At 43.4% G+C, this 72,089-nt stretch overlaps 2 long non-coding RNA genes across 2 annotated transcripts; both read right to left on the bottom strand.

Moving 5' to 3' along the window:
* Nucleotides 1–16,664: 16,664 nt before the first annotated feature.
* On the bottom strand, nt 16,665–22,333 carry LOC148315078 (uncharacterized). Its single transcript, XR_015841297.1, has 6 exons — nt 22,192–22,333; nt 21,412–21,531; nt 20,641–20,804; nt 20,110–20,298; nt 17,740–17,835; nt 16,665–16,679 (listed from the first exon to the last, which is right to left on the bottom strand). It is a non-coding gene; the product is annotated as an uncharacterized LOC148315078 (long non-coding RNA).
* Nucleotides 22,334–45,290: 22,957 nt separating this feature from the next.
* LOC148315077 (uncharacterized) lies at nt 45,291–48,204 on the bottom strand. Its single transcript, XR_015841295.1, has 3 exons — nt 48,144–48,204; nt 47,907–48,056; nt 45,291–45,468 (listed from the first exon to the last, which is right to left on the bottom strand). It is a non-coding gene; the product is annotated as an uncharacterized LOC148315077 (long non-coding RNA).
* Between the last annotated feature and the right edge of the window lie 23,885 nt (nt 48,205–72,089).

Raw genomic sequence — 72,089 nt, 5'->3', positions numbered from 1 at the left:
CATGGATTTGTATATATACGCATATACTGTGTATATTTGCATGCTTTTTATGAATGTCTGCTGCTTATGTTATACATTAACGGCTACATTACGCCGCCGCCTCTGTGTGATCTATATCTTTGCTGCTGTAACACCTCCAAGTCAAATCACGAACTCGAAAGATGATTGGCTCTTTTAGCCCTCTTTGTCCCGCTGTTCGGAAATCCTTCCGTGTTAGGTACTCACGTTAGGAAAGCGGAAGGAAGTGTTAGGATTTGGTTCGGAACTGTTCGGATTTGGTTCGGATCTATTAGGACTTGGTTAGGAAAGTTTTGCAGTCCCACCGCCGCAAAGATTTCTCCAAGGATGGGGCATAATGGACTGACTCGCGGGGGAAAGAAAGAGGAAAAAAAGGGGTGGGGGGAAGAGGGAGGAGGAGGGGAGAGGACGAGGAATCGGAGGGAGTTCGAATCCCGGCGCGGGCTGGTGGGAAACATTAACAGTATATATAAACTTGTATAGAGAAAGCAAAAACTTACAAAATGTAAACAATTATAAAATAAATAATAAAAAGGGAAATATTAACAGTAAATACAAATTTGTATCGAGTAATATTAACAGTATATGCAAACTTGTCTAGATAAGAAAGGAAAAATTACAAAATATAAACAATTATAAAATAAATCATAAAAAGGGAAATAGTAACAGTAAATACAAACGTGTATATAGAGAGAGCAAAAAATACAAAATATAAACAATTATAAAGTCTCATACATTGTATCAAAATCTAATGTCAAATTCATTGTTTCTCTGAATAGAAATACGGTTTAAATGAAGTATTGGTTTAACCAACAAGTTCCACACTCTTGCCAGGATTTGCACCTGGAATCTCCCACCCCAAAGGATGAGCGTGTTTCTGTTACACCACAAGAGTTGTGTTCTTGTTGTGTTTTGTTTAATAAAAAAGGGAAATATTAACGGTAAATACAAACTTGTATAGAGAAAGCAAAAATTACAAAATATAAACAATTATAAAATAAATCATTGTTTTTAGCATTGCAGTACCGAGGAAACGGAGGCGGTTCGAATCCTGGCACGGGCTGATGGGAAACATTAACAGTATTTGTAAACTTGTATAGAGAAAGCAAAAACTTACAAAATATAAACAATTATAGAATAAAAAGGGAAATATTAACCGTATAGATTGCACTCATACTGATATGCTTCCTTCCTCTTCCGCTTCTTATGTGGCTCACCTCTTCTCCCTTGCTCTTTTCTTCGAGGGTTACTCACCAGAGCCTCCAGTCACGGAAGCGATTGTGGGGCATAGCGCTATGAGACGAGCCGTCATTGTTTCATCCGCCCCGCCTCCAAGTCAAACCACGAAGTCGAAAGATGATTGGCTCTTTTATCCCTCTTTGCCCCGCTGTTAGAAAATACTTCCGTGTTTGAAACTCACGTTAGGAAAGCGTTAGGAAGTGTTAGGATTTGGTTAGGAACTGTTAGGACTTGGTTAGGAAGTGTTCGGAACTGTTAGGACTTGGTTAGGAATGTTTTGCAGTCCCACCGCCGCAAAGATTTCTTCAGGATGGGGCATAATGGACTGACTCGCGGGGGAAGGAAAGAGGGAAAAAAGGGGTGGGGGGAAGAGGGAGGAGGAGGGGAGAGGACGAGGAATCGGAGGGAGTTCGAATCCCGGCGCGGGCTGGTGGGAAACATTAACAGTATATATAAACTTGTATAGAGAAAGCAAAAACTTACAAAATGTAAACAATTATAAAATAAATAATGAAAAGGGAAATATTAACAGTAAAGACAAATTTGTATAGAGTAATATTAACAGTATCTGCAAACTTGTATAGATAAGAAAGGAAAAATTACAAAATATAAACAATTATAAAATAAATCATAAAAAGGGAAATAGTAACAGTAAATACAAACGTGTATATAGAGAGAGAGCAAAAAATACAAAATATAAACAGTTATAAAGTCTAATACATTGTATCAAAATCTAATGTCAAATTCATTGTTTCTCTGAATAGAAATACGGTTTAAATGAAGTATTGGTTTAACCAACAAGTTCCACACTCTTGCCAGGATTTGCACCTGGAATCTCCCACCCCAAAGGATGAGCGTGTTTCTGTTACACCACAAGAGTTGTGTTCTTGTTGTGTTTTGTTTAATAAAAAAGGGAAATATTAACGGTAAATACAAACTTGTAAAGAGAAAGCAAAAATTACAAAATATAAACAATTATAAAATAAATCATTGTTTTTAGCATTGCAGTACTTTTACTATTGCAGTACTTTTATCATTGCAGTATTTTCTGTCATTGCAATATTTATTTTTATCATTGCAGTACTTTTACCATGACAATACTTTTATCACCCCTCTGTACCATGGATTTGTATATATACGCATATACTGTGTATATTTGCATGCTTTTTATGAATGTCTGCTGCTTATGTTATACATTAACGGCTACATTACGCCGCCGCCTCTGTGTGATCTATATCTTTGCTGCTGTAACACCTCCAAGTCAAATCACGAACTCGAAAGATGATTGGCTCTTTTAGCCCTCTTTGTCCCGCTGTTCGGAAATCCTTCCGTGTTAGGTACTCACGTTAGGAAAGCGGAAGGAAGTGTTAGGATTTGGTTCGGAACTGTTCGGATTTGGTTCGGATCTATTAGGACTTGGTTAGGAAAGTTTTGCAGTCCCACCGCCGCAAAGATTTCTCCAGGATGGGGCATAATGGACTGACTCGCGGGGGAAAGAAAGGGGAAAAAAAGGGGTGGGGGGAAGAGGGAGGAGGAGGGGAGAGGACGAGGAATCGGAGGGAGTTCGAATCCCGGCGCGGGCTGGTGGGAAACATTAACAGTATATATAAACTTGTATAGAGAAAGCAAAAACTTACAAAATGTAAACAATTATAAAATAAATAATGAAAAGGGAAATATTAACAGTAAAGACAAATTTGTATAGAGTAATATTAACAGTATCTGCAAACTTGTATAGATAAGAAAGGAAAAATTACAAAATATAAACAATTATAAAATAAATCATAAAAAGGGAAATAGTAACAGTAAATACAAACGTGTATATAGAGAGAGAGCAAAAAATACAAAATATAAACAGTTATAAAGTCTAATACATTGTATCAAAATCTAATGTCAAATTCATTGTTTCTCTGAATAGAAATACGGTTTAAATGAAGTATTGGTTTAACCAACAAGTTCCACACTCTTGCCAGGATTTGCACCTGGAATCTCCCACCCCAAAGGATGAGCGTGTTTCTGTTACACCACAAGAGTTGTGTTCTTGTTGTGTTTTGTTTAATAAAAAAGGGAAATATTAACGGTAAATACAAACTTGTATAGAGAAAGCAAAAATTACAAAATATAAACAATTATAAAATAAATCATTGTTTTTAGCATTGCAGTACCGAGGAAACGGAGGCGGTTCGAATCCTGGCACGGGCTGATGGGAAACATTAACAGTATTTGTAAACTTGTATAGAGAAAGCAAAAACTTACAAAATATAAACAATTATAGAATAAAAAGGGAAATATTAACCGTATAGATTGCACTCATACTGATATGCTTCCTTCCTCTTCCGCTTCTTATGTGGCTCACCTCTTCTCCCTTGCTCTTTTCTTCGAGGGTTACTCACCAGAGCCTCCAGTCACGGAAGCGATTGTGGGGCATAGCGCTATGAGACGAGCCGTCATTGTTTCATCCGCCCCGCCTCCAAGTCAAACCACGAAGTCGAAAGATGATTGGCTCTTTTATCCCTCTTTGCCCCGCTGTTAGAAAATACTTCCGTGTTTGAAACTCACGTTAGGAAAGCGTTAGGAAGTGTTAGGATTTGGTTAGGAACTGTTAGGACTTGGTTAGGAAGTGTTCGGAACTGTTAGGAATGTTTTGCAGTCCCACCGCCGCAAAGATTTCTTCAGGATGGGGCATAATGGACTGACTCGCGGGGGAAAGAAAGAGGGAAAAAAGGGGTGGGGGGAAGAGGGAGGAGGAGGGGAGAGGACGAGGAATCGGAGGGAGTTCGAATCCCGGCGCGGCGTGTGTCTATATTAGATGTGTTTATGTTAGATGTCTATGTAAATGTTTGTTAGATGTCGATGTGTGTAAGATGTCTATGTAAAGGTTGGTTAGATGTCGATGTCTATGTAAATGTTTATGATGGATGTCGATGTGTCTGTTAGATGTCCGTGTTTGTTAGATGTGATTGTAATGGTTTATGTTATAGACGTCAATGTAAGTGTCAATGTTAGATGCCCATGCATGTTTGTTAGATGTCGATATATGTGTCATTGTTACATTTCAACGTAAATGTTGTTCGTGCAAGTTTCCAGTCCTCCAGCCACGTGACATCATGCGCGTCAAAGTGATAACTCGTACATTTCACGGAGGGAAAAAAAACAGACACCATTGGTAGTTTTGACCGGGAAAAAAAAATCATTTATTTTTTTCGAACACCTCATGTCTCTTTCAGCGTAAGAATAAACATGACACGACCAAAATAAAATATACCAACACAGGCAAATATTTAAGGAGCACTCAAGAGATACACTTCAGCTCATTTAATCCCACCTATTTTTACTAACGCAAACCCTTCAATTCTAGCGCCCACAGAATAGTGTGCTATAATGCTATAAAAATATGGAGCCTTTACCTGACAGCGTTTGAATATAACTGAATTCCCATTGCTCACGAAAAACTGAGAAACTAAGAACAAACATTTCAAGCACAAGCTTGACTTGACTTCAACAGTTCTATTTTTTCTTTTGTGACAGCTCAGACATCAAAATAATGCTTTCCTTCTATAAAATAAAAACAGCATGACAAAAGGTGCTGAAATAAACTATATACGGAAGTGCGTGAGTGACAGTGTGTGCATGTGTTTTTGCAACGCATGTGTACACCCCGCCATACAAATTACACAATTCGTTGGGTATGTGGTATACACTAAAACAATTGCCTTGGAGCAAGTGAACACAACACGTCTCACACTGTATACATGCTGTAGAAGGGCTGGGCGATATGACCTCAAATCAATATCGCGAGAAATCGAGCAATTTTACCTCGATAACGATAAATGCACGATAAATTCCCACGTGGACTAAAATCAAAATAAATGCAGGAATTGCATATTGACTGTTTTTTTTATTGACCAACTGGTACACTTTACTTTCAATGAAAAATAAAAGTACAAAAATCATTTGTATGAACATTCCAAATAGCTTGCAGGGTTCGCGGTTAACTTTAAAAACTGCTTGCCCATAGGGCAAGTGCCACTAAAATTTGCCTTGCCCGAGTGGCCAAATTACTTGCCCGACTTGGGCAAGTGACAATTTTTTTTCTCTAAGAATAAAATGTTTATGGTTGTAAAATGTGCGCCACAAATGTAAATAAACATATAATCTGATAAGCATAAATTAATCTTGTTTTCATCGTCAACCATGAAACCCTACTCACAAGAGCAAATGTATCATCCTGTGCAGTTATTGAAAATGTTAATTGTAGTTTTAATAATTAACAAATCTGCATGTTAAATTGGGAAAATGATATTACAGCAATCCAGATGATCAATTTTAAGTCCAGGAGAGCGTATTAATTGAGGAATCACATGAGTAAATTATGAGTGTGGCAAATTTGTGTATTCCTTTAAGACCAGTGCCTGTGGTGCTGCCTCCATAAGTTTCATAGCATAAACAGAACACAGTCACTGACACTATGTCAGGTCACACCATGGAGCTAATGAATTAACAGCCAATAATCAAATATTACTCCCTTCCTTACTCACAACTGAATTGTCTACTTAAAAATATTCGAGCTATTTTAGTCATGTCAGAGGAATCCGAAATTTTCGGCCAAAATATCGTAGGTTTTTGTTGTGTTTTTCAAACTTCAAATGAGGATGCTACGACAGCGAGTTCCAATACTGCGGGATTTATTGACGTCCACTTTAACTCGACATTCACTGAACTAACTGATCCCCGTAGCGCCCGCCCATTGCCCCCGATAAGGCCAATGGACCATACCAAAACATAAGGGGTTGTCTGGGTTAAACCATCACCATACAGTGCACACAAACAGATCACACCACCGTTTTCGTCAAAATTAAAGATATTTGGCTGCTTTAAAAAATGCTTGCCCGGTCGGGCAAGTTGCCCATAATTTTACCTTGCCCGTGGCCAAATTTCACTTGCCCCGGGCAATCGGGAAGCGGTTAACCGCGAACCCTGAGCTTGCTTTGCATGACTTGAACAATGTCACAAAGAAAAAGGGTACCTCTTGCGAAATCTTTTTCTGCAAATAGATTGCGCCAAGATGCTCTCATGATGTAAATAATGGCAAATAAAAAAACGCTAAATAAAATGAAAGAAAATGTCAATGCAAGCCAAATAAACAAGTGGGTATTATCGGGGAAAATGTGCCGTCTCGAGTACTCTGCTGCGCAGTCGCCACTTGTCATCTATGGAATGCACAGTTAGGCTCAATCAGGGATCCATGTTGCGACCCGACCACAAGTCGGATGTAGATGCAAAATGCTTGACATGTCTAAGCTCCCGGCCCGATGTAGTCCATATCGGGAAATACGGCTTTCATGAAGCGTTTAAATCCTGTGCGCGCCACGTAACTAGAGGAGCTTTATCTTTAGCTATGTGCTAGGCTATCGCGTCCACCTCTGAGACGTTCTCTCGTATGGTGTCGCCTCCGTTCATGGGCTGTTGTCACTTGTCGAACCTTGCTTCTCACTTTGAACTTTCAGCACAGCATGGTTGTGTTGTGGGTGGTGAGAAAGCTTCTGGATTTGAATCGCCAGCAACGAGAGCGACAGACGGGTGGAGTCACATGACTAGAGGCGCTGTAGCGGTCTTAAAGGGGCATGAACATTGCCGCAGACAAAAGGCTTTTCTTTTTTTATTCATCGAATTTACCGACATGGGCAAAATGATTTCGGTCATTGTAATAAATTTCGGTAACGGTAAATTTTCGGTTTATCGCCCAGCCCTATGCTGTAGCATGGCTTTTTTTGCCGTGGGTGTCAAATATTTTACTTTGTTTTCAGAGTGCTTACAGACCTCTTGGTTTTGCCTCAAAATAATTGTCTGCAAAGCAGTCTGTGCCATCCGCATCATTGATGTGCAGGAGTAGCTTGTTGGTAATAAATAGCTGCAAGAAGTCCGCTGTTTGCCGCAGCATCCAGTGGTCCAGCGCTCGCAGTGAAAGTCTTGTCTGGCAGCCCGAACCATCCCCAAACATTTCGAGATGCACGCCCACTAAATTCCAGAAATATAAACATGGACAAACTTGACATTCTTCCAGATTCTGTCTCTTTGCATTGTTTTGAAGTTACTCCTGCAACTTTTCCACTTCTTCGATCCTCCCCATTGTCTGAAAAAGAAGTGTATATTTTGATTTGAAATAATGACCTCAACATACCAATACATTTGTTTATCATCTGAACTGGATTATTTTGAAACAACATTTGGGTTGGACATCTGGGATTTGTTGTTGTGTATATTCAGAGTAATCCTTTTCTTGTATATAGCAAAAGCAATAGTCGCTGGCCTTGAAAATGGGTACAAGACTTGACCAAATTAAGATGCCATAAGGTCTAATTTGCCCCTTCTCTACCACAACTGATTTAGAGGCCATTAGTAACAGATTTGAGAAGACCACTTTTAAAGATATGAAGCCAGAGCTCGGCACCGGACCCATTTTAATTATTTATTATAATTTTAATGTATTATTGAGCAAATGACACAATATGTCAGTAGTGATTACCACAGAAGTCATGTCAAAATAGTGCAAATTCTGAGGTCGACTTCAAATCAGACAGGCGGAGACGAGCGCCAGAGAAGAGATGAGAATCAGAAGAGATGTTGAAGAAGCTAATAACAAAAAAAACAAAAAAACACATCAAATCTCCATGTAGTAGCAACGGGGATGGCTCATGGGGTCAGGAGAAGTGAGCGGGAGATGGGGAGTATGAGGTGCCGTTGGGGACAAAAGTCAGGAATCGCTTCACACTTCTGAAATGCACTCTTACACACCAGTGAAATTGTTGTTGCTCATGCATACTTATGAAACGCTATCATACATACGAGTGAAACGCTCTCATACACACTAGTGAAATAGTTGTTGCTCATACACTCGTCAAATGCGCTCATACACATAGGTGAAACATTCTCATACACACCAGTGAAAGGCGCTCAGGCACAATTGTGAAATTATTGTTATTCATAAATACAACTGAAACATGCTCATGCCCATACACGAGTGAAATGCTTTCATACAAACACCCACACTGTTGAAAATGCTGTCATGAACACAAGATCGCTTACAAATACTAAAATGTAAAAATTAATCATTTATTTAGCAGGGATGCATGGTGGGCGACTTGTTAGCACGATGGTCTCACAATGCAGAGGTCGCGGGATTGATTCCGGCTTTCCTGTTTGGAGTTTGCATGTTTCCCACACGCCTGCGTGGGTTCTCCGGTTTCCTCCCACATTCCAAACACATGCATGGCAGGTTGTTTGGACACCCTAAATTGGTGTGAGTGTGAGCGCGGATGGTTGTTTGTCTTTGTGTGACCTGCGATTGGCTGGCAACCAGTTTAGGGTGTACCCCACCTACTGCCCCAAGATAGCTGGGATAGGCTCCAGCAGCCCCCGCAACCCTTGTGAGGAGAAGCCGTACAGATAATGGATGGTGGGATGGCATTCATAATGGACGGCCGCCACGGTGGGCGACTTGTGAGCACGATGGTCTCACAATGCAGAGGTTGTGGGATCGATTCCGGCTCCGGCCTTCCTGTGTAGAGTTTGCATGTTCTCCCAAGCCTGCGTAGTTTTCTCTGAGTTCGCCAGTTTCCTCGCACATTGCAAAAACATGCATCCATTTACTCTGATGCCAATGTTTTCTGTACCTTATGGCAGATTTTTCTCTTTGCCGAAGACTATTAGCACTTGTAGAGCGAGGACCTGTGCCACAGTCGTCAACTGCACCCTAAAATCTGATCATTTTGTATTTTAGACATTACACACTACACAGTTAAAGATGGTCCAAACAAGAAAAATGGATTAATGTATTTCAACTTACATAATACTCTTTAAAGAGCTGACCAGCTCATTCCCAGAGGTACGTATTGGGGCGTATTGGTCGTCTTTACAGAAGACTCCAGGAGGTAACTCAGGTTTGACCTTCAGCCACAACAGAGTGTTGGGTGTGAGTGCTTCCAAGTCGTTGAGGTCGGAAGATGTCCTTGTGATAGGCCTGCTGTTTATAACTGCTTCAGCCTCACCAAGCAAGGTATATTGACTTTCTTCACCCGAAATTTGTTCTTTTACAGTGACATTCAGGATTTTTCTCACAGACCAAATAAGTCGCTCACAGCTTCCTCCGTGGTGGGAACCTGCTGGGGGATTGCTATGCCACTGAATACCTTTTTGCAGCAAGTGTTTCTCGATTTACTTAGTGTTCCATTCTTTGATTGATTTCTTCATTTCACTGTCAGCTGATCTAAAGTTGGTTCCGTTATCAGAATACATCTCTCTCACTTGTCCTCTTCTGACAAGAAATCTTCGGATTGCGTTGAGACAAGCATCTGTGTCACGTGAAGATGCAATTTCCAGATGTACGGCTCGTACAGCGAGACATGTAAAAATCACGCCGTATCTCTTTACTTGTCCTCTAACCCTACTTACTTAGAATGGACCAAAATAATCAACGCCAATTCTCTTGAAAGGCGGATCGTCAGGTAGCACTCTTCTGATGACTCTAGCAGCTCGAGGTATCCAAAACTGTTGATGCAGATTAGCCATCATGTGGTTCCTTCCAGCGTGAGCTGTAATCTCATGAATGTATCTCAGGACTAGCTTTGTGTTATGTGAATCCTTGGCAAGATGGCTTGCTGTTTTGCTGTTTCAGGCATGGCTGCGTGGCTCAACTGTCCACCAACCCTCATGACACCATCTTGAAGTACTATATTGAACTTGTAAAGTGGGCTACTTTTCTTCACCCTTTTTTGTTTTTCAAATATGGCTAAATCTTTTTTGAAACTTCGCCTTTGACAGTATTTCACAAGTTCTCTTTCTGCTTTATCCAAGTCGTCGCAGGTCAAATACTTTCCTTTGACAGTTCTCTTGAATAAATTCATCTTGCCTTCTTCACCTAATGTGATTAACTCCTTTCTATTTTCCTTTACTCTGTCAGTAAGTCTTTCAGCTTTAGAAACCAGGCTACGGCCTGCTTCAATGCTGTCCAAGACGAATAATGGTTCATCCACTGGCCCAGAGAATCTTTGGGCTACAGTGACTGAATTACATGCACTTGAGTCACTCATTTGACCTCCAGGTCATTAATTGGTAATTTGAAGTGGTTTTTGTGTTTAACTAAATTCCTGGACACTGCCTGATTTTTTTCAGAGCTGTACAACCACTAGAAAGGGTGGTTCCCACAATGTGAGTTTTGCTCAGGTGGCCCAACAATGTCACAAAAACAAGTAGGGGTGTGTGTGTGTGTTTGTATAAGCTACATGTTGGGGACCAACATCGGACAGCACACCCACTGTAGGGGACCAAAATTTTTGTGGGGACCAAAAATCTGGGCCCCACAAAAAAGAGCATTGAATTCAGTGATAAGAAGCTCAGGGGGAGGTCCTGTCAAAGTTTCAGGGCTTCCCAGGAAGGTCACAAAAACAAGACGAGTGTGCTAGAAATGTGTGTGCGGAAAAATTACTCAGGATCGCTGTCTAGTGGTCGGTCCCGGTACTGCACTTACGCACACTTCACACACTCGGCTGGTCTGCGCATGTGCAGGACAGTCTGCTTTATGTCAGGCAGCCACCCTCCCCTCCCCCACAGCCCAACCCGAAAAATTGAGATGTTAGTTAAGTATTTATTCCTATTATTGAGTGAGATTACATATTTTTACTTGGCAGCTGGCACAACAGCTAAGCTTGGAGCACAGTTATTGCAAAATAAAATAAATAAACAGTAACAACAATAACGATTGTTAATATTGTTATACTTTATAGCGTAACCTATTTATACTAATTTTCTGTATGCAATTTCAAGTGCAACTAATATAGTTGTGCATATAGATAGCCACCAAACTCCATACATTAGATAAAAATAAGAGCCACAATGTTAACCAATTAACAGTTCAAGAAAAAAGCAGACATCCAAGAACTTGCTTTGTTACTTTTGCGTGGCCAGAACTACAAACCCCAAAGCAGAGCAAACCCAAAACATCAGAGAAAGTACAATACTTTTGTCAAGGAGTGGTGCTGCTGCTTTGCGATCGCTGCCACCATAGTGAACGCGCTCCCACATTCGTGCACACGCACACATGCCACACACCTGTTTTCCACGTCCTGTCAGTCCACTCCGTCGGTCCGCATTTATTTCGTTGGTCAGCCATCACGGTTGGGTGCGCACTAGATCGCTGTTAAACCATCTTCTACGCCACAGTCCTCGTGTTCAACAAACATTTCTCCCGAATTCGCCTACCATGCACAACTCTCCACTTTCAAACCGAGCGCCGCTGTTACTTCCGGGTTTTTAGCGCCAAGCACTTGACGCTAGCGTGTGACGTCATGGCGAAATACTAGGTTTTAAAATAAAAATTTTCTTTTTTTTGTACAGTCTAAGTGCATGGGGTTATGATAGATCGAATGAGTATACCTTTATGTACTCACTAACATTTATGTTGATCATAAAATGTTGTTTTGATGAAGAAAACTGTTATTTTTTAGAATCAATTGGCTTAGGGCACTTGGGCAAACTACGGCCCGGGGGCCACTTGTGGCCCGTTAAACGTTTCAATCCAGCCCCCCAAACTTGAAAAAAATTAAATGAATAAGCCTTGTTAATGGTTTATTTTCTAAATACTGTGGTTTTTCAAAGACATATATATTGTTGTAATGCTTTTGTTCACTTTCGTTTAAAATTAAATGTATTTTAGGACTCATTGTGCCCCCCCCCTCCCAATCAAAAAGTTTGCCCATCCCTGGCATAGTGGATGGGCCGAGGAGTTTAAAAGGCACACATCATGCATTTTTCAGTCAGTTTTAGCCAGGGCTTGGTATGGGGAAGACCAGCTGGTTTACATGTAATCATTAAATTTTCCCAAGTTTTATTTAAGTTAATTGGACAAAACAAAAAAAACGCAATATTCTTCTGCCAGAGAGTATGTAATATTCTTCTGCCATTTTATTGTAGAGGGCCATTTTGAGCCCCTAACAATATTATTCAACCAAGAGATCATGAGTCGTCGCCCACTTACTTTCTGAAATCAGCTGGGATGTCACGGCTGTGACCCTCGTGAGGATAAAGTGGTTCAGATGGAAAAGTAGGACTAAGGGCTTTTTCTCAGGTTTCCATGCGCAAATCCATGTATATTAGGTTAATTGGAGACTCTAAATTCTCTACTCATCAAATGACATTCGTGACCCTGATGGATAGATAAAATAGATTATTAATCTGCCATGGGAAGTCCAAGGTGTCTGGTAGAAAGAAATGCATTCATACACTCATTACACAGTCAACCAAGCAAAGACACAAAGCCTAGGGCAGGGGCGGGCAAACTTTTTGATTGGAGGACCACAATGGGTTCTAAAATATGACAGAGGGGCCGGACCAGGAGCAGATGGATGGAGTGTTTTGGAAACCTCACCTCATCTGAGAAAAAAAATACATTTAATTTTAAATGAAAGTGAATAAAAGCATTCCAACAATAATATTTGTCTTTGAAAACCACAGTGTTTAGAAAATAAAACATTAACAAGGTTTATTCATTAAATTTTTTTCAAGTTCGGCGGCCCGGATTAAAACTTAACGGGCCGCATGTGGCCCCCGGGCCGTAGTTTGCCCTCGCCTGGCCTAGGGCATAAACACATACATGTAATATCCAATCCGCTTATTCTCACAAGGATAGCGTGCTGGAGCCTACCCAGCTGTCAACGGACAGTAGGCGGGGCACACCCTGAAGTGGTTGCCAGCCAATCGCAGGGCACGCAAAGACGAACAACCATCTGCGCTCAAACTCACTCACAAATGCAACCTCCACACAGGAAAGCTGGGTCCCGGGATCGAACCCTGCACCTTGGGACTGCGAGCCGGATGTCCTAACCAGTCTTAACTCATTAAATACCAGCCATTTTCACTGGAGCAACCCGCTCAATCCCAGCGTTTTCCTGGGTTTTGACTAATATTGCAAGGTCCACAGAATATTGTATTCTAATGCTATATAGACATGGAGCACACCCGAAGAAAGATGAGACTCTCTTCTTTCAACAGAAAAAAAATGTTTGTTCCTATCTTTTTCCATTTTTGAGCAATCGGCATTTGAAAATAGCTAAATTTCATGAAAACTCCAATCCCTGGGGAAAAAACTGAGAAAATGAGCTTTTTGTAAACTGATGCATTTTGACCATAATTTGAACTTTGACACTATTATTTATGGCTTTTATGACACCTCTAACATCTAAATAATGCATGCCTTCTATAAAATAACAAAAAAAAGCACAAAAAATGTTTTTGATAAAATAAATTTATTTGCACATAACACTAAACGACTGAACTGTTGAACTATGTACAAAAATGAAATACATCAGTGTCATACATACTTTTTTTTTGTGTGATATAAAATAAAACAGTTGCCTTGATGCAAGGGCACACAACATAGTTCACACCACATTCTTGTTTCACTCCGTTTGCCTTTGCGCAAACAGACCCGACACTTTCGTTGTGGTCTGGCTTTGCTGGTCCGTGGAAAATAGGCGAGCTTGTGTTTGTCCACTGGGGTTTGTGTGAAAATAATTGTCTGGGAAGTGATTGCTGGCATCCGCGATGTGCTGCAGAAGCTCATCCGTGAGAAACAGCTGCAGGAAATCAGCTGGCTCCTCAGACTCCAAATGGGCAGCGGCATTCAGTGGTCCAGGGGTTGCTGTAAAGTCGATTTTCCTCGGTTGCCATCCAGTGTGACGCCATCCGGAACCACTGCTTCCTGATGCACAACCTGTAAATTACAGAAATATAAACAATTGGAAATATATATTTATTGCTGCATTTTATTGCTGGCGTGTGAAGTTTCATATTATAATTTACCTTTCTTTACACCAACAAGACGAGGAGGAACTTTCTTGCCGCGGGATGCACAATCTGTGAATTTTAGAAAGTATGCATGATTACCACACCATTCAGTATTGTTGTTTCCTCGTCGGGGAGGAGATGCGCTCGCGCGTCACTGCACATTTACGCGACATTTTCTGCCCGCAAGATGCATGATATGTACAATAAAAGCATGAGGGCTAAAACCACATGTTCAATGGTAACTTGCGAGCGTTTACTTCCTCGTCGGCGAGGACTTACGCTCGCGTGTAATTGTGCAATAGGCGCCCGGACGAGAAAGTCAGCGAGCAAGCTTGCGTCTAACTGCACATTTACGCGACATTTTCTGCCCGCAAGATGCATGATATGTACAATAAAAGCATGAGGGCTAAAACCACATGTTTAATGGTAACTTGCGAGCGTTTACTTCCTCGTCGGCGAGGACTTACGCTCGCGTGTAATTGTGCAATAGAGGCGGCCGGACGAGGAAGTCAGCGAGCAAGCTCGCGTCTAACTGCACATTTACGCGACATTTTCTGCCCGCAAGATGCATGATATGTACAATAAAAGCATGAGGGGTAAAACCACATGTTCAATGGTAACTTGCGAGCGCTTACCTCCTCGTTCGGGGGGATCTGGTGAGGACTCTCAGCTGCTTTGGCTATTGTCCGAAGGCAGGCGATGCAGGCCGCAAGGCACGCGCACCCTCTTTAGACGCCGTTTTGTTGTGACGACGACGAAGCGTCATCCTCTCAACCAAAGCGTCTCCATCGCCTTGATGCTTTTAGGAAGCTTTTTTTTACAAAAAAGCATTCCTCGATCGTCATTTGCTTGGAGGATTTCATTGCTAACGCTACTAATGCGACTGCTGCTAGTGCTGCCGATGCTGCAGCTACCCACGCTGCTCTCCACACTTATAAGTCTACCCCAGGATCCCGCCCCCCCATTTGTACCTCTGGCGCAGATTCAAGGCGGATCTTTTGCACCTCTGCCCCCTGCTGGGTGATTTTTACATGATTCACAATGCGGACAAGGCTGATTCTCAGTCAGAGGTTGCATCAGACCCTTATGTACACTATGACGTAAAAAAGACAGGAAACGTACTTATACGTCTTTGGTAGAGGGCGCCATTGCATTAAAAGACGTCTTTGTACGTCTAAGGGAGTAAATGAGTTGAACAAAGTACAGGGTCCTTCACCTGACTACAGATGATCTTCTGGGGACTTTATTTGGTTTTAATCACTTTTGGGGTCTGTATCTATGCACACTCCCTGGTTTTGCTACCTTCCCGGGTACCACATACACACTGCTTAGTTTCTCTGCCTTCGTGGGTACCACATACATATTGCTTGGTTTCTCTGCCTTCCTGGGTACGACATACACACTGCCTGGTTTTGCTACCTTCCTGGGTACCAGTCACACAAACGTCAGACGACTCAGCACATACCGACTGTCTCAGCACTACACACTTTCACTCCAAGGCAGTGCTGTGAACCAACTTACTGACAAGAGGTAGTATTTAGAATTTTAAAAAGTGCTTGAAAGGTTTTGTTCATGTAAAACCAACAGATTATGACATTATTATTATTATTTAAATCAGTATTAAACAGCATCAGCATAGGTTAAAGATATTATACAGACTATATACGATAAAAAAATACTAAACCACCCTTGCTTTTCCGTCATTTCTTGTATAAGTTAACACACAGATGTATAACATTTGTTTATACAAATATAACGATTAAAAAGTAGCTGATTAGAGTTTTAATTTTGTATTCATTAATCTGTAATAAAAATGGACATATTTTGGTTAATAAAATTAACAAGAAATAAAAGTAAAGGGTGTTCTAATACTTTTTTCAAGATTGTCCTAACATACATTTAATGTTTACAGTATATGTCTTCGGAAGAAGCGCAGCATTAGATTTTTTTTTTTGTTCTCTCTCTTTGACTTCTGAATTTGAATTTCTGTCACAGATGTGCTTGAATTCTATTTTGGATGATTTGTGTTAAACTGCACAAATATTTGAAGAGCCATAGAATTCAAGAATCACACCAGTGCTGCTACTCCTCCGAACGGGTGAACGCCCTTGATTAACAACCTGCGTTGAGGTGGCTTTTGAGATTCGTGGTGTGGGAGAAAAATCTCTGAAGGCATTCTTAGACTTCAAGAGAGGGTCCACAATTTTCAAAGATTCACTTCCGTCTGAATCAGAGGCCTCACTTGTATCCGGAATATATTCATCTCCACTGTCATCTGAGTTGGAGTAATAATGCTTATCCATTCCAAAGTCAGCCTGTTTTTTTAATCTAAAAAACAACAACGAAATATAAAGGATAGAAGGCAGGAGACCAATAAAATATATGCAATTTGCTTGTAAGATTCCCTGAAATCTATATGGGTTGTTTACCTGTATACTTTTGGTCCTCCTGAGCCTTGGGATAGTAATATGGTCTGGGTCTGAGGCACAAAGTTCAGGGGCAGGATTTGACAATGATTCGTCAGAATCTGTGTCGTTATTCCAAGGAAGATTCAGCCCATATTTTTTGTCCAAGGGAGGAGACTGGGTTGCATCAGAGTCCAAGAGAAAATTGAGAACCCATTAAATACTTAATCCCCAGAGGAATCTGCACAGAAAAAGGTCTTAATTCTATTTGAAAAAAAAAAAAAACTAAAATATTGATGAATGATATTATGACAAAATAATGTAATAACAAAATTAGAATGATTTTAGGAAATTATTTGCAAAACCAAAACATTGTGGTACGATAATAATGCATATAATTATTCTACGCAGCTATATTTAACAAAAACACTTAATTGACCGTAACAAAAAGCTCCCGGGAGGAAAACTACATTAAATGTTTTTTTAACAGGGCAGTGAAAATATTGGAAAATAAAAAAAATAATGAATAAAATAATATGAAAAAAGAATTCAATGTGTATCGATGGACCCATATGAAATACTTATATCGCTATGTACTTATCAGCCATATCGCCCAGCCCAATATGTAACTGCAACTTCAAAACCTCGGGCCATAACAGGATTGTAACATGGGATGCATATCTTCATTCCTAAATTTGTAGATCCCGAGGAGGCTGCTCAATGGTCCTGGTAATGTAAACCTCAACCAATTCGGTCACAGCCAATGTTCTCCATCCTTGTTAAGAAGTTTTGAAATGATTTAATAGATATACTATTGCAAACTATACCAGAATTTTATACATTTTAAACTTTTGATCACAATTTTACCTATTTTCTAAAAATCTGAAGAATCCACATGCCAAATCACCTGCTGTGGACACATAGGTTCTGTTCTGACAGATAATTCAGTTACAGGTTGTGTACTTAAAGCCAATAAGAGGGCAATGCAGCAGTCGACAGCCTGACGAAAGCTTAAGTCTCCCAATGAGAGAACTGTAGTGGCTGGTAGGTTCTTAGATTGTAACATAGTAAAGACATACACTACGCATAACTGTATATCATATGATGATGAGGGAAAATATTATTAGCTACGATTTATGTCCAGATATATTAGAAAACTTGTCCAACCAGCACAGGTCTATCTAACTGTAATTTTAACATCTCAAGACACGACAGGATGACCACATGATACGCATACCTCCTTTTCAGAGTCTGTCAAACCTTGAGAAGGCTGCTTCGATGTTCTGGTGGCATCAACCTCAGCCGATTCAGTCATTGTCGGTTGTCCTCCATCCTAATGAACAAGTTGAATATTAATTTAATGAATTAAAAAAAAGAAAATGGATCAGAATTTTACACATTTTAACGAACAAGTTCACGAATGAAACAAAACCAATTACTTTAGCGCATGACAATTAATCTTCAGTAGAGATATGTTGTGACTGATATTTCAGTCACAGGTTGTCTTTTGAACGCCACCAGGGCCGCAATGGAGCACAGGACAGCCAAAAGTCTTCTTGTCGGACAGCTGTAGTGGCTGGTAGGTTCTAAGATTATAACATAGTAAAGGCACATACAACTCCTAACTGTATTTCATATGATAATGAAGGAAAAGATGATTAGCTATGATTTATGTCAACAATAAAAATGGCTCTACGGGGTCCCCACGAACGCAAACCTGACAGTTGGGTGTCAGATGGCCAACATACCTGACTCGCAATTCAACTCAACTGGACCCCACAACACAAGAAAAAGCTGAGTGAGCCTCAAACCAGACATACACATTCACTGACAAATATCCTGTGACACCAGATATATTAGAAGTCTTGTCTAATCAGCACACGTCTATCTAACTGCAATTTTAACATCTCGAGACACGACAGGATGAGCACACGATACGCATACCTCCATTTCTGAGTCTGTAAAGCCTGGAGGAGGCTGCTTCGATGTTTTAGTAGCATCATAAATTTATTGAATTAATTATATTTGAGGTTGGATTAGATTTTTACACATTTTAAGCCTTAGCCACCCAAAACAAAACATAAGCTCATGAATGAAATAAAACTAATTAATTTCGCCCATGCCAATTAATCTTCTGTAGACACGTGTTGTGACCAGTGTTGTTTTTGGCAGGCATTTTAGATTTTGTCCAAGTCATTTGGACAAAGTGCTGATTTGTTTACATCACATTTAGTCATCCCAATTCGTTATAGTTTTAGTCCAGTTTTAGTCAACGAAAACTAAAAAAAGGGTTTTAGTCCAGTTTTAATCGACGGAAACGCAAAAAAAGTTTTACCCTAGTTTTCGTCAATTTATTCACAAAGGTTTTAGTCCAAGCGGCACGGTGGCCCAACTGGTTAGCATGATGGCCTCACAATATTGAGGTCGTAGGTACGATTCTGGCTCCGGCCTTCCTGCGTGGGTTTCCTCTGGGTAATCCGGTTTCCTCCCATATTCTTAAAACATGCATGGCAAGTTGCTTGGACACTCTAATTGCCCCGAGGCATGAGTGTGAGCGTGGATGGTTGTTCGTCTATGCATGTCCTGCGATTGGCTGGACACCAATTCAGGGTGTACCTCGCCTACTGCCGAAGACAGCTGGGATAGGCTCCAACACCCCCCGCGACCCTAGTGAGGAGAAGCGGTACAGATAACGGATGGATGGATGGATGGATGGGTTTAAGTCCATTTGAGTTAAAACAAGGCATTCAAGGTTTCCACCCAATAACAAAGACTTTTGGATGGACTACAAAGGATTCTTCATTACAAACAGAAAAAAGTGGCAACAGTGGAATCAATGCTCACTGCTCCAAAATAAGCAGAGAAGCAAAACATTTTGTTGGGCAACTGTTGTGGCTTTATTTCACTAAAAGCAACATAAAATAATTTATGAACCACATGCTAACAATTTTGTCTAGTCAACGAAAAAAATTCATGTACATCACGTCATGTTTTCGTCATAAAAGAACCTCGTATAGCTTGTCATCGTCATTAAAAAAGGGGCGTTAACGAAGTATTTTCGTCATAGTCATCAGTGACGAAAACAACACTGGTTGTGACTGATATTTCAGTCCCAGGTTGTCTCCTGAACACCACCAATTGGGCAAGGGCGCGCAGGAAAGCCTGGGGTCTTCTATTTTTACAGTATAGAAAGGCTAAATATCAAATTGAAACAGTGTTTTATATCATGAATATACAGGGTTGGTGCTGGTTCTGGTAGGGAAACCACAACATAAAGATGTCCTTAATTAGTCCCACAATGGGGATATTTGCAATATGGCATATGATGGCCTAACAGAGCCACCGCCCAGAAAGGAGTAACGCAGAACTTTGTAATACTGTCACTCCCTGACCAGTTCGTTGTTCCTGCAGAGCCAAACTTTGACTCAGACCCACAAATTTGAATTACAGATAGTGGACAATGGAGAACTCCCCCAGTCAGTCAGCATGTTCAACTTCCATAGAAACCTCACATACATTTATTAGATTGCCAAACTAATTGGAAACTACATCACCAGAACACCACAAGTGGGCTCTGTTATTGTACTTAAAGATGCATCTTACAAACCTGTGTTCTCCAAGGCCAGCTGGTCCATAGTCTTAAGTTATTTCTTCGCCAACATCAATGTCTCGGAGCGCAAACAGACAGAGGTGTGGTCTGTCCTCTGTTGTCATCTTCTTCATTTTACAGTTGGGGTGCATGTGGTCATCATTAACCAGTCTTCCCAGACTGCCATCTTCTTGAGCTGCATCAACACTTAAAATAGATTAAAAAAAAAAAAAACAATTATTCAAACAATGTCAGAAATTAATCTTTGAGACAATCTTGTGTACACAAAACATAAAAATAGGAAATCCACAATTTTAAAATCTAAATCAAATCATACAAGAAATTTCTATTGGAATCAGACCCTATTAACAGCTTGTCTTTGAGACTTCATGATCTATATTTTCATTTGTACAGATTCAACGCATGAATAAAAGTAATTATACATTTTTGCTTAGAGAATGATTTTTCCCCTAACACTTATGGGATGAGTATGTGTTTATTTTTTTAAATAAAAACAAAAATAAGATAACATCTCAATCTTTGCCTCACCTCCAAGTTTTTTCTTGCCGGCGGAAGTCAAACAAAAAGACAGTGCCTCTTCCATCCATCTTCCTGCGTTGAGATTCATCAGAATCTATCAATTTTCCTCTGTACTCCATAATAAAGAATAAAGTCGTCTTTCCTGAAAGGGGCCTTGGTAAATACTCCTCGACCTAGTTAACAGGGAAATCAAGTTAGCTTCGTCATATTTTTAAGCACACAAATAAGGAGTCATCATATTCATTTGGGCCACTATACTAATGTAGGGTGGTTTGAAACATTGCTTCTTGTGAGGGATAGAGCAGAGCCCTTCTTTATGATTTTAAAGGAACAGACCAGCCAAAATTCATTTTCCAGCATTGCATTAGCCAGTATGTATTAGGACTGAAAGTACAAATGTCAATTGCACCTGGTTACGTAAAAAAAAAACTTTAAGATTATTTAGTTTCAAAACAATGACATACACTGTACACAGTCATATTGGATCGCGTCACGTGATCTCTGTGACGTATTACGTGCTTTACACTAGACTATCAATATCGGACTTGTTCACCGGTCTATTGTGGTATAAAAATGCCGGAGGGCGTCATCAAGTACAGCCTTAATTTAGATAGAACTCCTACCATCAGGTTTCACACTCACTGAAATAACTTGAAACTGACAAAAGTGGCAAAAGAAAAGGTCAAGACACTCTTAATGTAAAATAACCACTTAAAAAACGATGTCAGCTTGGTTATCAGAAAACAATAATATATCTTAGCAAAAGCGTTAACATCATACCTTTAAATTAGTTTATATTCTTCGCTTCTAACTCTGCAGTCTTGTCCAGACCCTTGACTGCATGTTCAATAGTATCCTGCTTTGGGGACTTCCTGCATCTCAGGGAAGGCATTGTTTATTCTATAAAGAAAAAAGACAGTATTGTGTTGAGAATTATTAATACTATGGGCTAAATGGAGTTTTAACAATATCAGTGTAAGAAAAATAAATTATAAATTAAAAAAACATCAATTCCTCCATCCCAATTAACGATTTCAACCAGAATAGTTTATATTGAAGTTTAAACAACAGACACAGACAGATTTATGCAGTGTGACTACAAAAATCTTACCAAAATTGCATTCACAGTAACCTTTGCTTTAAGAATCATGTAATTAACCAGTGAACATCGTGTCTTACACAAAAATTAATGACAGAAATTATCATAGTACTTGCATTCTGTGGTTCTATAACAAAAGTGCAAGCTGTTAGCTCCGCAAAGCTAACGCAACAAGCTAGCGTCCCTCGTGCTCACATTCAATGCAAACCTGACCACCGGATGACAATACGCGTCGGTTTAGTTCTTTAAATGAGTAAAAGCACCATGACGTTTTATAATTATTCAATGCTTAACTGGAGCTCGTCAATTATGTCGATGTAGGAGCACATGTTTGCTAGGCCAGTGTTGTAGGCCCACATCCATGGTGCTACTTTGTATAGTGTTTTCCACACAACTATCTCTAACTATGAACAAATGCACTCGACGCATGTTTTGAAAAAAACCCAACGAAAAACACTTACCTCTCCGTTTCAACAGCAGTTCGAACTTCGAAGTGGTGATATTCTCCAGCGTTAAGCACCTGCTCGAACTGCGAATAGGTAAAATTCAACAGCGTCTTTTTTCTGTCTTAATAAGGACGAGATGAGAGGAGGAGCGCTTGCCTTTTCGTCAGCACGCCCCGCGCGGGTGGTGCTGCTTTATCACTCTCTATCTGTGCCCGCCCGCCGGCATGTCGATAGAAAAATAATATTCCTTCAAACATTACTTTCATCTTCTTAACGTTTTGTAGTGAATTTAACAGGTTCACCACTTTTTTCAAATACACCAATGGAAAACAGGTCTTAATTGAGGAAACATACAAAGAGCGTCTCACAAACACCTTATGATGAGCAATGTAATTTGATCACGTTTTTTGTCACTGCCTGGACGTTGGGTTCACTGGCCTGGTGGCAGTGGCTTGTAGACACTGTCACTGAGTGGGAACGGATCTCAAGGTGGGTCAAACTAACCCAAGCAGTGGATCGGTCCGTTTTTTAAATTTATTAATTTTTTTATTTTATGTATTTATTTATTATTTAATACAAGGGCTTCGGCTCACTACCAGTGGGCGGGACCAAAGAATTTGGGTTTCCTTTGAGCTAGGAGGCAGTCAAAGGCAGTCCAATCCCCGGCAACATAAAGCGCCTAGCTCTGGGGACATGGAATGTCATTTCTCTGGTAGGGAATGAACCCGAGCTGGTGTGTGACTAGACCAGTGGTTCTCAATTATTTCCTGTCATGCTACCCCTACCAAGAAGAAAACAATTCGCACCCCCCCACCACAATTTTCTTTTACATTTCGTACTAATGTACATGTTCTTTGCATATTAATGTTAGATTGTCAATAAAATATCTTACCTTAACAAAGCTAAATTGATAAAAATAAAATATCATTTTGAGAACGACTATTGTGAGGATCTCGAAACTCAGTACTCTGTGGTGCTAATATTGATGAGATGATAAATATGTTGAAGCCACAGAACAAAAAGATTAGATATTGTTTGGAAATTAATGACGTACATAAAGGAATATCAGCCTTGATTGGAGTACATTACTGCATTTAAATTTTTAATAAAAATGAAACAATTATTGATGTTATGACCACTATGAAGAATTTAAAAAACAATATATAGGGATAATTATAGTTTTCATTTTGTTATGTGTAGTCTGTTCATGTTGCATTATTTTTATGACAAAGACGATGGTTAATCGTAGGTTTGTTGCCCAAATGTACCATTACAACCTGATTAATGTTGAGAATGACGAACTCAAACTGGACACTGAAACGTAAAAACACATGGACTTCTTGCCCCTGTCCTCACACGTGCACACACACACACACCATACACGAAGATCCGGGAGGTAAGGACGGCTGTCCTACAGGATGCGGATGGAAGAACAACTGCAGCGGAACAATGCCAGGGATGTCTGGAGGGGCCTGAAGACCATCTCAGGCCACGGACAAGCAGGTAAGACCCAGAAGGGGGGGGGGCTTCAGTGGGCAAATGAGTTGAACCTATTTTTCAATAGGTTTGATCAAATGTCTGACCCCGCTCAGGCTTCCCTGATGCAGCCCCCACCCACCCCTCCTGCCACTGCGAACAAGACCCTCTCTCCCCCTCTCTCGCCCCTCTCTCTCTCCACAGGCTCCAGTTCCCAGCCTCATCAGACAACCACCACTTCCTCCTGCTCAGCCTTGTTCCTCACAACATCTCAGGTGAAGAACCAGCTGAGGAAGATGAAGGCGAGGAAGGCGGCAGGCCCAGATGGGATCAGCTCCCAGCTCCTCAAATCCTGCGCAGACCAGCTGTGTGGAATCGTCCAGCACATGTTCAACCTGAGCTTGAAGCTGGGCAGAGTCCCCCAGCTGTGGAAAACATCCTGCCTGGTTCCGGTTCCAAAGACACCCCATCCGAAGGAGCTCAACAACTTCAGACCAGTGGCGCTGACGTCTCATCTGATGAAGACCCTGGAGAGACTGGTCCTCGTCCATCTGCGCCCCCTGGTCAGCTCCTCAATGGACCCACTCCAGTTTGCATACCAGCCTGGCATCAGTGTGGATGATGCCATCATCTACCTGCTCCACACTTCACTCTTCCACCTGGAGAAGGCGGGGGGCACGGTGAGGATCATGTTCTTTGATTTCTCAAGTGCTTTCAACACCATCCAGCCCGCCTTATTGGGAGACAAGCTGGAGCAGGCGGGAGTGGCCCACCACCTCATCACATGGATTCACAACTACCTCACAAACCGGCCACAGTACGTGAGAACACAGGACTGTGTGTCTGACGTGCTCCTCTGCAGCACGGGAGCGCCGCAGGGAACTGTGCTGGCTCCCTTCCTGTTCACCCTCTACACCTCGGACTACAAATACAATTCCACAACCTGTCACCTGCAGAAGTTCTCTGATGACTCTGCGATTGTCGGCCTCATCACTGACGATGACGATCGGGAGTACAGAGGGGTTACGCAGGGGTTCGTGGACTGGTGTCAGCAGAACCGCCTCCAAATCAACGCTGGGAAATCCAAAGAGCTGGTGGTGGATTTCCGCAAGCGTCGGCACTCTCCACCTGCACCAGTGAATATCCAGGGAACAGACGTTGAGAGGGTCTCAACTTACAAGTACCTGGGTGTTCATCTGAACAATAAACTGGACTGGAGCGACAACACAGACGCTCTCTATAGGAAGGGTCAGAGCAGACTCTTCCTACTCAGGCGGCTGAGGTCCTTTGGCGTTCGGGGAACACTCCTCAGGAACTTCTATGACTCGGTGGTTTCATCAGTCATCTTCTATGGAGTGGTCTCCTGGGCAGGAGGCATCTCGGGCCGAGACAAAAAGAGACTGGACAAACTGGTGAGGAGGGCCAGCTCTGTCCTGGGCTGCTCCCTGGACTCTGTGGACTCAGTGGGGGGCAGAAGGATGACGGCAAAACTGTCATCAATGCTGGACAAACCAGCCCACCCATTCAATGACACTCTGAGAACACTTTACAGCTCCTTCAGTGACAGACTTTTACACCCTCGCTGTACCAAAGAGAGATTTCGCCGCTCCTTCCTGCCAACTGCTGTCAGACTTTTTAACAAGAACATTGGGTCAGGCCTACAAACGGGAGGGCATTAGTGCAATTGTGCAGTCCTAGGATGCAATATTAACTACTACTGTACTTTCAGCCAAGGGTGTACTTAAATATTGACCAATGATGTATTTTGTTTACCATTACAGTATTCTTATTACAATACTTCTATCACTGTAGTATTTCTACCACTGCAGGATGTTCACTATTACAGTACTTTTATCATTGCAGTACTTTTATCATTGCAGTATTTTTCTATCATTGCGGTACTTTTACTATTACAGTACTTTTACCATTGCAGTACTTTTACCATTGCAGTACTTTCATCATTGCAGTATTTTTCTATCGTTGCAGTACTTTTACTATTACAGTACTTTTACCATTGCAGTATTTTCTATCATGCAGTACTTTTCTATCATTTCAGTACTCTTACCATTACAGTACTTTTATCATTGCAATATTTTTATGATTGCAGTATTTTCAATCATTCAGTAGTCTTTATCATTACAGCGTTTCCCCCTCCGTATAATGGACAAACATTAGGAGTGTTTCCTTACACTTAGATACGTTTATACTGTGTATATTTGCATGCTTTTTCTGAATGTCTGCTGCTAATGTTATACATTAACGGCTACATTACGCCGCCGACTCTGTGTGATCTATATCTTTGCTGCTGTAACACCTCAAATTTCCCCATTGTGGGACTAATAAAGGACATCTTATCTTATCTTATCTTATCTTATCTCTCCTACAACGAGGCAAGGGCCTCCACCAAGTCACCCCAGGGACAAGTTTTATTCCCTGATGGTCATCAAATTATGAGGATCTCATTCTACGCCGGAAGGGAGGAGGGGAATTTTTCCCTAATGTGAGGTTTTCGCTCCTCCACTGATGATCACACTGTTGTATGATTTCATTATGATGATCTGTCTTAAAGCCGTAAGGACATGATTTTTAAATCCACAACAGGAGGGAAATGTAAGATGGGCTGAGGATAGGTAATCAGTTTGTGTATTCATAATCATGTTTTTATACACTCATTAATGTTGAACACACACAGAGACACTTACTTGTTATTTTAACACACACACACACAGACACCGTATCCTGAAGATGTGTTTAGTTAAACTGACCTTGGGTTATGATTTTCTGCCTGCTGGAGTCCCTGGTGATTAGTTATTGATGCTTTAGTTAAACTGACCTTTATACCGTGAGTTATTGATGTTTTCTGTCTCTTGGTGATTAGTTGTTGATGCTTTTCTGTCTTCTGGTGATTAGTTATTGATGAGTTAGTTTCAATAAAAAGGCAGAACGGAGGGTGAGAGTCAGAGGGTGTGCGGGATTGAACTGGCAAGACGGCTGTTTCGCCTCCTGGCTCCCTCTCCCATTCTGAATGGCACAAAACGAAAACTTTAGTAAGTTATTTCAGTCTAAAAAAGGCGTCAGGGCATTTTTAAACCGGACAGTAAGTCGCCACTGTCTTGGTTCCTTTTTGTGCCTTGACCCATACCGGAATTATTGAAAGGATGCAGTCCTATTTACAGGCCCCAGTGACACCCCAGGTTTCTGTTGTTTGTACGAGGGCGCTTAATAGGTACTGCTATTCACAATCGTCTTAGGCTGTTTCTTTGCAGAAGTTTATGGACAATGTGTAGTGCTGTAGGATGCAGTCTAGAGCATTCTTGACATTGAAGCTTTTGTTTCCAGCAACTGCTAATGCGACCGTGCATCAAACATGCAAAACACAGACCCTTGCTCCTCAAGAAGTCAATCTTATCCTTGTGATGCTTTCTCCTAAATTCCTTACCAATTGTGAGACTGTGTTGCTCTCCATTACAATTAGCACATGGTTTGGCAATAGCATCCACTGAAACAGGTTCTGCCTTTGGCGTGGTGGTTTTGTTGTTTTCCATCTTGGCGGGCACAATGACTGTTGTGAAGACTTTCTTTGATTTTGTTGTTTCTGTGTGTTGTGATTTTGTTTTCTGTTTTATAGAAATCTTTCGTGCTTGTCAACAAAGTCAACAAAATCCTTAAACTTCACTCTTCTATTTGTTCTTTCTTGGAGATTGCAGGCAAATTTTCTCCAAGATTCTATAAGTCTGTATGGAAGTTTGTTTGCCAATGCCTTTATATTAGCCATGTTGTCCAAGTCCTCCATGTAATTAACATCTGCCATTATGTTCGAACAGCCCATAAGGAATAATGTGAAAGACTGAAGTGCAACACCATCTTCAGACTTGATTGTTGGCCAATCCATGGCTTCCTTTAAATATGCTTCTGCTATCATGAAGTCATCACCATAAAACTCCTTCAAGATTTGTTTTGCTTTGGTATATCCTGTCAGAGGTTCCATATGGATGCAGCTCTTCACCAACTCATGTGGTTGTTCACTAGTATACTGCAGCTAAAATTGAAGATGATCACGGTTATCACTTGTACGGCCTTCAATCCCATGTTCAATGGCACCTATAGAGGTTTTATAATGCAGAGGGTCGCCTTTAAACGTAGGAATGGAAAGTTCGGGAAGAAGCGATGCTTTTTGACTCTTTGCTAAGTATTCTGCGACACTGGCTTGCTGTGAGATTGCGTGGCAAAGGCCATCAATCACATGTCCCTGTTGTTCTCTACTTTCTGTCTGATGTGGAAATCTAGCCATTGGAATAGTCGAAGTGGGAGCATTTCAGGTCAACACTGCTTGTTGCTCTGATAGGCTGTGATGGTAATTGAATGTTTTTCCTTGTTTAAATTGTAACACACTCATCAGGAATGTGGATACCATCCTCCTGGGTATTTTCATATCTTCTCAAGACATCCATCAGACTCAGGGAGTGCCGTTTGCATTGCATGCATTTCCTTCTTTGCTTTAATTGCAGCTTCTTCTTGCTCAAGTGCCAACCTTTGTTGTAAATCAGCAGCCTTTGCCTTTAAACATGCTCGTTCCATTTGAGCCTTTAATTTAATTGAAGACGTTGACAGAAGTGAGCTTCTGTCTGTTAGATTCTTTACTTCTACTTCTATGGGTGTAGTTAGTTGATGCAGATCTACTATCAGCAGGTGATATTTGTTTATTGCATCCTTCCTCTGCACGTTTCAAAACGTCCTTCTTCCATTGCTCACATTTCCATTAATTACATTTTTTGGATCAAACCAGTTATTTTGGTCATCGGCAAAATCCTCTTCAGTCTTTAAATTTTGCAGACCGGAATTGAGGTCCACAAATTCTTGCTCCATGCCGCTAAAGCAAACACGAACCTCAGTTTTTTACAGCGTCAACATTTGCATCATCCTCCATCAATTGTTCAATTTGACGTTGCATGGAGGTCAATTGAGCAAATTTGCAGCTGCGTGCCTGCATCCGTTTAGGCTTGTGATCTTCTACAGCTTTTCTCCGTCATTTTTAATGTCCGCTTTCCACTGTCTTGTTCCTCCATGTCAATCCACAATGAAGCAAACAAAAACGTCAAACTGACTGTAGCGTCTCAATTTGTAGGTCAGCCGAATGACGATCAAAGTTTTAAGCAGTTTACTCACGCACCTGTTACGTGCGCGTCCTTGTTAACTCGCGATGCTTGTCAAGTATGGACGCATGCTAACAGCTAGCAGCTCATTGTCCCGACTGGAAAGTTGCTCCTTAGCTGTGATGTGCCTAGGGTTACACTATCTATCATTAACAAACACAGCCAGCCCTCCTCTTTCCTCTTACCGCTTTCCAGTGTCCTGTCCGCAAGTAGTATTTGGAAGCCGTCAAATTCCACAACGGTGTCCGGCGTTAGCTCTGTTAGCCATGAATCCGTGAACATCAGCAAGCTAGCTCATTGGAAGTTCCTCTCGTGCCGCGTTAGCGCTGTTAGCTCGTCCATTTTCTTGGGAAGGTATCTAACATTTCCCATAAAAACGGACGGGAGGACGGGGTGGTCACGCCTCCTCTTTGCCTGGCGTTTCGCCCCCGCGCGACATCCCCCGTCTCTTCCTCCTCAACTCGCGGGGGATATCGGGTCTCGCTCCGGGAGTCGGCACGGGGTTAGCACGAAGTGCTAACATATGATCTCTTGTGTAAACGATTGATCCGTAGCTCCCAGTGACATCTCCGGACACGATCACGCAAAAAACAGCCCTCAGCAGCAATAAAACCACCGCAATTTGGATGTCCATTGCTGCGATGAGGTAAAATAAATAAAACTGGGTAAAGGGAAAAACACGCGAAAAAGGCTCAAATAGTGAGCCGTGCTGCTCTAGCAGGTAGCCACTCACGTGGCGACGGAACCGGAAAAACAAATGTGGTCCCATCAAAATCTGATTGGATATTTAAAAATAAAAGCGTGAAAATTTGCTTATTTGTCTGTCGTCACCAATGATTAAAAAAATTTAAATCATTACAAAATCCTCAAGCTATCGTGATACCAGACGAGTTCTGCGGGACACCAGACCACCCCAGTTGTCCACAAAAAGTGGTCACTTCAAAATTTGATGTGGCATTTCAAAATAAAAAAATCACCTGAAATATGCACTGTGATCAACACTGATTTAAAAGAAAAATCTTTAAAAAATATCCTCAAACTATCGTGATACCAAACCAGGACTGGGGATACTAGACCACACCAGCTGTCCACCAAAAGTGGTCACATCAAAATGTGATGTGGCACTTCAAAATAAAAGTAGCCTGAAATTCGCTTATTTCACGGTCATCACCACTGAGTTAAAAAAAAACATCGCTCGAGCTTTTGTGATACCAGACCAGTTTTGTGGGACACGAGACTACCCCAGCTGTCCATAAAAAGTGGTCCCATTGAAATCTAATTTGTAATTTCAAACTAAAAGTTGCCTGAAATCTGCACATTTCACTGTCATCATGCCTGACTTTAAAATTTCATTAAAAAATATCCTCTAGCTATGGTAATACCAAACCAGGTTTGGAGGACACAAGACAACACAGCTTTCCACCAAAAGTAGTCCCATCAAAATGTAAGGAGGCATTTTAAAATAAAAGAGCTGGAGCTGTCGTAATACCAGACTAGTTTTGTTGGACACTCGACGACCCCAGCTGTTCATCAAAAGTGGTCCCATCAAAATCTGGTGTAATTTCACAATAAAAAAAAAAACACCTGAAATATGCACATTTCATTGTCATCAACACTGATTTTAAAATAATCATTTCAAAATACCCTCGAGCTATCGTGATATCAGACCCATTTTGGGGGACACTAGACAACCCCAGTTGTCCATCAATTGCGGTCCCACCAAAATGTGATACGGCATTTCAAAATAAAAGTAGCCTGAAATCAGCATACATCACTGTTATCAGGCCTGACTAAAATATCATGACAAAATATCCTCCAGCTATCATGATACCAGACCAGACATATTTCACTGTCATCACCATTGATTTAAAAAAATTAATTAAAAACTAGAGCTGCGAGCAGCTATAAAGGGCCCTCGCCACCCGGACAACGTTGGGGTACTGGCACGTTGGAAATGTGAAATATTTCCGAGAAATAACGTGAGGAATCTTCAAGAGGAATTTGCTTGTAGTTAAAGTTAGAGCAGCTTTTGTTTTCAAAGCCTCGTCAATGTTTGAAGTAAATTTGTTGGCAGGCACTACAGGTGCATCAAATCAAAGACTAATAGACTGAAAAACATTTCCTTTCCGAGAGCCATCACCATTCTGAACTCTCACACACATGCACACACACACGACCACCCTTGCCTTGCTGAACAGCGACGTATTGTGTTGTATTTCTCCAATTTCATACTATTTTCCATCACAATATTTATTCTCTTATTTATCTAATTTATATATTTGATTAAATTATTGTTGTATTGCACTGGAGAGGGGAGCTCCCTAATCTTGTTGCACACTGTACAATGACAATAAAAGGATTTCGGATTCTGATAAATTTAGAATGGCCGACTTCCTGTTCAATTTAGCATACGGCTCCATGAGACTTTTTATTAGGTCTTGGCTTTGTACACACTTCATCAAATTTTCAGTTTGGTGAAACAGAGATATGGGGCTGTTTTTTTTTGTTGTTTTTTTTTTCTAGGGGGCGATAGCGAGCCATTTTTAAACAACTGTACGACAAAATAATAAAATATTGTGAATATTGAATCAACTCCCGGTTGGGTGGACGCTGGCACGTTTGGCTGCCACTGCTCACCGGTAACTCTCAGAAATTTTTTGGATCCGCTTGTTGTACCTGCTTTAGCAGTTTACAATCCCTCCAGTTACAGTGATTTTATTTATTATCTGTATGTTGAGCGATCCCGATTCTCATGAATGCCACCCACCGATTGCATAGTCGCTGACGCGTCTACTGTGGCTAAAGTTTAGCTTACCTATCAAAGTTAGCACCTGTCTGCCATGTGGACCCGCAGGCCAGTCTGCTTCTCGCACTTCTGCCTGTTCCTGTCATGTCATCAACCTGTGTCAGGACAACTTCAATCCACTGCCGCTGAACTCCGCTGGATTTACCGACACATGCCCGAGGGAAACGCACCACCACCACTGCTCCTCCTCCCGAACATCGCTCGTCGACCCTTGAAGGATTGTATGGCAATTACCGGCATTTTAAACATTTATGGGACAGAATGTCAATTATTTAATTTAGCAGGTTTATATTTACTGAATATGCTATGATCGCAAAATTCCGGACGAACTGGCGAGGCTGCCCGGCTCACCGTGGCTTGTCATCGGGACCGGGAGGCGGCGCAGGCGACGCAGAGAGAGGAAGCAGTAGCGGGGCTGCAGGTCCGGTGTCTTGCAACGGCTGCGACGGCAGCCCCATAGGCAACCACTGCCGAGCCTGTACCTCACCAACGCCAGATCCGTGGTCCACAAAATCGACGGCCTGGGATTACAAATCCTGGGAAACCGCTATGTGCGAGACAGCAGTGTGATCGTCGTCACGGAATCCTGGCTGCACGCAGACGTCCCCGACGCTAGCATCCAGCTGGCCGGGCGCTCGCTACATCGCGCGGATCGGACGAGGGACACCGGTAAGAGAAGGGGCGGGGTGGCTCTGTGTTTACGTGCATGAGAACTGGTGCGGCGATAGCACGATCGTCGAGAAGCACTCTTCCCCCGACATCGAGTTCATGTCCGTTAAATGCCGGCCTTATTTTCTCCCGAGGGAGCTAACGGTCGTGATTGTCACAGCTGTTTACATCCCTCCCGACGCTAGCACTAGCACGGCGCTCTCGCTACTCGCGTGCGTCATCAATAAACATCAGCGGGCCCACCCTGATGGCGTTCACGTAGTAGCGGGAGACTTTAATAAGGCCAATTTAAAGACTGTACTCCCAGAGTTTCACCAGCATGTCAAGTGCCCAACGAGGGGAGACAACACTCTCGACCATGTGTACTCGAACATCAAGCACGCATACAGGGCCCTCCCACTCGCCCCCCTCGGCCAGTCAGACCACCTGTCCTTGCAGCTCGCACCTGCATACACCCCTCTCAGGCGCAGATTCAGGCCCACCACAAAGACTGTGAAAACCTGGCGTGACGGCGCCATGAGTGAATTACAGGACTGCTTTCAAGACACAAACTGGGGCCTCTTTGATCATCAGGACCTTGATGTCTACACACATTGTGTACTGGACTACATCAAGTTCTGCATGGAAACTGTGTCCCTACACAGGACTATACGGACCTTCCCAAATGCGAAGCCCTGGATGTCCAGCAGGGTTCGCTCTCTCCTCAAGGCCCGTGACGCTGCCTTCAGGTCAGGCGACAAAGCCCAGTACAGGGTGGCTCGTGCTGACCTGAGCAAAGGCATCAAGCTAGCCAAGGCAACCTACAAGGGGAGGCTGGAGGCCCACCTTGCCAGTAACAGACCACGGGAGGTGTGGCAGGGTCTACGGAGCATCACCAACTTCCGTGGCAGCAGCACGACCTCTGCAGACCCGAGTGCATCGCTGGCAGAGGAGCTTAACTGCTTCTTCGCTCGCTTTGACTCGTCCCAACCGTCACACCCCCGCACTTCATGCTCCAACTCCCCCCCACTCACCGTAGAGGAACACGATGTGAGGCGCGCGCTCCTGGCTGTTAAACCCAGGAAAGCTACTGGTCCCGACGGAATACCAGGCAAGGTCCTCAAAACACCAACTGTCACATGTTTTCTGCAGGATCTTCAACCGCTCCCTGGCTCAAGCAGTCATCCCCTCCTGCTTGAAAACTTCCACCATTATTCCTGTCCCCAAAAAGTCACCAGCCGTCCACCTGAATGACTACCGTCCTGTTGCTCTCACACCAGTCATCATGAAGTGTTTCGAGAGGCTGGTTCTCCAGCACATCAGGGACTGCCTTCCTCCCACTCTGGACCCCTACCAGTTTGCATACCAGATCCACTGAGGACGCCATCAACACTGCTCTGCATGTTGTGCTGGGCCACCTGAAACAACAGCGGAGCTATGCAAGGATGTTCTTTGTGGACTACAGCTTGGCATTCAACACAATCATCCCAGACATCCTCGTCGCCAAACTGGACATTCTCGGCCTCCCTGCCCTCACACGCATCTGGATTAAGGACTTTCTGACCAACAGACCCCAGACTGTGTTGCTCGGCCCCTACACGTCCTCCACCTGCATGCTGAGCACCGGTTCCCCTCAAGGATGCGTGCTGAGCCCTCTCCTATACGCCCTCTACACCTACGACTGCAGCCCGGCCCACGGCAACAACAGCATCGTCAAGTTTGCTGACGACGCGACAGTGGTCGGTCTGATCTCGAAAGGTGACGAGACAGCCTACAGAGAGGAGGTAAAGAGACTGACAGCTTGGTGCAAGGACAACAGACTGCAAAAACAAAGGAGATTGTCGTCGACTTCAGGAGGAACAAGACGGTGCCGCCCCCCCTCTGCATCGAAGGCGTGTGTGTGGAGAGGGTCCACACGTTCAAGTTCCTCGGAGTACAGATCTCCGACGACCTTTCTTGGACTCACAACACCACAGCAGTGGTAAAGAAGGTCCACCAGCGTCTGCACTTCCTGAGAGTCCTCAGGAAATTCAACCTGGACAGGAAGCTGCTGCTAGCCTTCTACCACTCGTCCATTGAGAGCCTGTTGACGTACTGTGTCTCCACCTGGTACAGCGGCTGCACTGAGGCGGACAGAGTGAGGCTCCAGAGGACAGTCAAAACAGCGCAAAGTGTAGTAATAGGTATTTAGGACTACATGTCCCATAATGCTTTGTATTGAAGTGTGGGGTGGAAGGGACTTCCGGGGAATGACTAAACAGTGTGTTCACAAGTACTCGCCGTGTCTCGTGTGATTATTATACATGGTGTCAGAAGTGGCGAACTGCAAGTCTTCACAATTATTGTCGGGTCAGTAAAGTGTAGTTGGCTGCCGGAAGACGTTTTTCGGGCAGTTGCAACGTAAATGACCGGCGTGGAAGACGACGGCAGGTAGCTTCGGCGTTAGCTGCTATTTTTGCCGCGTTGCTAGGATACGGCTCGGCACGGCGCGAAAAGAAAAAGTAAAGAGAGGAACTTCAAGCGGATGTCCTGAACGTTAAGAAACCAGGGATTCATCAGCTGGGATGGCGACAACAGTGCAGTTATCCCCCCCGGAGCCATTTGACTTTTCCTGTCCGTCAAGTTGGCCAAAGTGGATCAGAAGATTTGAAAGGTTTCGTATTGCAACTGCGTTGGATGGAAAAACTGATGAATATCAAGTAAACTCACTCCTGTATGCGATGGGAGACGCAGCTGATGACGTTTTAGCGGTTTTGCCGTTAAATTCTGAAGATAAGAAGCACTATGAAGCTGTTAAAGCAGCATTTGAAAACCACTACGTGGGAAAACACAACGTCATTTTTGAACGAGCACAATTCAACTCCAGACGTCAACAAGATGGCGAGCAGGCTGAGTCATTTATCACAGCAGTACACAAACTAGCAGAAAATTGTGGATTTGGAGTGCTTAAAGAGGAACTTATACGGGACCGGATTGTAGTTGGAATTAAGGACAAAAGACTGTCAGAACAGCTACAAATGGACTCAGAGTTAACACTGTCCAAAGCTATACAAAAAGTCAGGCAGAGTGAAACTGTGAAGATGCAGCAAACGATTTTACACAGCAGCTCTGCAGAGGACAATAGACTGAACGTGGACGCTATAAAGATAAACACAAAGAAAGGAAAAATTCAAACTAAGCAAGTTCCAAAGAAGGAGTGCAGCAGGTGTGGTCGCAAGAACAAACACTCTTGGAAAGATTGTCCAGCCCGAGAAGTACAGTGCAGAAAATGTCAGAAAAAAGGACATTTTGCTGTAGTTTGTCGCAGTAGTGAAGCTGTAGGGCTCAGGGAAGTCACAGAAAACCAAGATTATGCAGACAGCGAGGAATGTGTGTTCTTGGGCGAGATTGATGCAGTGAAGTCAAAGCCCTGGGTTGAAAAGGTCAACTTAAATGGGGAAAATATTCAGTTTAAACTTGACACAGGGGCAGATGTTACTACCATGCCAGTGAGACTGTACAAACGTGAGAGGGATGGTAAACTACTCCCATCTAAAAAGAAACTTCTTGGGCCAGCTCGTTACCCACTTGAAGCGAAGGGCTGCTTTAGGGCACAGTTGGCAGCAAAAGGTCACTGCACATCTCAAGATGTCTACCTAGTTTCAGGTTTAGTCCAGCCACTGTTAGGTAGACCAGCTTGTGAGGCATTGGGGTTAGTTTACAGAGTGGACACAGTCAAAGACACTGAGATAGATTTTAGGGCAGCATACCCAACAGTGTTTAGGGGTTTGGGCAAGTTGAAGGAGCCTTATCGCATTGAGCTAGAGCAGGGAGCCATACCTGTTGCTCTTTCCGCCCCACGGCGTGTTCCTCTTCCCCTCCGGGATGCAGTCAGGGAAGAAATAATGAGGATGGAAGAAATGGGAGTTATTTCAAAAATAACTGAGCCTACAGAATGGTGTTCTGGCATTGTTGTTGTCCCCAGACCAGGAAACAAGTCACCCAGAATATGCGTGGATCTTACCCCCCTGAATAACTTTGTGAAAAGAGAACGGCATATTCTTCCTGCAGTGGATCAGTCTCTTGCTATGATGAAAGATGCCAAAGTGTTTACAAAGTTGGATGCTCGCTCTGGATTTTGGCAAGTCCCGCTCGCTTTGGAGTCACGGCCACTCACAACTTTCATCACGCCGTTTGGGAGGTACCATTTTAACCGCCTTCCTTTTGGCATAGCATCGGCACCAGAGCATTTCCAAAGGAGGATGTCGCAGATGCTGGAAGAGTTGGATGGAGTAATCTGTCATGCTGATGATGTGCTTGTATATGGCAGAGATAGGCAAGAGCATGACCAGAGATTGCATCGTGTGCTCCAAACCTTCCAGAAGGAGGGCCTCACTCTTAATGAGAAGTGTGAGTTTGCTAAAAGCGAGATCTTGTTTGTTGGACACAAGGTTTCACATAAAGGCATCGAGGCTGACCCGCAAAAGGTGAAGGCTATCCAGCAGCTCCCACAGCCAAAATGTGTGGAAGATGTGCGACGTCTCATGGGCATGGCAAACTACCTCGCCAAGTTCATGCCACAGTTGGCTACCACAACTACACCGCTTAAGGAGCTGCAAAAGGGAAGAAATGAATGGATTTGGGCTGAGCCACAGGAAACGGCGTTCCAGAAGCTTAAGGAGATTCTAAGCTCTCCTGAGGTGCTCGCTCAGTACTCCAATACAGCAGAAACAAGAGTTGCTGCAGATGCATCACCTTTTGGTATTGGAGCTGTACTCACACAAAAACAGTCAGACGACACATGGCGTCCAGTGACATACATTTCAAGAGGACTAACAGACACTGAGAGGCGCTATGCGCAGATTGAAAAAGAAGCGCTTGCTGTCACGTGGGCGTGTGAAAGACTTTCATCTTATCTTATGGGGCTACAATTCACTCTGGTAACAGACCACAAACCCCTTGTCCCTCTTTTGAGCACAAGAGGATTGGATGACCTTCCACCGCGCATCTTACGATTCAGGCTTCGATTGCTGCGCTTTACTTTCAAGATCATCCATGTTCCGGGAAAAACCCTAGTCACAGCTGACGCGCTGTCACGCGCTCCAGTTGGAGGTCCGCCCTCTGCAGGAGATCTACAGTTGGAAAAGGACGTGGAGGTTTTCGTGGACACTCTTGTTAGCTGTCTTCCAGCTACGGACAAAAGGCTGGAAGAGATAAGGTCCGCACAGGAAAAAGATGAGCTGTGCCGGAAAATAAGGGACTATTGCGGTGTCGGTTGGCCAGAGAAATGCAAGCTAGACCCAGAGCTGAAAGTGTACTGGCAACACAGGATGGACTTAAATGTGTGTCGCAGTCTTCTCATGAAAGGAGAAAGACTTTGGATCCCACCACTTTTGAGAGCGGACATTCTGCAACGTCTGCATGTAGGCCATCAAGGAATTTCCAAATGCAGAGCAAGAGCCAAGGAATCTGTATGGTGGCCCGGAATCTCGGTACAGATAGACAAAGTGGTGGGTGATTGTGATACATGCAGAAGATACAGAATACAGAACCGGGAACCATTGTTAACCACTCCACTTCCGGACCGCCCGTGGCAGAAGGTTGGAATGGATCTGTTCGAATGGTCAAAAAAGCATTATATTTTGATTGTTGACTTTTTCTCGAGGTACATTGAAGTTGCACAACTCAAACATTTGACCGCAGAGGTCACTATCAAGGCTGTCAAGGAGGCCTTTGCTCGACACGGAACTCCAGAGACGGTGATATCGGATAATGGACCACAGTTTTCATCAGAGCAGTTTAAACAGTTCGCGAAAGAGTTCCAGTTCACCCATGTCACGAGCAGCCCCCATTACCCCCAGGCCAATGGAGAGGCCGAACGTGCAGTCCGCACAGTCAAGGAGCTGTGGAAAAAAGATATGGATCTTCATAGGGCGCTGCTGGCATACAGGGCCACCCCTCTGGAACACGGGTTCTCGCCTGCTCAGCTGTTAATGGGAAGAAACCTGCGCACGACCTTGCCTCAATTTACTACCAAACTGGATCCCAAGTGGCCGGACTGGCTGGCTTTTCGGAAGAAGGAGGAAGAGCGGAGGCGTGAGCAGGAAAAACACTACAATCGGAGACACCGGACACGACCACTCTCACAACTAACAACGGGACAGAAAGTTTGGATTACATCGGAAGCATCTTCAGGCGAAGTACTTGGACCTGCCAACACTCCCAGATCCTACATGGTAGAGACTGACAGGGGGATTCTCAGGAGAAACCGAAGTCACCTTCGACCTACAGGGACTATTACGAGGTTCGGTCGTGTCGTGAGGCCTCGTGATAGATTGGATTTGTGAATGATGCTGATTGTTCATTTAAATGGAAAGCAAGTAGTTTAAAATGCTGTTCAGAAGAATAACAAGAAAAAAATAATATGGTGTTTCTGTCAATGTTTAGAACAGAAAGGAAATGTTTACATTACTTTAATGGTTATGCAAATTATGCCTGTTTACTTGTAGGATTACGTTCAACTAAAAGGAGGAGGTGTAGTAATAGGTATTTAGGACTACATGTCCCATAATGCTTTGTATTGAAGTGTGGGGTGGAAGGGACTTCCGGGGAATGACTAAACAGTGTGTTCACAAGTACTCGCCGTGTCTCGTGTGATTATTATACACAAAGGATTATTGGCTGCCCTCTCTCCTCACTGTCGGACATCTAAACCGCCCGGTGCCTCAGAAGGGCTCTCAACATCGTCAAAGACAATACCCACCCAAACTCACACCTGTTCGACCTGTTGCCCTCTAGCAGGCGCTACAGATGCATCAAATCGAGGACCAATAGACTGAGAAACAGTTTCTTTCCGAGAGCCATCTCCATTCTGAACTCTCACACACACACGAGAACACCCCTACCTTGCAGAACAGCATCGTGATGTGTTTTTATATACCCTATTCTGTACTAAATTCCATTGCACTCTCTTATTTATTTATCTAATTTATATATTTGTCTGTATTATTGTTGTATTGCACTGGAGAGGGGAGCCCTCTAATCTCGTTGCACACTTGAGTACAATGACAATAAAGGGATTTCTAATTCTAATTCTAATTCTACTACGCATAGGAATGACTGATTGTAGTCATGGTCTTTACTGTTTTATGATATTATTTTCACATGCTAACGTTATATTACTTAGTTTATAAATGTGTGAACATAGTATTTTCATGACCTACACTCACATTCACATCATACATATTCAGTCTGCACATTACAAACTGATGACAAGCCAGACAGCACTTCATGGACAAATATGACAAAGCACATTCTCCACGTAGGCCATAGAGATGCAAACATACCAAATTGGGCACTGGATTTAGTTTTAAAATCGCTGCATTGGCTCCCCGTGTGTTTCAGGATTGATTTTAAGGTGCTTCAATTAGTTTTTAAATGCCTTAACGGTCTTGGGCCATCCTCGCGGACCCTGAGGTCCTCTGGCACCGGCCTGTTAATTATTCCTAGGGTGAGGACTGGAACACATGGCGAGGCTGCATTCAGCCATTCTGGTCCTCGTCTATGGAATAGCCTGCCGGAGGACATCAGGTCCGCAGAGACCGTTGATATTTTTAAAAGGAGGCTCAAGACCAGACCTGGGCATTGCACGGCCCGCGGGCCACATCCGGCCCGCCGGGTGGCACTGACTGGCCCGTATGACAGACCTGGGCATTGTATGGCCCGGGCCACATACCTTTGGTTGACTCTGACCGCGAGTGTAAGGTTAATTGGAAATTTCAAAATAAACATACTTTTTAATTTCACCTCATTCATGGGCTAAAGCTGCACTGCTTTTATTCTGAAATTGTTTTGTTTTTTTTATTCCCGCACAATGTGCGTCGCACATAATGACGTAATGCGTTTATCAAGACATGCGCGCAATTGAATCACAACAAGACGACGTTCGCCCTCAAAAATGTCCGCTCAGGCTAAAAAAAGAAAGGTAGATGCCGAATGTAGAATTTTCAACAAAAATTGGACAGCGAAGTATTTATTTACTGAAGTTAGAGGTAAAGCTGTGTGTTTAGTTTGCGGGGAGCAGATCGCCGTGTTGAAGGACTACAATTTGAGTCGGCATTACCAGACGAAACATGGAGAGAAATATAAAAACGGCACCAGATAACAATGAACTGGGACACTTTTTCTCAAAATCACAGTTCAGTGACAGTCAATATGTTGTATCTTGCTTAATGTTTGGTGCAAAAAGACAATATTGTGATGTCTTTAAAATGCTCAGAACCTTTACACAACTATCCAACAGTATATGGAACTCAAAATGTGTTTTGAAGTGAATGTGACAGAATATGTTTACTAATATGAGTCACAAATAGTAAAAAATGTTAATATTTTGTCTACCATTGTGTTGAGAAATTTGAATGAATAAATTTTTGGAAGGCAACCTCATTTTTTCAGTTTATTTGGTATTTAGTTTCATTGCTTAACTTTAATATATACTCTTGCCAGCTTGTCAAAACAGTGCTATTTACTGCTTTTTAAAAAAGAAATACAATTAATATTATGCAGAATTGAGTTCAGCCTTTTGGCCCGGCCCTCCACAATATTTTATGTTTCTTATGCGGCCCCATGGAAAAAATAATTGCCCACCCCTGCTCAAGACTCACCTTTTTTGTTTGGCTTTTAAATAATTTATCTTAGTCTTTTAATTCAGGACTGTCATTTTATCTATTATCATTGTCTTTAATTTTTTTTAGCTTCTTTGTCTTTTAGTATCATTTTTCTTATACATTTTAGCTCCGTCGTTTTATATTATTGTCTTTTAATTTTTAGCTTCTTCTATGTCTTTTAGTATCATAATTTTTCTTAAATATTTTAGCTTCGTCTTTTTATATTATTGTCCTTTAATTTTTAGCTTCTTTTTTGTTTAGCATTATCATTTTCTTTTATATATTTTAGCTCCAGTGTTTCCTCAAGGGGGGCCTCCGCGCTGGGAGGTGTGGCTGGCCTTCTCACAGGGGGCTTCATCCCGGAGGCTCCTTTGGCCCGGGGCCCTCTGCACTATGTGTAGGGTCTACCCCGGTCAGTCTGGGCTAGGGGTCTGTGTGTTGGCGCAGCTCCCTGTGGGCGTGAGCCGTCATCCCTCTCAGCGCGGATTACCTACCCTGGGTACATTTTCTCATATGGTTTCTCTGTGCCTTACCCTGTCTTTCTACTAAGATGGTTTATTAAGTTGTGTGAATGCGAGTGTTCTGTGTGTATGCGAGTTCAGGCGTGTATGTTGATGTGTCTTGTGTTTATGTTGAGTGGGTGGAATGGGTTTTAGTTTTTCGTTGTAATTTGGATGTTTTTATTGTACAGCACTTTGAGCTGCATTTTATGTATGAAAAGTGCTCTTATAAATAAAATTTGATTGATTGATTGGAGGGTTCACTGGGACGCCATTGCAAAAACACATTCTGAAAGACATAATTTGATTTTGGAGCACACATACATGCACACTGACAAGATTACAGGGGAATACCAGCAGGAGAGACGGAGAGACTGCCCGCCGGAGAAGGCCAGCCGTGGAATACCAGTCTTGGGGACCAGCTGGGAATCAACCATCCAGACAATGATTAATCTGGAGAGGACCTTCCCTTGGACGTAGACCCGTGTCGGGGGAAGAATGTGAGGCTGGGCTGAGATAACGCACGACTCTTTTCGACTGTGCTTGCCCGAGTACATTTTCTCATGAGATTAAGAAAAAGCCGCTCAGTACTATTTCCTGAACCTCTGCCCCATTCATTTCAAAAGTCCTAGATAATGTAGTCGCCACTCAACTCCACTCTCATCTCACCTGCAATAACCCTTTCAGTCCGGTTTCCGTGCACTTCACAGCACTGAATCAACTCTACTCAAGGTCACCTCTGATCTCCTCATTGCAGCTGACTCCGATTCATTCTCCATTGTCATCCTTCTTAACCTGACTGCGGCCTTTGACACCATCTCACACACCATCCTTCTCAAAAGACTTTCTTCCATCGGCATCACCCACACCGCCCTCAACTGGTTCCATTCATACTTCAAAGACCGCACTCAGTTCATCCAGCTTAAATATTTCTCATCAAAGTCCCTCCCAGTCACCTCAGGTTTGCCCCAAGGCTCGGTCCTTGCCCCCCTATTATGTATCATATACCTCCTTGCCCTTGGCAGCATTTTCCGAAAATTCAATATCGCTTTATATTGCTTCGCGGATGACACCCAGCTCTAGTTCTCCTGCAAACCCAGCATATCACTCCCTCCCACCTCCGTCACCTCCTGTCTATCTGAAATCAATGACTGGTTTTCTAATGATTTCATGAGGCTTAACAGCGACAAAACAGAAGTTATTCTTTTCAGTACAAAATCAATACAATCCAAAGTTGTCAGTTTTCCCATTCCTGTTGGCCCCTCCATTGTTTTCCCCTCCCCTCAGGTCAAGAGTCTGGGTGTCATCCTTGACAGCACTCTATCTTTCCATAAGCATAATAACACAACCCGGTCAGCCTACTTCCATCTGCACAATATCAGTCAACACCGCCCCTCCCTTTTTCCCTCATCCACTTCTATTCTGGTCCAAGTCGAGTCAAGTCAATTTTATGTGTATAGCCCTTAATCACAGACAGTCTCAAAGGGCTTTACATAACCACAATCAACATCCACTGATCTTAACCCCCAGGAGGGCAAGGAAAAACTCAAAATCCCATTGGGGGAAAAGTGAGAAAACTTGAGAAGGGACCACAGATGGGGGGGAAACCCCCTTCCAGGATGACCAGGCTGCTTTGGATGCTAAGTGGGCAACATTTGACACATACAATGATGCTATACAATGTTAGATGAGATAATGTGAGAGTCAATTAAATGAAGTGCTGCAGGAAGATGACTTTAGTGGAGTGGGTCCTCATCCAGGACCGTAATCTCCATGGCAGCATATCCGAGGATGAGCCTTCGATCTTGAAATAGTCAGTTTGGGGTAAATTCAAAACAGCCACTTCCAAGTGAATCACCATCACCTAATTCCCAAGCCGTGGAATTGGGAACAGAAAAAAAAGAACAGAAACAGTAAACAGGCCAACAAATAATTAAATTAGATGCTAAAGTATATAAATACATTGATCAAATGTCACGCTGCAGGAAGACGACATCACTGGAACAGGTGCATGCCCAGTTTGTCAATGCCTTAAACTTCCTAGTGGGTCACCGTCACCTAATCCCCCAGCCGGGGAAAAGGGGGCAGAATAGAGAAGAAAAGAGAAAAAGCGGCAGTAAACAGGCCAACAAATAGTTCAACTAAATGCACAAGAGTATAAATGCGTCTTTAATAGTGTTTTGAACATTTCTACTGAGGTGGCGCCTCTAATACCTGAGGGTAGTGCATTCCAAAGCATTGGTGCCCGAATAGAGAACGCTCTAGAACCTGTGGACTTCTTTTTGGCTCGCGGAATCACTAAAAGACCAGCATTTTGTGAGCGAAGGTTTTGGGACGGAACATATGGTACCACGAGGTCAACGAGATAGGAAGGAGCTAAGCCATGCAATATTTTATAGGCAAGTAGCAGAACTTTAAAATCACATCTCAAGTGGACCGGAAGCCAATTCAAATTGGCAAGTATCGGGGTAATATGATCAAACTTTCTCGTTCTAGTCAAGAGTCTAGCTGCTGCATTTTGAACTAACTTTTAATACTAGACATGGGGAGACCCGAGAGCAAAATGTTACAATAGTCGAGGCGAGACGTAACAAACGCATGGATTAAGATTTCTGCATCACAAGTTGATAGAATTGGGCGAATTTTAGCAATGTTACGCAGATGAAAAAATGCAGTTCTAGTAATATTTTTAATGTGCATTTGAAACGACATAGTTGTGTCAAATATAACACCGAGATTTTTTGTTGAATCCTTTTGGGCAATTTATCGATACTCATAGTGGTGTCTTTGAAAAAGGTACCGATGACGCGCTGGTCCAATGATCAGCATCTCGGTTTTATCTGAGTTAAGACGCAAAAAATTGAAAGACATTCATAGTTTAATTTCGGCAAGGCATGCCTCTAATTTATAGCAATCACACGGATTCGTTATATCCAACGGCATGTATAATTGCGTATCATCAGCATAACAATGAAAACTAATGTTATATTTCCGTATAATATCACCAAGCGGTAGCATCTAGTACCAATCCCTGCGGAACTCCGCGTGTGATCTTACAAAGATCAGAAGTCGCATTGCCATGAATTACACGGTGCGTCCTCTCCGACAGATACGAATTAAACCAAGAAAGCGCTGAACCTGAAATGCCAACACAAGTTTCAAGGCGTTTTAATAATATGTTATGATCAAGTGTCAAAAGCGGCGCCAAGATCGAGTAAGAGTAATACAGTGAACCCTCGGTTATCGCGGTTAATGGGGACCGAGACCACCCGCGAAAACTGAAAATCCGCGAAGTAGCGGCGCACCTTCAAAAATGCTTAAATTATATATATATATATATATATATATATATATATATATATATACGGGTAGAGAGAGAGAGAGTGAAATTCATGTTATAACAAAAAAAAATTATTATTAAAACTTCTTATTTTTTTATTCCCCAGCCATTATTTTTGTATTTATTCAATTACTTATTTTTGTATTTATTTAATTACTTCGACTTTTAACTTCTGGTACGCCGTCCGGTGTGCCCTGTGAATGTTATGATCCTCCAGCAGAGCTGGAGGATTGAGCAGGACTCTCCAAACGCAGACACAAGTAGGATAACAATCCGACGCCAGGTAGTCAGTGTAGGTGGTAGTGAGTGTAATCAGTGAGTGAATGGGAATCCGGTGCGGGGCTGGTGGGCGCGTCTCGCAGCAGCTGACCGCATGGCGCGAGACGATCGCTGGAGGAACGCCCACACAGCTGAAAAAACAAAAACACACGCGGCATGACAGGCACGGATCATGCCAGTGAAATGAAAGGTGGCATTCTTCATTTATTTATTTATTCATTTATTCATTCATAACTGACAGCCTCGCGCTCCGCTCGTGCCCGGGGGGAAGAGGTGCTCCTCTTCGGCTTAACTGTGACGCGAGCATGCCCTCCTCCTCCGGAGCTTCCATTCGGTTAAACTTAGGGGCCGCTTGACACCGCCCGTGCCCGGGGAAGGTGCTCCTCTTCGGCTTAACTGTCACGCGAGCATGCCCTCCTCCTCCGTAGCTTCCATTCGGTAAAACCTGATTGGAAAGGTTCAAATTGATTATTACTAGTCATATATTCATTAAGTTTTTCAAGATTTTTGCAATAAACGGAAGATTTGAAACCGGTCTATAGTTGTTGAGACTCTCTGGGTCGAGGTTTGGTTGCTTAAGTAGCGGTCGCATAATGGCGGTCCTAAAGCTGCTGGTACTATACCCGTGGTAAGTGATAGATTAATAATATTTAAGACAGACGGTCCTAGGGTCATAAACAGTTCTTTAATTAGTTTGCCAGGAAGCGGATCGAGCACACAAGTTGTCGGTTTTGCCCCACTAAGCAATTTTGTTTGGCTTTCAAGAGATACTTTTTTAAATTGAGATAAGGTTATCGGACAGTTATCAGCCCTAATGTCCCTATTAACACCATTTATGACGGAATTCAACGGAATTGTAAGAACAGTGTCTTTAATCTCATCACGAATACACTCAATCTTCTGAGTAAAGAATTGCATGAAATCGTGAGCTGAATAGGAAGAGCTATCCGAGGTTGGTTGCTGTTGCGTTAGCATTGCTACAGTAGCAAATAAATATTTAGGGTTGTTTTTATGTAAAACAATTAATCTAGAGTAATAATTAGTTTTGGCTAGATTGAGCGCTTCCTTGTATAAACTAGCACACCATGCCTGACGGAAGACCTCCAGTTTGGTCGCACGCCATTTGCGCTCAAGCTTCCTACAAGAATCGTTTCAGTATGCGTGTTTCCTCATTAAACCACGGAGTCAGCCTCTTTGGACAAGTTTTAGTTTTTAAAGGTGCGACGGAGTCAGGCGCATTTAACAGAGCGACATTAAAGTTGTTTGTAAGATCATCAATCGTACCAATATAATTAGGAAACGAATCGGTTACTAAAGGGAGTAGCTCAGAGAGCGCAGCGGTGGTTAAGGAGCTAATGTTGCGGCTGCTATAGCTTTGATCATGGTCAGAACGATGGCAATGCGCCAAGACTTCAAATTTGATTAAGTAATGGTCAGCTATAGCACTAGTATATGGTAATACAATTATTTTTGAGGATGCTAAGCCCCGGGTTAATACCAAATCTAACGTGTTACCATTTATATGCGTTGCTTCATCTATTATTTGCATGAAACCAAACATATCAATTATTGTCCGAAACGCCACGGTAAGTGGTTCCGACGGGAGATTCATATGAATGTTGAAGTCGCCCATGATATATTATCCGCATGAGTTACCAAATCAGCCACAAATTCAGAAAATTCATCTAAAAAGCCTGAGTAAGAGCCAGGGGGACGGTAAAAAACGGCAAGATAAAACGGCAGTGCGGCCGTGGATAGCATAATGAGAACTTCAAATGTTTTGAAGGAATTGCTAGGACGAGGACTAAGTTTTAGATTAAATTCGGAAATGAGGGCTACACCCCCATCTTTCTCATCATTGCCTCTCGCAGGCAAGGGGCCAGAGACAATTACTCGACTCAGACTCATCTTTCTGGCGAGATCACAAGTCCTTGCTATGTTTTTTCTTTGTGATCTCTGATTGCTTCATCCTAGTTGTTGGAGCAGTTTTCTTTTGAGTAATGCAGTATGGCAACACCACCACTAGGGCAATTGATGACGTCAGCACTGGTTGCGTTCATCCATAAATAACAAATGCAGGACAGGTGGGGGAACGCTGGTCGGATACCGTTTTTCAACCGCACTTACTCAAGACGCATTATTTATGTACAAACTGGAAGATAGAAGATAGTATATTGTATTGATTACCGCATATGCACGGATGTTTTTGATTTGAAGTTTGGAAGACCGTAGCCATTGATTTATTTATTTGATTTACTTGACTTCACGGCATGACATCTGGACTGAAATGACTACGATTAAGACTAACCCTTGACTGTTTGACGTGACATACATAACTACACATCAACATCAAGACCAGTGAAGCCGAGCGAACGTCATCGCAACTTCAACCCATGGTGAGTGAGTGCGCGTTAAAACTTTCTTTAGCCAGCGTATCATTGAAACGGCAGTAACACTAGTGTCATTGGAGCCGACGTGTATCACTATATCTGAATAGCTAGCGTTGCACTGCGCTGGTGTCTAGGTCTCTTGCGTGCTAGCTCCATAAGATTAGCTTCAATGTCGGGTGCTCTGGCCCCAGCAATACACATTCTGTGGTTGGATTTTCAAGCTTAATGTATCGAGTAATGGAGTCACCTTTCACTAAAGTGCGGGAGCCAGGAGACCGAGGTGGAATGGAACTGCTCTGTGTCTTAACAGGCTCAACGCGATTAGCAAGCCGTTTACGGCCAATGCTAACCGGTGCTGTCCGCCACATTTACGCTTACCACATTACTCTGCTCTAGCTGGCGGACACGTCCCTCCAGCAGGGAGAGTCTTTCCATGAGAATGGTGCAAGTGTTGCATGTGGTGGTGCACGAAACCATAGTTGCGTTTACTCGCCTGGTGGATGAAAGCAGACGAACAGATGTCGCGCCGAAAGTGACGACACCCTCCACGACCGGGATTCCCACGTTGTCGTCGTGTGGAGGCTTGAGCGGCTCCCTGGAGTGCAGCCAGCATTCTGGGGGCCTGACTAAGAGGAATCCCACCCTGGTGGTCGAACCAAGCGTTAAAAACTTGCTCTCGACTACACACCTCAAAAATGGAAATGGAAGCTCAAAGAAGGAATATTCATACTGGATCGGCCGTCGCCCAGGATAACCAGGTCCGCGTTGGTGCAGTAGAGAGTCCTGCAACTTCGAAAAATACGCTAGACTCAGTTAATGATGACCTAAATGACAATGTAGTGACAGTAGGAGGAGGACTGAGGATAATCTCATTGAATGTGGAGGGTATATCGATGGCTAAGTGTGAGTTGATGGCGCAGATGCTGAGGGAGAAAGATGTACAAGTGTTGGCACTGCAGGAAACTCATCTGACTAAAGAATCGCCCCCATCGAGATACAGTATATCCAGCTTCATACCCATCACGAGAATAGATCATCAACAGTACGGAACCATGATATATGTACATGAAGACATCCCTGCCATAGACAGAGGATCCTCTATGGACGAACACAATATACACAGGTCAGAGATTGAGGTGCTGGGTACAACAGTGGTCAACATATACAAGCCTCCAAATACAAGCTGGCCAATTAGTGTCCTCCCACAATACCAACATCAATCTATAATATTAGGAGACTTCAATAGCCACCATACATCGTGGGGATACACAGAGCCCGACCCAGCTGGAATCCAGCTCAGCAACTGGGCAGAAATAAATAATCTCCACCTCCTTTACCATCCAAATGAACCAGGCACCTTCCACTCAGCACGATGGCAGAGGGAATACACACCTGACCTGACCTTCGTTACGAGGGACACAGATGGCATATCAATGCCAGCACATCGAAGAGTGCTGGGTAACTTCCCAAGGTCCCAGCACCGACCAATATTGATAAAAACAGGAATCAACATACCAGTCACACAATCTCTACCCCTGCCAAGATGGAACTTGTTGGAATTTATCTTTATATCAATGTTAGAATTTAACTTTAACCCAATGTAAACTCAAATAAGTAATCTGACTCCAATTTGCGACCTTACCCAACTCTCACTCATCCAACAATATGCGTGCTCGTTCTGCAATAGAAAGGTATCAGGAAGCCGGCATTTTCACGCACAAAGTGGATTTATTCCCAATACAGATTTTCTACATGGCACCTGGATCTCGGGTCCCTCTCAATACAACTCTACACCTCTCTTGCCACCAGCGAATGTGTTCTACCCCCGAGTTGCCCAGTACTGATTCATACTATACAACATGCAAAAATGGCACAGACAAAGGCATCCTGGCATGATTCTATTGGCTATGTTTATTGCAGTTAACTTTAGCTCGCTCTCATTGGTCTTTCTCCTCCCGCCGAATCCCGTGGCTCCTCCTGCGTGCGATCCCCCGATGGCCGCTCCTTCCCGGAGTCATCTTGTCTCGCTCAGCACCTTCTGCTTCTAAAACATTCCATTCTTGCACAACCCCCGCAACCAGTTTCGCTTCACCAGTCACACTCTCAGCATTTTACAATATCACATTTTCATACATTGGATGCACCAACATCTAATGAACTATGTTAAGCTCAAACTCTTATATTCCTTTAATAGTCAAATGTATGAAATCCTTTAAGTGTAACTGAAGTTTAGACCATGCTAATGACCAAACCCTCAGGATTGGAATGCAGGAAGATTGGATCACAGCTGCACCACAGGAGGTGTGAACGAGACCCCTCTGAAACAATGGACTTCCATGCCTGGATCACAAAAGTGGCTCCTAGCAGTCTACTCTTTGTTCAGTTTTTAAATTGACTGCCATTTACATTATCCTTTAAACTTTAGAAAGGCAAACTGGCAGGGTTTCGCAGAGCAAGTTGATAAGACATGCAAGCGAATCCCAGCAAAACAGGAGAATATAATTAGGTTCAATAAACTCATTCAGAGCAGTGCAAAAAAGCACATACCCCGGGGAGTCCGTAAAAGATATATACCATGCTGGACACCAGAATGTGAGGAAATATTAAAATCCTATGAGGAAACCCAGGATCCAGATACTGGAGAGAAATTGCTGGAGAGACTGCAGGAGGAGAGACAGAGAAGATGGATGGAAACGGTAGAGAGCATGGATTTCACAAGATCCAGTAGACATGCATGGAAACTGATTAAAAAACTGGACGGGGGTGGAAAAAAGAGCAAACAGTCTAACGTAGTGAGCCCTGATAGTGTTGCAATTAATATAAGAGGAAGAGGAGCTCACACCCCTGACTACAAGTTCGAAACCACCATAAAGAAAAAGTACCAGCAGCTAATCAGAGACATGCCAGAAGAAGACGGGTTCTCCCACCCAGTGAGCGAAGAGGAGGTGAAAGCAGCACTCAGAGCAACGAAGTCAGGCAAGGCAGCAGGAGTTGATGGGATCTACCCAGATATGTTGAAACACCTGGGTCCAGCTGCGATTAAATGGATGGCATCTGCTATCACTGATGCAATAAACATGGGTAGATACTGCCATCTCTGGAAAAGAGCTAGGGTCATAGCCATCTTAAAACCGGGGAAATCACCAGAAGACCCAAATAACTACAGACCAATATCCCTGCTATGCAGTATGTATAAGATAATGGAGAGGATAATCCTAACCAGAATAACACCAACCCTGGAGCTGAATATTCCTTGCCAGCAGGCAGGATTTAGAAAGCACAGAAGCACCACAGAACAGGTACTGGCTCTAACAACATTCATAGAGGCAGGATACCAAAGAAAACTAAAAAGTGGTGCCTCTATTTTAAAGGAGTGGAAGAGTTTAAACCTGGCTAGTTTTATTCGATGTCCTGCATCTTGTGTCACTGTTATTCTGTGGAATGCTGTGTGGGTGGCTGGTGAAGCTGGAAAAAGAAAGTGAAAGAATGTGAGGTTTGGGAGGTTTTAGGTCGGTGCCTGGCGCAGACAGATACCTCGAGGGGGAAGGGATGCACAAGAAACTGGACCCTCCAGCCACAAGCAGGAGGGGCCACCACTTGAAGAAAGACCAAGAGAAGCAAGCTAAAGTTAACTGCAGCATACACATAGCCAATAGAATCATGCCAGGATGCCTTTGTCTCTGTGTCATTTGCATATTGTGTCTATAAATTAATGCTGAACAGCGAAGACAAAGAGAGCTGTATTGAGAGGGACCCAAACTCAAGTTGTAGATTTGTGTGTTAGGAATAAATCCACTCGTGTGTGAAAATGCCGGCTTCCTGATACCTTTCTATTGCAGAACGAGCGCGCATATTGTTGGATGAGTGAGAGTTGGGTAAAGTCACAAATTGGAGTCAGATTATTAATTTGAGTTTACATTGGTTTAAAATTAAATTCTAACATTGATTTAAAGATAAATTCCAACAATTTATGGTGACGCCGACGCGATGCATGAGAGGTAAAAGAAGTTTGGAACTTCGAGAAAGACCACATGAGACTGGGTCTCGCATGTCCACACCAGGTGACGACCTGATAGGAGCCGCACATCCGACCGTCTTTCCTCTTTGGGCCCACAGTGACATAAGGTAAGCAGATCCTTTTCAAATTCTGCACATTGGCAACGCTAAATTATAAGAGGAAGGAGGAGCGGAACGGCATAATAAAAAGAAAAAATAAATTAAAAAAAAAAAAAAAAAAAGTGTAACAGTGTGGACGTTAGGAGGATATAAAATCTGGGATTTACCTACTAGAATAGTTTGGAACTATTCGTGGTTAAGATACGGTATAAAATCTGGGATTTACGTATCAGGACACGGTTTAAAATCTGGGATTTACGTGTCTGTGTGGAAGCGGTGTGAATGTGAAGCCTAAATTTGTTCTGCGTATGAAGTGCTTGGGACACGCACGAGTGGATTTGGAGATGGAAAATGGGAGGAAATGTGAGGGTTTTCTTGTGTCTGGCGCTTCAGACGAGCGGGCGGAAGTCTGGTCGGAGATTAATGGTCATTATGCTCAGCTGGAATCACAGTTGATTAGTGGAATGGAAAGTAAGAAAATTAAGAAGGTGAAAGAACGGAGTCAGAAGTTGTTTCTGAAATTAAAAAAGGATGATTTGTTTTGCGGTGGTCCCGGAACGTGGGACATGTCGAAGTTAGCGAGGCAGTTACAGAAAAAGGAAACCAGAATGTTGGCAAATATTCGAGATATGAAGGAGGATCAGAGCCAAGCTGGATGGCGACAGCGTATTAAACTTGAGAAGGAAGTGAAGGAATTGGACAAAGATAGACGAGGCATTCACCAATTGGCAATTATTGCCACTGCGCTGGGGGCAATAAAAGAGGAAGAGAGTGTGAATGAAGTGAAAAAGAAGGATGAAGTGATTGGAAAAGTGGAAGAAAAGACGGAAGGTCGGAGAGGCATTTATCCACAGTTGCCTGACTCGCGACAGTATGTGTATGAGCCGCCGCCGTATCCGATGGCGCAAATAATGGCCCCCGTAGTCACTTTGGGCGGCAGGATGGTTTTGGATGTAGAAGATCACGATTCACGGATGACGCCAGCGACCATACAGTTGATTGAACAGGCTGTGAATAATGAAAGGAAGAGAGTGCGCGGAGAGCAGCAGGGGAATGTGGAGTCGCCCGTGCTGACGTCAGGGGCAGCGCTCGCAGGAGGTGGGGGCACCCCGAGTGCCGGGAGTGAGAGAAATTCGAAACCACTGATGAAGGAGGCGTCGCGAAAGTTGTTGGAAGGACACAGGGTGCAAAGTGAGGAAAGAGAGATGTTAGAGGGAGTGATGACGGGGACACGGAAACATGGGCAGGCAATGCCCAGTGACGCAGATCCCCGCGAGGAGGAAGTGGAAAGTGATGAGGAAGCCGAGGTAGTGTTACGTGAACAGCGGCAGATGCTCAGAGCGTTGAGTGAAGGAGAGAGGCTGGGCGATAAAGAGGAGAGCATGTCCAGGGCTGAGCGAGGCTATAATACACGCAGTAAAGATAAGATGATGGCACAGCAGGAGCAGCCTCAAACAATGGCACCCCTAGTGGTGACTCACGCTGGCCGTCACTATGAGCCTCTGGTGCTTCGGGATGTGGCTGCATTGGTGGAAAAATTGCCTCCGCTGCATAAAGGGGCACGAGCCTGGATTACTAAATTCTTAGCCGCCATGTCAGGACAGGGAGTAGCATTGGGAGATTTTAGACAAGCCATTTTGGGATCGTGTTCCCTGATTCAATTACAGAATATTGAGGGGGCAGCTGGCACCCGCCAGCTGGGGAGAGAAACCCCCTTGGCTGAGACTTCTGAGGCGTTGTTTCGGGAGCTGAGGGCGGCCTTTCCCTCCCCAGTGGATGTGGCGCCAACAATTTTTAATTACGGAAAAGATGTGACTCCCGAGCAACATTATGCTCAGGCATTGGAGCTGTGGATTGAGACCACAGGTAAACACCCAGGCAACTATCCTGAAGCTGAAATGATGTTCAGGACGGCGATGCTGAACGGCCTCCCAAATGAGGTGCAGGCGATTTTGAGAATTGATCCGGACATTTTGGTTTGTCCGGAACCGAGATTTAAGAGGCATTTGATACACCATTGCCGCATCTACATGGAAAAAGCAAATAAAGATCAAAAGGAATCTGACGCTCTGGCGACTAGTTTGGTTAAACTACAGTTGGCAAAGTTGCATGGTGAGGCAAAACAAGAAAAGGTGAAACAAAAACAGATGTATCAAACTCCAGTGGGGGCTGAACGGCGCCAAGGTCAAGGGTTCCGTGGTAGATACAGAGGGCGTGGTCGTGGCGCCCCCCCAGGCCGGGGGCGGAATGGGTTCGCTCCAGGGACTTGCTTCAACTGCGGGTCCCTTGACCACTGGGCACGTGATTGTCATGGCAACCCACCACCAGGGGTGAAGCAGCAGAACCAGCAAGCAGGGCCACCACACCAAGGGGTACCGCAGCAGCCCCGCCCGTGGCCACAGCCGAATCCAAGGGGTCAGTATTTCCAAGCTGACCAGTGGTACGGCCCAGACGAATAGGGGGGCCTGGGAAGCTCGGGAAGCACTGGCCAGGCAGAGCCAATGCTTCAGTTGACAGTGGCGGACACTCCAGTCCAGATGTTGGTGGACACTGGAGCAACACATTCATCAATCAACATGCCACTGCCAAGTACAGCGTTGTCGAGGCGAGTTACAACGTTAGTCGGCTTCTCGGGACGTCCTCAGACTCTGCCCTTTACTCGGCCACTGAAAACGGAAATTACAAACACTGGACAGAGACTATATCATTCATATGTTCATGCAATGGACACACCCATCAATTTAATGGGCAGAGACATGTTGTCAGCATTGAGAGCCCAGATATTGTGCGGCGAGAAGGGACTTACAGTGACATTTCCTGACGGACAGGTACTGGAATGCTTCCAGCCTGTGACACCTAGGGGTCAGTGGTTGATGGCACCACTCCCCACAGTACCTGAAACGGCACGGATCTACTGGGCTAGATTGAATCCTGAGACTCCACTTGGGGGAGGTGTCTACTCCACATACCTCTTGTGGAAACCGTGGATCCAGACATTGGCACCGTACCACCCCCCACTGGATCCATTGCACTGCACTCTATATTATGATAGAGAATCAGATGACATATATAGAGATGCGTTCGAAGAAATTGAGGGGGATGGTTGGATATTGCGCGCACCATGCATCTTTGTGGGCCCCGAGCGGGTGGCAGCATATGTGCAGTTGTCGCCGGAGCAAGAGCAATGGTATCGAATGAGTGAGGAAGGTTTGCCTCACGTGTCACTAGCTGTGTCGCCAGGCCATGATCCCCGCCAATTGGGGCCCATGGTGAAACGATTAACACAACAACATGACTGGATGATGACTGAAATTCTAGATGTGTGGCACTCAGCTGCAACCAAAAGTTACAGGATAATGGCAAAAATGGTAGATAAGTCAGACCTTGAATTGGTATTCTTGGACCGCCATCATGGGCGGGAACAGACGGACCATGAGTCCGCACAGGCAATGTTGGATCAAATGCCACAGACCGTGTGGTCACAGGGTCCATTTGATGTTGGTTTTTGTCGGACGGTTCAGCCAATCCAATTGGAAGTTGACTGCTCCATTCCGGTTCGCCGTCCTCAATATCGATGGCCGAAGGAAGCAGACAAAGGAATGGAGGACACAGCGGCAGGATTGTGGGATGCGGGGGTGTTGGAAACGTCGGCGTCCTCTTGGAACACACCTCTGAGGCCGGTCCAGAAGGCTGATGGGGTGACATGGAGGATGGCCCACGATTTGCGGCCAGTGAATGACATCACTATAACTCCAGTTTTGCCAGTTCCTGACCCCCATCGCATCCTGTCCTCCCTGGACCCGCAGAAACAGTGGTATACGGTAATTGATTTGGCGAATGCATATTTCTGTTTACCGCTGGCTGAATCAATACGACACGTGTTTGCATTTTCTTACAAAGGGGTGAAATTGCAGTACAAAAGACTCCCTCAGGGCTTTAAGAATTCGCCAGGAATTTTTAATCAGGTCTTGAAGGACTTGTTATTTTCATGTGCGCTACCCCAAGGCTCAGTGCTCCTGCAGTATGTGGACGATCTCCTCATTGCGGCCGAAACATCCGACCAGTGTGTGGAAGCCACACGAGCAGTGCTGTTGAAGCTTGCTGACCTGGGCTTCAAAGTGTCAAGGAAAAAGTTACAGTGCTGTCGTAAGTCTGTGATTTTTCTGGGGCGTGTCATCACCCCAGCCGGCTTGGCTATGTCCCCAAATCACCGCAGCTCCATCCTGCAACACCCACGTCCACACACAGTGCAGGACATGTTGTCTTTCTTGGGATTGTGTGGCTACAGCCGAGCATACATCCCATGTTATGTGGATAAAACAGCAGGCTTGCGGGCCCTGGTCAAACAACAAGGGGTCCGAAATTTGAAGGCCACATTGCAGTGGACCCCTGAGGATGATGCATTGTTTGTGCAATTAATTCAGGAATTAGCATCAGCAGCAGCTTTGGCCACTCCAGATTACACTAAGGTGTTTTATTTAGACCTTGCGAGCAGTGAGAAAACAGTGAATGCGGCATTGTACCAAAGACATGGAACAGACAGGGCATATATTTTTTTTAAGCATTTTTGAAGGTGCGCCGCTACTTCGCGGATTTTCAGTTTTCGCGGGTGGTCTCGGTCCCCATTAACCGCGATAACCGAGGGTTCACTGTACTCCATAAAATTTACAAAAAGCGAGGTGAAACACTCAACCAGAGCTGCTTTTTTTTAACATTTCTCGAGGGCCATGGCGAGCCATTTCAAAAAAGCTGCACAACTAACGTATAAAATATTGATAAATTTGCTCGGCCTGATGTGTGTGTAAAGTTTTACGAGTTGTCGTTCATATTTAGAACCTCATAATCAGCTTTGTTTTATTGCCGAACAGTGCAATGCCACTCCCACAACTTTTCACGAAAAAGGACGAATTTCGTATTGTGACATCCTCATGGCCGAAACAGTCATCCGAGCATATATGAGGGCGACCTTGTTGAGTTGCACGGAGAAAAACATCCAAGAAAATAACTTGTATTAGCTTTTACCAGTTGGTGGCGCTACTACTACGATGTAAAATAAGTTGGTAGATGTCTTCAGGGCTGAAGTATCCTCAAATGTGTACAACTTCGAGAAGATAGGATCATCTGAGTCATGTTGCCGGAGCTTTTGTTGCCACAGAGTACAATCGGACTTTTCAGCACCTTAATAGCCACGCCTTTTGCCAAAACGTCACAAAATTCGGCAGAGAGTAAGATCATTGTCTTGAGTCTTTTCTGACTAATTTTCAGTCGGATTCGTCAAAAGGGCACCGTGCAGTACGTGAAAATTAAAATAAAAACACATTTTTGATTCCACTTGGCGGCACTGTGTGTATAACAAAATAATAACATTAAGATGTCTTCAGGTCGGGACGTTTTATTTACAGGTGAAGGTTTGGATTTTTCGGAGCATGTGCAGGGGAGTTATTAAGCATTCATTTATTTGTATTAGGTTCATTTTGTCTTCTTATTATTGATATTTGACTGATTCATTAAAAGCAGACAATTATGTTTTCGGTTAATTTTTTACCTGACATGTTTCGGCGAGTCTTTCGCCTTCTTCAGAGTGTCGCATGATGGTGTCTTGAGCTGATGTTCCATGAGGGTGTGACTTACCTGTCAAAAAAATGAAAAAATCAGAGCAGTAAAAGAACAAGCACAACATGAACATTACAAATCAGCAATCACTGACCACTGCAAAAGGGAAAACCACATCATGGACCGGGAGAAGGGCAGGGTCATCCGCACAGAAGAGAACAAACAACAGCGCTGGATCAGACAGGCCATTGAGATCTGCAAGCGAGGCATAAAAACCATGAACAGAGACAAGGGAGCCTTCATCCTCTCTACCACCTGGACCAGCATCTTGGCGGAGTGAACGGACAGCGGGGGGCGTGACTTGCCTTCATTCTTGTGACAGGTAAGTCACGCCCTCATGGAACATCAGCTGATAAAGACGGGTCACAAGACACCATCATGTGACACTCTGAAGAAGGCGAAAGACTTTCGTATTGTGACATGCTCAAGGCCGAAACACTCATCCGAGCAAATATAAGGTAGATTTTGTTAACCTGCCCGGAGAAAAACATCAACGAAAATAATTTGTATTTGTTTTAACCAGTTGGTGGCGCTACCACTGCGATCAAAAATAAGTTGGCAGCCGTCTTCAGGGCCTGAATATCCTCAAATGTGAAAGATTTCCAGAAGATGGATCATCTGAATCATTTTGCAGGAACTTTTGTTGCCACGGAGAATAATCAGAGTCTGCGGCACCGTAATAGCCACGCCCTTTGAAGGAAAGTCATAAAAATAGGGATAGAGTAAGATCAATGTCTTGAGTCTTTTCTAGCCAATTTTCAATCGGATTCGTTAAAAGGGCACCGTGCAGTACGTCAAAATGTAAAAATTTATATTGATTGGCGCAAGGTGTATAACTGAATATAAACATATAGATGTCTTCAGGTACCGACTCTTTATGTACATGTGAAGTTTTGGATTTTTAGCAGCACGTGCAGGAGAGTTATTAAGCATTTTGTCCATTGCGGCGAAGGAAATCTTAAGTGAAAACTTTGAAGCCCCGCCCCTGTCATATAGTATTTCGGAAACGAAAAATTTTAGCCCCAGTGTTTGTCCCAGGTCTTAAGATGCTCCAGACAGAACTTTAAGGCAATCAGATGAAGCCTTTAGGATCAGGGTGCAAAAGAATGACCCCTGTAAACATGCAAAAAAGGGCAAAAGTCGGACTTTCAAAAATTCATAACTCACTTCCTGTTCATATTAGACGTTAAAAAATATCACATTTTTCGCCATGCCCGATGAGACTGCCAAGTTTGGTGAGTTTTTGTGCATGTTTCGGGGGTCAAAAATGCGATCGAACAATCGGAAAAATAATAATAATAATAATTTCTACAAAAACAATAGGGACTTCGCAGCGGTCGCTGCTCAGGCCCTAATAATAATAATAATAATAATAATAATAAAAGTAATAATATTTTCTACAAAAACAATAGGGACCTCGCCGCGGTCGCTGCTCGGGCCCCAATAATAATTTCTACACAAAGTCCATTGTGGAGACCCGCCCCCTTTTAAGTAAATTCAAAATGGCCGACTTCCTGTAAAACCTAGCTCATTGCTCCAAGAGACTTTTTTGTAGGTCTTGGTCTTATACATACAGTGAACCCTCGCTACTTCGAGGTTCACCTTTCGCGGGTTCAGTGCTTCGCGGGTCTAAAAAATATTCGGGGGCATTGTAGTTTCGCCGAGCGGCACGACGGGGCGCTGGAGCGGTTAGACGGCCGGCGGGCGCCGAAGAAGAGCGTGGGCGAAGAGGAGAGTGGACGAAGAAGAGCACGTTCCCCCGGACACGATCGGTGGCGACGTTTCGCGCGGTTCGGACCGTACCAGAGCCCCGGCCGGCGTGCGTGGCAGTTAAGCCGTAGAGGAGCACCTTCCCCGGGCACGGGCGGTTCCAAGCGGCCCCTGAGTTTAACCGAATGGAAGCACCGGAGGAGGAGGGCATGCTCGCGTCACAGTAAGCCGAAGAGGAGCACCTTCCCCGGGCACGGGCGGTTCCAAGCGGCCCCTAAGTTTAACCGAATGGAAGCTCCGGAGGAGGAGGGCATGCTCGCGTCACAGTAAGCCGAAGAGGAGCACCTTCCCCGGGCACGGGCGGTGCCAAGCGGCCCCTAAGTTTAACCGAATGGAAGCTCCGGGGGAGGAGGGCGGGCGTGTGTCACAGTTAAGCCGAATTGGAGCACCTCTTCTGCCCGGGCACGAGCGGAGCGCGAGGCTGTCAGTTATGAATGAATAAATGAATAAATAAATAAAGAATGCCACCTTTCATTTCACAGGGCACACCGGACGGCGTACCAGCAGGTAAAAGTCGGAGTAATTAAATAAATACAAAAAGAATGGTTGGGGAATAAAAAAATAATAAGTTTTAATAATAATTTGTTTTTTTTGTTATAACATGAATTTCACTCTCTGTCTCTCTCTCTCCCCCCGTATATATATATATATATATATATATATATATATATATATTTATATATTTATTATATATATTGTATATTTTTTTTAAGCATTTTTGAAGGTGCGCCGCTACTTCGCGGATTTTCAGTTTTCGCGGGTGGTCTCGGTCCCCATTAACCGCGATAACCGAGCGCTCACTGTACTCCATAAAATTTACAAAAAGCGAGGTGAAACACTCAACCAGGGCTGCTTTTTTGAACATTTCTCGAGGGCCATGGTGAGCCATTTCAAAAAAGCTGCACAACTAACGTATAAAATATTGATAAATTTGCTCGGCCTGATGTGTGTGTAAAGTTTCACGAGTTGTTGTTCATATTTAGAACCTCATAATCAGCGTTGTTTTATTGCCGAACAGTGCAATGCCACTCCCACAACTTTTCATGAAAAAGGACAAATTTCGTATTATGACATCCTCATGGCCCGAAACAGTCATCCGAGCATATATGAGGGCGACCTTGTTGAGTTGCACGGAGAAAAACATCCAAGAAAATAACTTGTATTAGCTATTAGCAGTTGGTGGCGCTACTACTACGATGAAAAATAAGTTGGTAGATGTCTTCAGGGCTTAAGTATCCTCAAATGTGTGCAACTTCGAGAAGATAGGATCATCTGAGTCATGTTGCTGGAGCTTTTGTTGCCACAGAGTACAATCGGACTTTTCAGCACCGTAATAGCCACGCCTTTTGCCAAAACGTCACAAAATTCGGCAGAGAGTAAGATCATTGTCGAGAGTCTTTTCTGACTAATTTTCAGTCGGATTCGTCAAAAGGGCACCGTGCAGTACATGAAAATTAAAATAAAAAAAAATTTTTGATTCCACTTGGCGGCACTGTGTGTATAACAAAATAATAACATTAAGATGTCTTCAGGTCGGGACGTTTTATTTACAGGTGAAGGTTTGGATTTTTAGGAGCATGTGCAGGGGAGTTATTAAGCATTCATTTATTTGTATTAGGTTCATTTTGTCTTCTTATTATTGATATTTGACTGATTCATTAAAAGCAGACAATTATGTTTTAGGATAATTTTTTACCTGACATGTTTCGGCGAGTCTTTCGCCTTCTTCAGAGTGTCGCATGATGGTGTCTTGAGCTGATGTTCCATGAGGGTGTGGCTTACCTGTCAAAAAAATGAAAAAAATCAGAGCAGTAAAAGAACAAGCACAACATGAACATTACAAATCAGCAATCACTGACCACTGCAAAAGGGAAAACCACATCATGGACCGGGAGAAGGGCAGGGTCATCCGCACAGAAGAGAACAAACAACAGCGCTGGATCAGAGAGGCCATTGAGATCTGCAAGCGAGGCATAAAAACCATGAACAGAGACAAGGGAGCCTTCATCCTCTCTACCACCTGGACCAGCATCTTGGCGGAGTGAACGGACAGCGGGGGGCGTGACTTGCCTTCATTCTTGTGACAGGTAAGTCACGCCCTCATGGAACATCAGCTGATAAAGACGGGTCACAAGACACCATCATGTGACACTCTGAAGAAGGCGAAAGACTTTTGTATTGTGACATGCTCAAGGCCTAAACACTCATCCGAGCAAATATAAGGTAGATTTTGTTAACCTGCCCGGAGAAAAACATCAACGAAAATAATTTGTATTTGTTTTAACCAGTTGGTGGCGCTACCACTGCGATCAAAAATAAGTTGGCAGCCGTCTTCAGGGCCTGAATATCCTCAAATGTGAAAAATTTCGAGAAGATGGATCATCTGAATCATTTTGCAGGAACTTTTGTTGCCACGGAGAATAATCAGACTCTGCGGCACCGTAATAGCCACGCCCTTCGAAGGAAAGTCACAAAAATAGGGATAGAGTAAGATCAATGTCTTGAGTCTTTTCTAGCCAATTTTCAATCAGATTCGTTAAAAGGGCACCGTGCAGTACGTCAAAATGTAAAAAATGATATTGATTGGCGCAAGGTGTATAACTGAATATAAACATATAGATGTCTTCAGGTACAGACTCTTTATGTACATGTGAAGTTTTGGATTTTTAGCAGCATGTGCAGGAGAGTTATTAAGCATTTTGTCCATTGCGGCGAAGGAAATCTGAAGTGAAAACTTTGAAGCCCCGCCCCTGTCATATAGTATTTCGGAAACAAAAAATTTTAGCCCCAGTGTTTGTCCCAGGTCTTCAGATGCTACAGACAGAATTTTAAGGCAATCAGATGAAGCCTTTAGGATCAGGGTGCAAAAGAATGACCCCTGTAAACATGCAAAAAAGGGCAAAAGTCGGACTTTCAAAAATTCATAACTCACTTCCTGTTCATATTAGACGTTAAAATATCAAATTTTTCGCCATGCCCGATGAGACTGCCAAGTTTGGTGAGTTTTTGTGCATGTTTCGGGGGTCAAAAATGCGATCGAACAATCGGAAAAATTATAATAATAATAATTTCTACAAAAACAATAGGGACTTCGCAGCGGTCGCTGCTCAGGCCCTAATAATAATAATAATAATATTATTAATAATAAAAGTAATAATATTTTCTACAAAAACAATAGGGACCTCGCAGCCGTCGCAGCTCGGGCCCTAATAACAATTTCTAGAAAAACAATAGGGACCTCGCAGCGGTCACTGCTCGGGCCCTAATAATAATAATAAAAATAATAATAATTTCCACAAAAACAATGGGGACCTCGTAGCGGTCGCTGCTCGGGCCCTAATAATAATTTCTACAAAAACAATAGGGACCTCGCCGCCGTCGCTGCTCGGGCCCCAATAATAATTTCTACACAAAGTCCATTGTGGTGACCCGCCCCCTTTTAAGGAAATTAAAAATGGCCGACTTCCTGTAAAACCTAGCTCATTGCTCCAAGAGACTTTTTTGTAGGTCTTGGTCTTATACATACAGTGAACCCTCGCTACTTCGAGGTTCACCTTTCGCGGGTTCAGTGCTTCGCGGGTCTAAAAAATATTCGGGGGCATTGTAGTTTCGCCGAGCGGCACGACGGGGCGCTGGAGCGGTTAGACGGCCGGCGGGCGCCGAAGAAGAGCGTGGGCGAAGAGGAGAGTGGACGAAGAAGAGCACGTTCCCCCGGACACGATCGGTGGCGACGTTTCGCGCGGTTCGGACCGTACCAGAGCCCCGGCCGGCGTGCGTGGCAGTTAAGCCGTAGAGGAGCACCTTCCCCGGGCACGGGCGGTTCCAAGCGGCCCCTGAGTTTAACCGAATGGAAGCACCGGAGGAGGAGGGCATGCTCGCGTCACAGTAAGCCGAAGAGGAGCACCTTCCCCGGGCACGGGCGGTTCCAAGCGGCCCCTAAGTTTAACCGAATGGAAGCTCCGGAGGAGGAGGGCATGCTCGCGTCACAGTAAGCCGAAGAGGAGCACCTTCCCCGGGCACGGGCGGTGCCAAGCGGCCCCTAAGTTTAACCGAATGGAAGCTCCGGGGGAGGAGGGCGGGCGTGTGTCACAGTTAAGCCGAATTGGAGCACCTCTTCTGCCCGGGCACGAGCGGAGCGCGAGGCTGTCAGTTATGAATGAATAAATGAATAAATAAATAAAGAATGCCACCTTTCATTTCACAGGGCACACCGGACGGCGTACCAGCAGGTAAAAGTCGGAGTAATTAAATAAATACAAAAAGAATGGTTGGGGAATAAAAAAATAATAAGTTTTAATAATAATTTGTTTTTTTTGTTATAACATGAATTTCACTCTCTGTCTCTCTCTCTCCCCCCGTATATATATATATATATATATATATATATATATATTTATATATTTATTATATATATTGTATATTTTTTTTAAGCATTTTTGAAGGTGCGCCGCTACTTCGCGGATTTTCAGTTTTCGCGGGTGGTCTCGGTCCCCATTAACCGCGATAACCGAGCGCTCACTGTACTCCATAAAATTTACAAAAAGCGAGGTGAAACACTCAACCAGGGCTGCTTTTTTGAACATTTCTCGAGGGCCATGGTGAGCCATTTCAAAAAAGCTGCACAACTAACGTATAAAATATTGATAAATTTGCTCGGCCTGATGTGTGTGTAAAGTTTCACGAGTTGTTGTTCATATTTAGAACCTCATAATCAGCGTTGTTTTATTGCCGAACAGTGCAATGCCACTCCCACAACTTTTCATGAAAAAGGACAAATTTCGTATTATGACATCCTCATGGCCCGAAACAGTCATCCGAGCATATATGAGGGCGACCTTGTTGAGTTGCACGGAGAAAAACATCCAAGAAAATAACTTGTATTAGCTATTAGCAGTTGGTGGCGCTACTACTACGATGAAAAATAAGTTGGTAGATGTCTTCAGGGCTTAAGTATCCTCAAATGTGTGCAACTTCGAGAAGATAGGATCATCTGAGTCATGTTGCTGGAGCTTTTGTTGCCACAGAGTACAATCGGACTTTTCAGCACCGTAATAGCCACGCCTTTTGCCAAAACGTCACAAAATTCGGCAGAGAGTAAGATCATTGTCTAGAGTCTTTTCTGACTAATTTTCAGTCGGATTCGTCAAAAGGGCACCGTGCAGTACATGAAAATTAAAATAAAAAAATTTTTTTGATTCCACTTGGCGGCACTGTGTGTATAACAAAATAATAACATTAAGATGTCTTCAGGTCGGGACGTTTTATTTACAGGTGAAGGTTTGGATTTTTAGGAGCATGTGCAGGGGAGTTATTAAGCATTCATTTATTTGTATTAGGTTCATTTTGTCTTCTTATTATTGATATTTGACTGATTCATTAAAAGCAGACAATTATGTTTTAGGATAATTTTTTACCTGACATGTTTCGGCGAGTCTTTCGCCTTCTTCAAAGTGTCGCATGATGGTGTCTTGAGCTGATGTTCCATGAGGGTGTGGCTTACCTGTCAAAAAAATGAAAAAAATCAGAGCAGTAAAAGAACAAGCACAACATGAACATTACAAATCAGCAATCACTGACCACTGCAAAAGGGAAAACCACATCATGGACCGGGAGAAGGGCAGGGTCATCCGCACAGAAGAGAACAAACAACAGCGCTGGATCAGAGAGGCCATTGAGATCTGCAAGCGAGGCATAAAAACCATGAACAGAGACAAGGGAGCCTTCATCCTCTCTACCACCTGGACCAGCATCTTGGCGGAGTGAACGGACAGCGGGGGGCGTGACTTGCCTTCATTCTTGTGACAGGTAAGTCACGCCCTCATGGAACATCAGCTGATAAAGACGGGTCACAAGACACCATCATGTGACACTCTGAAGAAGGCGAAAGACTTTTGTATTGTGACATGCTCAAGGCCTAAACACTCATCCGAGCAAATATAAGGTAGATTTTGTTAACCTGCCCGGAGAAAAACATCAACGAAAATAATTTGTATTTGTTTTAACCAGTTGGTGGCGCTACCACTGCGATCAAAAATAAGTTGGCAGCCGTCTTCAGGGCCTGAATATCCTCAAATGTGAAAAATTTCGAGAAGATGGATCATCTGAATCATTTTGCAGGAACTTTTGTTGCCACGGAGAATAATCAGACTCTGCGGCACCGTAATAGCCACGCCCTTCGAAGGAAAGTCACAAAAATAGGGATAGAGTAAGATCAATGTCTTGAGTCTTTTCTAGCCAATTTTCAATCAGATTCGTTAAAAGGGCACCGTGCAGTACGTCAAAATGTAAAAAATGATATTGATTGGCGCAAGGTGTATAACTGAATATAAACATATAGATGTCTTCAGGTACAGACTCTTTATGTACATGTGAAGTTTTGGATTTTTAGCAGCATGTGCAGGAGAGTTATTAAGCATTTTGTCCATTGCGGCGAAGGAAATCTGAAGTGAAAACTTTGAAGCCCCGCCCCTGTCATATAGTATTTCGGAAACAAAAAATTTTAGCCCCAGTGTTTGTCCCAGGTCTTCAGATGCTACAGACAGAATTTTAAGGCAATCAGATGAAGCCTTTAGGATCAGGGTGCAAAAGAATGACCCCTGTAAACATGCAAAAAAGGGCAAAAGTCGGACTTTCAAAAATTCATAACTCACTTCCTGTTCATATTAGACGTTAAAATATCAAATTTTTCGCCATGCCCGATGAGACTGCCAAGTTTGGTGAGTTTTTGTGCATGTTTCGGGGGTCAAAAATGCGATCGAACAATCGGAAAAATTATAATAATAATAATTTCTACAAAAACAATAGGGACTTCGCAGCGGTCGCTGCTCAGGCCCTAATAATAATAATAATAATATTATTAATAATAAAAGTAATAATATTTTCTACAAAAACAATAGGGACCTCGCAGCCGTCGCAGCTCGGGCCCTAATAACAATTTCTAGAAAAACAATAGGGACCTCGCAGCGGTCACTGCTCGGGCCCTAATAATAATAATAAAAATAATAATAATTTCCACAAAAACAATGGGGACCTCGTAGCGGTCGCTGCTCGGGCCCTAATAATAATTTCTACAAAAACAATAGGGACCTCGCCGCCGTCGCTGCTCGGGCCCCAATAATAATTTCTACACAAAGTCCATTGTGGTGACCCGCCCCCTTTTAAGGAAATTAAAAATGGCCGACTTCCTGTAAAACCTAGCTCATTGCTCCAAGAGACTTTTTTGTAGGTCTTGGTCTTATACATACAGTGAACCCTCGCTACTTCGCGGTTCACCTTTCGCGGGTTCAGTGCTTCGCGGGTCTAAAAAATATTCGGGGGCATTGTAGTTTCGCCGAGCGGCACGACGGGGCGCTGGAGCAGTTAGACGGCCGGCGTGCGCCGAAGAAGAGCGTGGGCGAAGAGGAGAGTGGACGAAGAAGAGCACGTTCCCCCGGACACGATCGGTGGCGACGTTTCGCGCGGTTTGGACCGTACCAGAGCTCCGGCCGGCGTGCGTGGCAGTTAAGCCGTAGAGGAACACCTTCCCCGGGCACGGGCGGTGCCAAGCGGCCCCTAAGTTTAACCGAATGGAAGCTCCGGAGGAGGAGGGCATGCTCGCGTCACAGTAAGCCGAAGAGGAGCACCTTCCACGGGCACGGGCGGTTCCAAGCGGCCCCTAAGTTTAACCGAATGGAAGCTCCGGAGGAGGAGGGGATGCTCGCGTCACAGTAAGCCGAAGAGGAGCACCTTCCCCGGGCACGGGCGGTTTCAAGCGGCCCCTAAGTTTAACTGAATGGAAGCTCCGGAGGAGGAGGGCATGCTCGCGTCACAGTAAGCCGAAGAGGAGCACCTTCCCCGGGCACGGGCGGTGCCAAGCGGCCCCTAAGTTTAACCGAATGGAAGTTCCGGGGGAGGAGGGCGGGCGTGTGTCACAGTTAAGCCGAATTGGAGCACCTCTTCCGCCCGGGCACGAGCGGAGCGCGAGGCTGTCAGTTATGAATGAATAAATGAATAAATAAATAAAGAATGCCACCTTTCATTTCACAGGGCACACCGGACGGCGTACCAGCAGGTAAAAGTCGGAGTAATTAAATAAATACAAAAAGAATGGCTGGGGAATTAAAAAATAATATGTTTTAATAATAATTTGTTTTTTTTGTTATAACATGAATTTCACTCTCTCTCTCCCCGTATATATATATATATATATATATATATATATATATATATTTATATATTTATTATATATATTGTATTTTTTTTTAAGCATTTTTGAAGGTGTGCCCCTACTTCGCGGATTTTCAGTTTTCGCGGGTGGTCTCGGTCCCCATTAACCGCGATAACCGAGGGTTCACTGTACTCCATAAAATTTACAAAAGGCGAGGTGAAACACTCAACCAGGGTTGCTTTTTTGAACATTTCTCGAGGGCCATGGCGAGCCATTTCAAAAAAGCTGCACAACTAACGTATAAAATATTGATAAATTTGCTCGGCCTGATGTGTGTGTAAAGTTTCACGAGTTGTCGTTCATATTTACAACCTCATAATCAGCGTTGTTTTATTGCCGAACAGTGCAATGCCACTCCCACAACCTTTCACGAAAAAGGACGAATTTCGTATTGTGACATCCTCATGGCCGAAACAGTAATCCGAGCATATATGAGGGCGACCTTGTTGAGTTGCACGGAGAAAAACATCCAAGAAAATAACTTGTATTAGCTTTTACCAGTTGGTGGCGCTACTACTACGATGAAAAATAAGTTGGTAGAAGTCTTCAGGGCTGAAGTATCCTCAAATGTGTACAACTTCGAGAAGATAGGATCATCTGAGTCATGTTGCCGGAGCTTTTGTTGTCACAAAGTACAATCGGACTTTTCAGCACCGTAATAGCCACGCCTTTTGCCAAAACGTCACAAAATTCGGCAGAGAGTAAGATCATTGTCTTGAGTCTTTTCTGACTAATTTTCAGTCGGATTCGTCAGAAGGGCACCGTGCAGTACGTGAAAATTAAAATAAAAACAAATTTTTGATTCCACTTGGCGGCGCTGTGTGTAAAACAAAATAATAACATTAAGATGTCTTCAGGTCGGGACGTTTTATTTACAGGTGAAGGTTTGGATTTTTAGGAGCATGTGCAGGGGAGTTATTAAGCATTCATTTATTTGTATTAGGTTCATTTTGTCTTCTTATTATTGATATTTGACTGATTCATTAAAAGCAGACATTTATGTTTTAGGTTAATTTTTTACCTGACATGTTTCGGCGAGTCTTTCGCCTTCTTCAGAGTGTCGCATGATGGTGTCTTGAGACCAGTCTTTATCAGCTGATGTTCCATGAGGGTGTGACTTACCTGTCAAAAAAATTAAAAAATCAGAGCAGTAAAAGAACAAGCACAACATGAACATTACAAATCAGCAATCACTGACCACTGCAAAAGGGAAAACCACATCATGGACCGGGAGAAGGGCAGGGTCATCCGCACAGAAGAGAACAAACTACAGCGCTGGATCAGAGAGGCCATTGAGATCTGCAAGCGAGGCATAAAAACCATGAACAGAGACAAGGGAGCCTTCATCCTCTCTACCACCTGGAGCAGCGTCTTGGCGGAGTGAATGGACAGCGGGGGGCGTGACTTGCCTTCATTCTTGTGACAGGTAAGGCACGCCTTCATGGAACATCAGCTGATAAAGACAGGTCACAAGACACCATCACAGGGTTCGAAGTTAACTTTAAAAACTGCTTGCCCATAGGGCAAGTGCCACTAAAATTTGCCTTGCCCGAGTGGCCAAATTACTTGCCCAACTTGGGCAAGTAACAATTTTTTTTCTCTTGCCCTGAGTGACTTTTTGTATGACAAAGTGTCTAATTACAAATTGCATGAATTTTTTGTTCGGACAGTTCCCGCCTAGAAAGAATTAAAAATACGTTACAATCATAAGGGTTGCTTATAGAAAAATGTATCATGTATTAACACATTAATTAGGTGTCTGCTGACCCAGGATTATGTTATTGTTATGTTATGTTATATATGAAAGAGAATGTGGAATGACACTGAACGATGGAAGGTGGAAGGATGTGGAAAGATTGTGAATGACATTGAATGATTTGGAATGACACTGAAAGATTTTGAATAATACTGAATGACACTGAATGAAGTAAAACTTTCTGGGAACGGGCCAATTCAAGATAGCTGCCGCACTGTGGGGGAGGCTTTAGTACCAAATTTGGAAAGAGACCCAAACGGTTGGGTCCATTTTATATCAGTGTGGGGGTGAAACGTTGGTCTCGGCGGAGCTGTCTGAATATTGGAGAAGTTAGAAGACAAAGTAAAACAGAACAATTAAAATCACTCTTCAAATACATATTGTTTGGTGGGCAGAGCATGATTTACAGCTCACCATTTTATTGCATGCACCAAGCATGTTATACATTTTTCTGTCCATGGGATGGCGTAGTCAAGAAAAATGAAGCATCTCGAAGCCCATTCGTGTGTGAAGTATTTCCCTGCAGGGCTTGGCTGCTTTATGGGGCTTCATTTTGCCATCACTAGTTTTAGATAGTTTTAATTTTTGAAAGAGCATTTTTGTTTTAGTATTAAGGTAGGCCAGAAATGGAATGAAATGCAGAGATAGAAATGACACAGGAAAAATTTGGCTAGAAGGGCTATAATTTTCATTAAAGCAGAGAAGAAAATAGAAACTACAAAAAACATTGATGTGTACTTGTCCACTTTAAGGTAGAACTGGTTGAAGTGAAATGAGTCACAAGATTGGAAAAATAGGAAATAAAATAGAATTAACATGTTCATTTTTGTGATAAGAAATTTGTGATTAGGTGAAAAGGGGAAAAAAAAGAGAATTACAGGCTTTTCAAATAAAACAACCTAATTTAAATTGGCCAACTTGTAAAATGGAAAAGAAAATTCTAAATTATGCACAGAAAGCATGAACGTGTTGGGCAGAAGGAAGGAAAAAGAAAAGAAAGAAAGGAGGAAGCAGTAAGTCTTGTTACAAAACATTAACTTTTCAGGACGAGTTGTGGTAGCAATGGAGGATCACGTGACGTAAAAAGTCAAACATAAAAGTGTGTGTAGAAGGAGTTCTACATCAACATGCGTTTTACTCATTAGGCCGTGATACACTGGCAAAATTGGACTTCAATAGAATTAATAAGCACGGGCGAATTCAAACAAACGTCAAAACTTTAAAGGGGCGCATTGTCAGTGATAAGAAAGAGAAAAGATATTGCCAGACCACTTTTCTGTAAAAACTTTCCTTGGGACGCCTCGGTGACCCCCATTAAATCCCTGACCCTTCATAGATAAAGTTGAGGCCCAGTGCCTCTCAGGGCTGTAATTTATGTGGCAGAGAAAGGTCCAACAAGCCTTGGTAATCTTTAAAACAGTATCGTCATGGCCATGGAATGGGTTGTGTATGTTGGAACTTGTGAAGATACACTACAAGATTGTATTGACAAAGCATCTTAACGCACTACCAAATTATTATAAGCCATTTGAGCAAAACAGTGACTGCAAAAAATGACTTCATTAGCCTGGGTTACTGCAGGAACCAGGGCAAAATGAATTCATTTGCATATTTAGTCACAACAATTTGGATTTCGTGGCAGAGAACCACTTAGAGTGTGATTAAGAGCTTTCACTGCTGCTTTAAGGAATCAAAAAATTACATTCTTTTCCCACCACATTCACATTGCACGCCGGCCTAATTGTCACAGGGACACATTATACTGATAAGTTGCGGTGCATTTCAGCCCAGCGTCATTTTTTCCCCGCATCATCTAGGAGGCGCCACACGACTGTGGAGCAGTCCAAATTATCACCAAACCGCGACTTGACCTTCCTCCCGACTGGAGGAACTCAGACTTGTAACACAGACCAGGTGCGCATTCCAGACTGATAAGAAGTAAAAGTGTTTGAGAACCAAGGTCGCAGCCTGAAATCAAACTGACTTTTATGCGATGGGAGTACTAACATTGTGATACCAACGGATAAGAGATTGTTAGGATAAGCAGGAAGAGCGTAGGCGGGTGTGAGCTAATTAAATTTGGGGTTTCCCATCTTGTATGAGTTGTATGGTTACAATGTGGACTGACAGTCAAGATAAATGTTCATGCGTTCTGTCGACATTGGGCTTTAAAAACCACAACAGGAAAAGAAAAGTTGTGCATAAAGCACGTCTAAAATAGTTATTTGTGAACGCAAAATTCACTTAACAGAAAATGACACAATTACAATTGGAAACTGCCTCGCCTTTATATCGACACAGCGCAGCTAAAAGGGAAAATGAACACACCCCCACACGCAGAAAATCAACTTGACAATTTGATCCCACGCCAGGGAAAAAGGTACCAGTAATTGAACGCACACATTGGGAGAACAAAGGTGCAAACATTGCTGAGGACAGGATCAGCAAATTGGCAGATGGCAAATCCTGGCTGCCTAATTCATTGATTGGAAAAGTAATAAGAGTGACACACGAGCATAACCATGTGTCAAGAGAGGGGTAGTATGATATGAAATTGTTCCCACATACAGACTTTTCAACAAAAAACTTTTTTTTAGACAGTGTTATTTGTTTGAGATGCAATATTGTTTGGTTGTAATTCATATGTTTTCAAAATGGATTAAGTTGTTTCCGACAACATATGTTGATGCTAAAACAGTTGGAAAAAGTGTTGTGTAATCAAATTGTCAGGTTCAATCACCTGAGCATTCACTGAACATAGGCTAAATGAATGGAAGGAAGACAAGAGTTGATCTTTTACTCGCGAGGAGAACGAACGGAGGTGTGCTCAGTTACATCTCCAAATTCGTTCTGGAGCACACTCCGCCGAGCCCTCTATTTTATTAGGGAAGTCCCTAACAATACAATGTATTTGCACTAAGGGATGAAGGGGGGAGCACCAGCAGGAACATGTAAACATCTCAGACACAAGAGGAAAGACAGACATCAATGGCAGTCATCCACTGATTGAAAAGGCAGATATGCCCTTTTAGTGCTCTGGTACTGAAGTCTCAGTCCTTTTGTTTCAGAGGTGTGTCTCAGCACACCTCCTTTGATGTTGCAGACGTTGATCCAGTCTTCAGGCATCCGCTTCTCTGTGAAGTCTTCTCATCCATATGGTCAAACATGGGTCACGCTGTGGAACAATTCTTTTGCAATACTAATAGAGTAAAATA

This window comes from Idiotropiscis lumnitzeri, unplaced genomic scaffold (assembly GCF_059441095.1).
Source record: "Idiotropiscis lumnitzeri isolate Australia: NSW breed Sydney's pygmy pipehorse unplaced genomic scaffold, RoL_Ilum_1.0 HiC_scaffold_141, whole genome shotgun sequence".
NCBI classification, from domain to species: domain Eukaryota; kingdom Metazoa; phylum Chordata; class Actinopteri; order Syngnathiformes; family Syngnathidae; genus Idiotropiscis; species Idiotropiscis lumnitzeri.
The sequence above is the reverse complement of the archived record's forward strand: the minus strand, read 5'-3'. Positions and strand labels throughout refer to the sequence as shown.